This window comes from Hesperophylax consimilis, chromosome 26 (assembly GCF_061612785.1).
Source record: "Hesperophylax consimilis isolate HC1 chromosome 26, BYU_Hcon_1.0, whole genome shotgun sequence".
Taxonomy (NCBI): Eukaryota; Metazoa; Arthropoda; class Insecta; order Trichoptera; family Limnephilidae; genus Hesperophylax; species Hesperophylax consimilis.
In genome coordinates this window covers 8,138,204-8,199,340 of record NC_142861.1, presented here as the reverse complement: position 1 = coordinate 8,199,340, position 61,137 = coordinate 8,138,204, and the positions used below count along the sequence as shown (strand labels likewise).

At 35.9% G+C, this 61,137-nt stretch overlaps 3 protein-coding genes across 3 annotated transcripts; all 3 read left to right on the top strand.

Moving 5' to 3' along the window:
- Window positions 1-585: 585 nt before the first annotated feature.
- Window positions 586-26,458, top strand: LOC149411052 (fibroblast growth factor receptor-like 1). Its single transcript, XM_089647389.1, has 7 exons — window positions 586-833; window positions 14,024-14,185; window positions 15,285-15,406; window positions 19,628-19,844; window positions 20,755-20,825; window positions 23,553-23,801; window positions 25,449-26,458. The coding sequence occupies exons 2-7, from the start codon at window positions 14,119-14,121 to the stop codon at window positions 25,629-25,631; spliced, it is 909 nt and encodes a 302-aa protein (XP_089503515.1). The 5' UTR covers window positions 586-833; window positions 14,024-14,118; the 3' UTR covers window positions 25,632-26,458.
- Window positions 26,459-29,818: 3,360 nt separating this feature from the next.
- RpLP0 (ribosomal protein LP0) lies at window positions 29,819-33,611 on the top strand. The gene is made up of 6 exons (XM_089647499.1): window positions 29,819-29,887; window positions 30,065-30,155; window positions 30,786-31,022; window positions 31,779-31,935; window positions 32,731-32,855; window positions 33,092-33,611. Exons 2-6 carry the CDS (start codon window positions 30,102-30,104, stop codon window positions 33,458-33,460), a joined length of 942 nt encoding a protein of 313 aa, XP_089503625.1. The 5' UTR covers window positions 29,819-29,887; window positions 30,065-30,101; the 3' UTR covers window positions 33,461-33,611.
- A 3,414-nt stretch (window positions 33,612-37,025) lies between these two features.
- cyp33 (peptidylprolyl isomerase cyclophilin-33) lies at window positions 37,026-49,961 on the top strand. Its single transcript, XM_089647391.1, has 5 exons — window positions 37,026-37,337; window positions 37,975-38,157; window positions 42,996-43,211; window positions 46,985-47,157; window positions 49,717-49,961. The coding sequence occupies exons 1-5, from the start codon at window positions 37,131-37,133 to the stop codon at window positions 49,859-49,861; spliced, it is 924 nt and encodes a 307-aa protein (XP_089503517.1). The 5' UTR covers window positions 37,026-37,130; the 3' UTR covers window positions 49,862-49,961.
- Window positions 49,962-61,137: the final 11,176 nt, after the last annotated feature.

The following is a 61,137-nucleotide window of genomic DNA, read 5'->3' as shown; positions in this document are numbered from 1 at the left end:
TGTTTCATTTTCGTTTCATTTGTGTTCCATTTGTCCCTCAATTGCGTTGTAATCATGTATCATTTGTGTTCCATCTGATCTTCCTTTTGTGTTGTAATCGGGTTTCATTTTCATTTCATTTGTGTTTCATTTTGCCTTTCATGTGTGTTGAAATCATCTTTCATTTTCGTTTCATTTGTGTTCCATTTGTAGTTCGTTTGCGTTGTAATCATGTTTCATTTTCATTTCATTTGTGTTCCATTTGTATTTCATTTGTGTTGTACTCATGTTTTACTCGTGTTTCACTTGTGTTTCATTTGTATTTCATTTGTGTTACAATCATGTATCATTTTCGTATTATTTTTGTTGCATTGTGATGCATGAGTTGTAGTTCAATCTAGGCGAAGAAGATTAGGTACCTTATCTGGCCATGCAGTTTCCACGCCACTGTAACAATGTAACATAACGTTGTATATAGGTGATAATAGATAATTTTATTATCCGGCTTTACCAGAAAAGATAACGTTATTTGATTTGGCCGGATTGATTATTTCATATCTTCAGTAGTACCCAAACCTCCGCCGAGATCGGACGGGATATGTTATTTTTATTACGTGCTCTTTGGCAAAAATCAGTTGGCGTTGTTATTATTTCGGTGTGGATTAATTTTACCGTCGGGAAATTAAGGTAAATTTATGGGACTAGTCGTTTACGATACAAATTGGTCCAGTGTCTAGAGGATACGCAAATAGTTGCAAGGACTGTTCAAGCCAAAGGCGAGCTAGTTGTTTGTTGCAAAATCTTGCTAGTGTCTGGTGTTGCTTGATTATCAAGTTTTTATAACGTTCTTGTAGGTATGTATTACATACTTCTACTTCTTCCGGTATCTGATGTTGGATGTCATCAGCAGGCTGCAGTCCGCAGCTATCGTAGCAGTTGGGAAGAACCTGACTATTCACATTTGGACGTGAGCAGTTCATAGAGTCATATACGTTATAAAGCCGTACACGCATCAAGAAAAGAAGTAGAAAAAAACTAATATCCATTATTTGATGTAACGATGTGTTTATAATGCAAACTGAATATAGATTCATTGGAATATAACTCTGGAACTTATAAGCTCAAAGTATGTGTCAGATTGTGTAATTTGATTTATGTATCAGAAAGTACTCTAAAACGATAATTATTTTTATGTTATGTTTATAAATACCTATGCTAGGTGTCTAATGTCTAATGCTACGCATACATACGCGAGCCGAACTGCCGAATTGAACCTCAACTTATGGGAAAGGAACGAAGCAACCGCAAATGGCGCGAAACGCAACATGCATTGCAGTTGCATCGTTCCTTTCCCGTAATTCGTGGCTCGGTTCGCGTTTAAGTTCGCAAATGTATACGTTTATACAGGGTGTATCGGCACTAACCCGACAAACTTTAACCAACTATTCCTTAGCACATTTGGAGTAAAAAATGTTACGGGCACTTTGCTGTCCGGTAGCATTTTTTTTTCAATTAAAAACAAAAAAAAAAAAATTCCACACTCTATCACTGTCATTGGCATTGCGTTTCGTGTTCAACAGCTGTTATAAGCAAGTATGTCAAAAAGCGTCTTCGCTCTTTCGCACACACTAAATAATAATAGTTAAAAATGAGACGAATGGTGTCGTGCCATTTCGTTGTGATTGTAAAAGTCCGCCAATATAGGTACACACGTGCATTATTCAACGGAATTCGAATAAAATATAAGCAGGCACGCTGCGTGTTTGTATTTGGTTATTTTGTTAAGTAACTACAATAATGGATAAGGAAATAAATCCCGAAAATTTAATACCACTGGTCGAAGAAAGAGTATGGTAATATTTTATCTTTAACTAAATAAAAACAAAACACTTGGTGTACACAACTTTTGTACATCAAAATTTTAATTTTAATTTTTTTAAGTTTACTTTTTTTAAATTTTAAAGCTTTAATGAGATGCACGGAAGAGCTTATTATTTTAATAAACACATAATAAAAAATATTTGAGTTGTTATTGTTTTCTTACTTTAAAATATCGATAGCCTTTCTTCAGGACAAATGCACTTTCTCAATTTTGTATTTTGATATGTTAAGTTCTCTGAAACTCATTCCAGTAGATGGTTAAAGGAAGTGATAGACATTCTCTTAAGCCATTAAGCGCCCTTGAGGTGATTTTTCATGGTGAAAACGGCGCTATATAAATAATCCAATCATTATTATTCTAAAATAATTAAAGAACTTTAGTTCATCACTTCTCAACTCACCAATTAACACTTGGAAAATTCCTACAGAAAATCATTCGGCTATGATTGGGTGTACCCAAAATTTTCTTTTCACTTTTTTCCTTCTTTTTAATAAGTACAACATGACAACAAGAGCTTCATCGTCGTCCATTGCGCACCATTACTGAAGAATGAGCAAATAACATGTTTTTGTTGAATCGACAATTATTTTTTTTCGTAGAGTATGGTCCGTTTTTAAAACGGTAGTGTGAACAGGGCCATTGGCCATCCGTTTTTAAAACGGGACCCGCCTCCGATTTGAAAACGGAAGTGGGAACGGGCCCTCAGGGACAAAACCCCCCACAGGAGTGCTGCTGCGCCACGAATATTTAATATTAAAAAAATGCAAGCTAAATACAGATTATATGCAATGTAAATGGTATTTCGTTTTTTAGTTTGGTGTTATTTAGCTTTTGAAAAATTCTTTGTGAAAAAAAATTGACACTTCTTAACTATCGAAGACAATATTAGCGATTTCTAAACGAAAATCTGAAACCGAAAAATCAGAAAAGGATACGGTCACATCTAGGACTCGAACCCAGGACCCTTGAAACCTTTTATTTTGATCCAGACCTAAACATTAGGTATGTTTATATGGTGTGTTCTCTATGGGTTGTTTCAAACGAGCGTTTTGTAGTCTGTATGTAAATTATAATTAATATATTTAGCCTATTTAATATCATAGAATAGGTACTTACCTATGTTTATTTCTTTCGTCCTATTCGCACTGTTTATAATGAAAGTTGTTTTTTTTTAACACCGACTATTTTAGTCATGAAATGTGAAAATTTTAAATTGCTTTTGCTACCGTAGAAATATAATGTCGGTTTTCTCCAGTGATACAAAACCTTTTTGACTATGGCGAGTATCCGGAGAAAACTAAAAGTAGGACGCACCTAATGTAGAAAAGATGACCTCGGTATGTAAAATTTTAAGCTCAGAATTCCAATTGAATACATTAATTATGTCGGTTTGATGAATCGATTGCATCTAAAAACACCGTCTGACAGGAGAATTATGTCAGACCTGGTTGTGTTACACAAATTAATTGACAGTCCTGCCATCACTGCCACTGTTAAATTCCATGTGCCGAAAAAACCAACTATCAGACACACTCACTACCAATAGGATACATGATCTGGGCAGCAAGTTTAGTAGTACTATTGATATTATTTAATGACTCCATTTATAGAAGCTTAATCCATAAGTTCAAAAATGAATTAAGAAAATATGTCTATCTCAATTATTAATGTTTCTTTTTTTGTGACTTTATTGAAATATATAAAGAAAGATTATGATTGCCAAACAATGTACATGATTATATGTTTATAAAACTATTAGCACACACGAAGATGTGAGCTAACTTAAGATTAATAAATAAAATACCAGCACTTTGTTGAATACTACAAATTATAGTAGCGTTGGTAATTTAGTTTTAGTGATTTGTCTTATTTGTAGTATTGTGCTGGTTTCTATATTATTTTACGTTACTGTTACATGTTTTACTAATATTTTTTTATATTCAGATTATCAGTTTACTGTTTAATATGGTTTAATTTTTTTTTTAATATATAATTTTTGATAGATCATTAGATATATTCTGTTTTTAAAATTCATGTAAAAGCCCGGCTGGACGTAAAACCAAATAAAATAAAATGTTACAAATGTACACACATAAATATATACCTATATTTAATTGTTATATATGGACATTTACACATTGCTAACATGATTAGTTACATGTAATGAGAGATTTCTGTAAAAGCATGATTTGTTTCTTGTTTGCAATCTAATTACGTTGCAGTGGCATTTCTGGTCATGTGTCCGTGTATCTCGTAAGAAAATTACATTAATTGAGTGTCTTATTAGATGCATTTATACGTGTAGGTATATAAATTAATCACAGTTATAAAATTTTGCTCCTTTAACATAATTATCTCTTGTCCATGTGACTAAAAGTTAACTAATTAACCATCATGGTTTCTCCGGAGGGGTAGACGAAAAGGCTAGACTGCCACATACATCTGTCTCGGTACACACTCCGTGCTTTATTCACATTCATACACTGTCTCGTATGTATAACGGTACGTATACATTTGAGAACCGAAGCCACGAATTCGTATCATTTTGTTATCATTATTTATTGAGTTAGTTTATACAACAGATAATATTTCATTTTGTAACTTTAAATATTTTTACAATAAACATAATATTTCTTTTTAAATATATTCATTCTTCGGACTTTCAGGCATTTCATCATACATCTTTAGTCCTTTGTACATTAGGCAGTTCTGTGATTTTTTATATCTGGCAGTCTTATTCTATTTACATTTCTGGTTTCGTAATTATGAACATCTCTACTAAAAACAATTTCATCCTTAAAATATTTTGGCATTTGGTTGTTCATGACTTTATTTATGCACAAAAATTAACACATTAAATAACAGTCTCTATTTTATTGGAATCCAATTTAGCTGCTCTTCCTAATTTGCCTTTTCCCAGTATACATCTCATAGCTCTATTCTGTATAACATCTAGTTTGTTCAAATATCCTTCATTGGCCAAATTTGAATTGAATTGAATTACGGGAAAGGATCGAAGCAACTTCTAGAGAGACCGATTTAAAAATATTTTTTTTTGCGAATAGGGCCACGGGTTATGTATCACTGATCTACTTGGTGTGTTTACAAATGAGTTGATTTAGATACATAATTTACAGTTTGTAATGTTTATTAGAAGCGTTTTTAGTAAATAATTTACACGAGAAGCCACCGTTAATTTAAAACGTCTGATTTCAATACGCAGTTAATTGTGTAGTTAGCACTCTATTGCGTTCAATAGCTTTCTCGCGAATACATCTCATGGGATATTTATTTATTCTTGACGATAGATTTATTGGTCTGCTAATGAAATAGTTATGGGTGTATTTTGTGTATCAGGAGTTGTCAAACTTTTTAGAACTGCCCCAAAGCTTATTGACTTAACGTAGTGAAGTACTACTCGTACGTCTTTCCGTAAATTTGTGTATCACGTTCCGGTTCCGGTTAAATATGGTGGCCGTTTTAACTTGTCGTGCGCCGCAGTAGCCGATAGGCACGATAAAAAAATCATTTCTCCGCATGTAAGTAGCTGTTCCGGGAGAAATACTTGTGTTAGATTATTATACTATTTTTGTTAAAAAAAATTTTAATCACATTCTGATGTGAACCTCGTTTTTACAAAAATAAGTATCTAAGTTATTATGACAATAGAATCAGCCGAAGCATGGTGAAAATTTAGCGTCAGTATTTTGTATTCGTTATTTATAAATTAAGTTTTTTTATTTTTATTTAAATTTACATAGTAAGAACATATTTCAAATAAAAGTTAACATGTTTTCCTTTACAAGCTACTTACAAATCTTATTTTTATTATTGGCAATGCAATGTGTGTTTTTTTTTTAAATTCCTATTTATTGAGTTAGTTTATGCAACATTTGAATATAAACTAATATAAACAAGATAATATTTCATTTTGTAACTTTAAATATTTTTACAATAAACATAACATTTAAATACATTCATTCTTCAGACTTTCGGGCATTTCATCATACATCTTTAGTCCTTTGTACATTAGGCAGTTCTGTGATTTTGATTTTGATTTCTTCATATGTAGCAATCTAATTATATTTACATTTCCGGCTTCGTAATTATGAACATCTCTATTAAAAACGATTTCATACTTAAAATATTTTGGCATTTGGTTGTTCATGACTTTATACACAAAAATTAACACATCAAATAACAGTCTCTTTTTAATTGGAATCCAATTTAGCTGCTCTTTCATTTGATTAATACTTGCGTATTTGCCTTTTCCCAGTATACATCTCATAGCTCTATTCTACATAACATCTAGTTTGATCAAATTTCCTTCATTGGCCAAATATAACATAGTAGAGCAATAATCTAAATGTGGAGCAACTATAGTTTTATAAATGAGCTCTGTAAGTGTTTCCATTTAGTTTATTTCTTAATCTTCTAAGAAAATTGACTTTTTTAATACCTTCTTTAGCACATATTCAAAATTTGCTGTGAAAGTGAGTTTTGAATCGGGTTGCAGCCATCGACAAATATAAATTATTATATCAATGGTTTGCAACCCATGTTTTGTTACCTCTGGTACACAGAATACAGCCATTGACCCTTTTGACCTTTCTTCAACTTTAAGCATTCAAGAAATTATAGATAAATACATTGAAATCTCATCATATCAATGTTTAATTTTAAGATATATTATTAGATTCTAAGGTACTTATAACAGTAGGTACTTACATTACAATCGGTACAATCACAAGAAGTGTTATCTTTCTTCTATACTGATTTGAAAGAAAACCGACGTCGCCAATTTAAAACCTTTAGACCCTAGACTTCAGACAGACCAATGATATTGATTATCTATTCAACCCATAACTAACACCAGTGCCATAGGTCACCCCGAGTGGTTTGCTACGTTTGGTGACTTAGCAGGGGTGACGGTTTCATGGGGTTAGGTTTGTATAGTTCTTGGCGGCGGATGAGTTTACTGCGTGGTGGGCCGAATCGGGTGAGACTGGTTAAGGAAGACCTTTCGATCTCTCCAGCCGGACTCTCTCGACCCATCGCCTTTAGAGGTGAGGCGTATTTATCGTACCCAGTAAAAGTACCGGGTATTTTCATGCGATACTTTGTACTTGTGACAAATTTCCAAAATGCCTGGTTCCAAACTACTCACAAGTATTTCATACCGGGACTAAATATTTTTAATAGGTACTTTTACCTGGTATTTTTGATGGGTACTTTTGATGGGTATTTTATTAGGTATTTTGACGGGTATTTTTGATGGGTATTCCTGATATTTATTTTTGACGGGTACTTTTTATGATGATGGAAAAATGTGGGGAATTTTTCGACAGGGAATTCCACAGCCACCCCCCTACCTGGATTTGTAAAAATTATTGTGGGGAATCACATATGTATTTTTTGTTTGTGGGGAAAATTTTATCACAGAAGATCTGTAACAACCCCCCCCCCACCCATGGATTTCGAATAATTAACGGGGGAATCAAGCTTACGTAGAAAATTTGTGGGGAATTTCTGGGCAGAATTTATGTGAGTGCAGTTAAGAAATTAGTTATTCTGAATCAATCCTCAGGTCGATATTAAATACTTTTGAGTATTTTGTCACCGGTATTTTTACCAGGTATTTCTTTGTACCTGTACTCATTGTACCCAGTAACGAAAAGTACTCATGGACCCACCTCTAATCGCCCTGTACCTCCAGATTCCTAACCACCCCTCATACCTGTTTCCTTCCCAGAACTTCCTCTATTTTTTATTTATTGTTCTTTAGTATTAACTAAAACAATTACCTTTCTGCAGTTTGTCAACAGAAATGTAAATATGTATACATAATATTATTAAAAATTTAGACGTATTAGATCTACCAAAACATTTATATATAAAGATGCAAAAGTCAGTCATTTTGAATACATGTAGGATAACAAAAGATTTTTTAAATATTTATGTAGAGGGATCAGTAGGATTTATAGGCCCTGTTAGAAGTTCTACCGAGCCGAACCCTCTGATATGAAAATATCAGGAGTCGGTGAATTATTTTCCCATTTGATCTCTGGTGAGTTGACGTGTTGTTCTTGTATTGTTTTGTATTTATTTTGCTTATATAATGCACTTACATAGTGTTGATTGACTAGATGATCATTTGTGGAAAAGTGTGTGGAAGGGTTAAGTTTTTCCTTTGGGGAAGATTTAACCCGGACAACAAAATCGGAAGTTAAAAAAAAATATACATAATATTTATTTATTTATTTATATATATACGCCTAAAAAGGCTTTTACATAGAAGTGATACATGATGCAGTGTACATAGGAGAATATGTATTATACAGGAGATATTGACAGTAAATAGATATAATCCATTTTAAAGAAGGTACAAAATACACACTTGTAAAATTGTTACTACTTATAAGATAACACAAAATCTACATGCTAATAAACAACTATTGATTGATAGTTATGAATAGTATAAAGTATTTCTACTTATGAGCCATGTTTTCAGCATATATCTGAATCTATTTGGGAATTTACAATTTTTTATGTTACTTGGCAACTAGATACTGGATCGATATTTTGGAACAGTGGAACACGCCTTCATTCTTTTTGAACCCAGTGTTCCTTTCCATAAAAAGTCCCCCCACACAGCATCTTCAAAGATGACATAGGCCTTGAGGTAATTTTTCTTCTCAGGGCTTCCTGTGTGGAGCAAATGTAAAAAAACAAAGATTTTCAATGTTTGAAAATGTTTGGTAAAATTCACCGGAACTGAGGAACAATTGACCTTATTTCGCACACATCAGGCACGGTAGATCACACTTCTGTTGGTTTTTCACATCAGTGTAAGGTTTGTTGAAATCATTGGTGTATTAAATGTAATAAGCGAGACAGTGTTTTCACTTTGATGGAAGTTTTTACATTACACCAATGTAGTCGATCTACAATCATATTGCCTCTTTGAAATGCCTTTGTTCTGTGTGTTACGTTGTTGCAAAAACAGTAAATGTACCCACAAACAACATTTGTTCCCACAAACAATTCTCCAACTCGTCGTGGAAGGAAATTTTAGAGAATAAGTTCCTTATGTTAAATCAGGGATTTATTCAATACTTCGCGTATTACAATAGCGACTTCGATAGTCGACCTAACTAGGAGCTGGCTAAAAGAGATCTGCAAACACCAAGTTTGTTTGGAAGCAGCCTTAGCCTCTCGACAATCGGGGACAGGTGGATGTTGCTTATTTCGACCTGGAAAAAGCATTCGACAAGGTTGACATCGACATTCTTCTAAATAAGCTAGCTTCATTTGGTTTTTCCAAAAGACTACTCTGTTTTTTTGCTTCATATTTTCGAAATCGTAGACAGTTTGTTTATTATAAGGGTTCCAGTTCTTTGGAATTCACAGTTTTTTCTGGAGTTCCTCAGGGGTCTATCCTTGGACCACTTCTGTTTCTGATTTTTATCAACGATATTGGTTCAGTCATCACACATTCGCTGTATTTACTATTTGCAGATGACTTGAAACTATATCGTTCAATAAAAAACCATCTTGACTGTATTCTCCTTCAACGTGACATTGACTGCGTCTCAAACTGGGCCAAAATAAATGGCTTGAACTTCAGTACACCCAAGTGCAATATCGTCTCGTATACAAGATCAAAGAAACCGCATGTATTTGAATATACAATCAATGAAATTATTCTCCAACACCTAAATCAAATCAAAGATCTAGGAGTTATTTACGACAGCAAACTAACCTTTCACCAACACATCGATGATTTAATAAGCAGAGGATACAGGCTTCTCGGCTTCGTAATTAGAAACTCATATCCGTTTCGTAACACAAAAACACTGACGTTATTATATAACACACTAGTCCTAAGTGTACTTGAATCAAACTCGATCATCTGAGCTCCACATGAATTAACATACACTTTACGCATTGAAAGAGTCCATAAAAATTTTTTAAGGTTTTTATTCTCGCGGCTCTATGGACGTTACCCTTGGCTTTACCCATCGATTTATATATTAGGCATGACCAATTACCACTCCCTAGAGACACGTAGAGGTATTGCTTTGCTTAAATATTTTTTCCAACTAATAAACGGTCACTTATCTAATAATGAGATACTGGCCCAATTAAATTTTTTTGTACCAGAGTCTCACTCTCGAGGACGTCATCACAATCTTCTATATAGTAGAGCAAGCCGCACTAATTTATTAATGAACTCACCTGTGGGGAGAGCTACGTGCTTTTTGAATGCGGTAGATAAGAAATTAGATTTATTTTTTGTGTCCTATAGCGCATTTACGAGATTTTTGGCATTGCATATACACTGCATAAATGGTACAATTATAACGTCTTAGGCTTTATTACCTGTAATTGTTATAAATAAATGTACAAATTATATATATAAATAAATAAATATATATATATATATATATATATATATATATATACTGGCCCTAGCGACTACTGACTACTAGCTGCCATCTTGCAGACTTCCAAGCAAACTCTTTGCACTGTCCTCTATGAGTGCATCTGAGAAGCTCTTAGCTAACTCACTTCCCAACACCACGAAATAATGTTTTTATATAATTTAAATGACTGCTAATTAGGCGATTAAAATTTTACCACTTCAAATTTAAATTTCAAACTAGGGTTTTCCAATAAGAGTTGTCATTTTGATATACAAAGAAAAATGCCATTTTTTTAATATAAATGATTGAATGTTTATTTCATTATAAAGAGGAAGGTATGCCGTTAGTAGTGAAAAATAACATCAGTCAAATGACCACCACGACCACGCCTACAGGACCATATCCTTTTCATGAAATTTTCCATAACCAAATCGCAAAGTGGCTGCCTTATGTCCTCGATAGCCTCACTAATTCCATCTTTGAGGTCTTGAATCGACGCTGGACTGTTGGCGTAGATCTTCTCTTTCACGTGGCCCCAAAGGAAGAAGTCGCAAGGTGTTAAATCACAAGATCTCGGTGGCCAATTGTGATCACCTCTTCGAGAGATAACACGCTCCGGAAACTTTCCCCGTAAAAGATCAATGGTTTCGTTGTTTGTGTGGCACGTAGCGCCGTCTTGTAGAAAGTAAACGTTGCCCAGATCAATACCATCCACTTCCGGCCATAAAAAATCATTTTATGACCGGAAATAAATACACATAACACCTCTTATTGGAAAACCCCATACAATAAATTTTACTGTTTGCCGTTGATCCGTGAGTTTCGTTCAGCACATATCTCCCTGAATCAAATAGAGCACGGTTTCAAGTCCCCGGCTGTAAGGACTTCTACTCTATTTTGTATAAAACTCCCATCTAACTTAGTGACAAGCAGGGCCTGATTGAGGGTTCCGGCCGCCCTAGACTAGCATGCTGATTACGCCCCCCACCCATCAGATCTCATAAAAATGTAAAAACTCGAAAAAAAAATTGTACTCTATCACTAAATGAGGTACCTACCTTTGTGGTGTGGGTGAAAGAGTGGAATATGAATCGTTACATTACAGGCGAAAATTTCAACCAACAAATGCTTTCGATTTCAATTTTTTTTTAAATCCTGACAATATTTAATATTTAAGGCGATGCACTTTTTTTATTTTTATTTTATTTTTTATATTAACTCCACACAGGAGGCCCTGAAGAAAATAATTTCCCTCAGGGCCTATGTCATCTTTGGGGATGCTGTGTGGAGGGTCTTTTTGTGGAGAGGAAGGAGTGAACATGGGTCTTGAAGAGTCCCATGTTGTAGGAGGGAGGAAACACAGAGGCCGGCAGTTCGTTCCACAGCCGAGCTGTTGAACTTAAGAACGAATCGTAGAAGCGACCCGTTCTCATGTGACAAATGTCAACTGTGTACAAATGTTGGGCGCGCGTTTGGCGTGTATCCCGACTACGCACCGGTGCCGAAGGGATCAATGACGCTAGTTCCTCAGAGCATCTTCCATTGTAATACCGATAGAACAAGGACAGCATACCTACCTGACGCCTGTGCTCTAAATATTGCAGTCCGTTTGTTAAGATTGGGGAATCTATCAAACGGACCGCCCGTTTTTGCACAGAGTCAAGGGTTACTACGTAGTAATTTAAAATCATGTGTTTTTGGTTTTAAAATTTGGTCGCCTAGAAATGTTTCAGATGCTTTAATTAAAAACTGCGAGTAGAATACATCCTGGCCTTTGAAATAATCGAGTATTTTTTAGATAAGTCTTTTTATAAGCCCAGAAAAAAGAATGTATGGGCCCATGAAAACTGCTTTAAAGTTCAAAATCTCCTACTTACGAACCCATTTTCGGTTATGGTTTTATTGTATAATGTGGCAAATTAAGTTATTTATAAAATGATCGAAAAACCTTTAAATATTTGTGCCTGAACATCCACAAAATAAAATAAAAGCCACTTTTTGGCCATGTTTTTTTCTTGCATAAATCAAAACAGGTAGATGGTGTGAAGCGGGAATTTAAGCCTTATCGCCATCTACGTAAGGCGTGTTATTGATAGCGGCTCGATTCAAAATATTATACGACGTAGTGCATCGCCTAAATTTGATATATTATTTTCCGAGTCCTGTATCCTCAGTGTGTAGGTACAATTTTCAATCGTACATGACAACAATATCATTGGGATGGCGAGTTATTTTTCAAAGTTTCAAGAAACCTTTTAATTTATTGTATGTACCTTAATCAAAATAATAATAAGTTGATTTTTATGAGACGTTTTCATGACAAAATCATCTCTAGGGCGCTTTATTATTATTAGGTAAGAACTACGATTGCTTGGGGCCCAGGAGGGCGGACCCTTCTTTTTTTTTGACTTTTCATTGATTTACTTTCATAGTTCCTAAACATGAGTTTACTGATAATTATATTGGATTTTCCATAGATTCTTTACTTTTATATTTTTATTATTATGGATTGGTTTAAATAGAGCTACTTTTATATTTTCATTATTGTGGATTGGTTTAAATAGAGCTAAAACTATACTGCAGCTGTGTGCATATTTTTATTCCTTTCGGAGGATTATATTTGGTTTTTTAAATTAATATTTTCATTTACACTAATTCTACAATTGAATCATTGTAGAATTAGTATGGTTGGGAATGCCGGTTAAAATTTAGTTGCTTGGGAAACAAAGAAGTACTTTATCAACGAAATGTTGGAGTCATTATGGATAGTTGAAATTCTACTCCATTTAGGCGCATTTAACGCAAGTCTAGGCTTTGTTTTGAAAGTTTTTAATTATTTTTATGTGACTTTGAGCAGCATGCCAACAAAAAGGACAAGCGTAAGTGAAGCCTGGCCTTATGGTGGTTTTATATAACAATAGTTTGTTGTCCGTTTTTTTGTTTTTTTCGTTCATTTGTTTGCCCATCATCGGGTAGAGTGCTGCTAGACATTTATTTGCTGCTTTTATTTTTTTCGTTATATGTTTCTTCCAGGTGAGCTTGGAGTCGAGCGTTACACCTAGGTATTTGATTGATTTTTTCCATGGATCATTTTCCCCAAACAGTCTAATTAATTGGAGCCGTTTTGGCCGTGTCTTTGAGAAAAAGGTCGCGGCGCTTTTAGTTGGATTTATTGAGATTCTCCACTTTTTGCACCACTCTTCAGTTAGAGTGGTTTGTCTCTGAACACGCTTTGTGGCGATGCTCTTGACTGTTGAACTAGACATGATATTAGTGTCATCCGAAATTGAGTGATTTTAACGTTATGATCAATGAGTTTAGGAATGTCGGTAGAGTAGATGTTATATAAGGATGGAGAAAGTTGGCTGCCTTGTGGGACCCCAGAGGATACGAGGCGGGTTCTGGAGAATTCGTTATCTATTTTACTATTTTTAGGATCTATTTCTCAGGTACCTGGCTATTAGTTGCGTAAGTCTTAATGGAAACCCGAGAGCGATCATTTTATATGAGAGGCCGTTGTGCCAGACGTCTAGTGAAACAAACCCCTTGGTGATTTATAGTCCCCAGTCTTCCCGTTAGCCCTTTATGGCCTACGGTCAATCACCCGAGATCTAAAATCCCTCAAGATTCCCCAAAAATCTTGCGCCCTATGCTTCAGCCAGTGAGCCCAGAGGTTAATCGGGCCCTGGTGATAAGTGAAGTCACATTTACGATATTAGAATTGTTTTGTTATCAGGATCGAGGCGGGAAGTGCGGACTTCCTGTAGGACGTAGGACTCGCCCTGCAGTCGACAACCATGGTCATGGTGTCATTGCACATAGAAGGAAAGGATGGAATGGATGCTCCTATATTTACTCGTGGCCGCACACCGGATTTCTTGTTCTTCGGCAGAAGAAAGTAAGTGAAATTTTTTCAGTGATTACTCAAACCTTGTACTTACCTAATAAGTAGCACAAAATAAATAAAAAAAACCAAAAGGTTAGGTACTTTGTAGAAAAGTTCTATGTACCACCACCAATACTCAATTTTATAATAAATTAATCTACTTTAATGACCATTCTTACTAATGAACAAATTCTTAGATCTGAGATCGATCTAAATTTTTTAAAACACAGCTCCACTATTTTCGTATTTCCATGTTTTAATTTATAATAGTTTATATTTGCATCAAGTTGCTATTTTTTTTTCTCTTTATTTATTAATTTATTGCATCTCACTGTACATAAAACACTCTTTTTAACACTCTATTAAACATAAGTGGTGCCTGATATAAATAATTTATTTGACCAAGAGAAGTTTTAGTATGTACCGCCACAAAGTTCAATGTAGAGCTAATTCTAGTTGTCCGCATTTGTTGTGTTCTTTCAGCAAATTTAATATTGATAAAAAATCGACATAGTATTTGAGTGATTTATAGCTGTTTTATACACATAACATTACATTCCTTATAAATTAGGTTTGATGGATAAAAGATTTTTTTGTACATCACTTTAAGGATCAATTTTTGAGTAATATTTAGTGGTTCAACATTGGACTTTAGATATGATCTTTAAAACCATATCTAAATTATATCCAACTTATAGTATATGTAAGTTCGCAGATAACTTCTTTCGGGGGAGAAATCTTGTAAACGGTTTACTTTTGCATGTATTGTAATCTGTCTTTTAAAATATTTTCTTAATCTTCTATAAATACATGCTTTTAACATTCCATTTAATTTATTAATTTTTAACGAACCATTTATTGGATAACCAACACGCCTGCACACCAGCTGCATGGCGTGCCAGATCGGGAGAGGCTGTTTGGGGAAACCCTTTGACCTCTCCAAACGGTGTCTCCACCCATCGGCTTGCGTTGCATTGGGAGGAATATGATCATATTTATTTCATTTATGATCATATATTTTCTGGTAACGCCGTACCGAAGAGTACGTGTGGCAGAGCCTATTATGTGTTTCCATATTTAATTCTAAGAACTGTGCTTTACCTTGTTCTAGATTGGCCCTGGGCACCAAATGTAACGAATGTAACTCCCGTTAAAAGAGTGTTGGAGGGGAGTGATGTGGTTTTGAGTTGCGCTGGGAGGTTGCAGGATGCTTCGGCGCATTGGGAGTTCAAGGTAATTAAACATACCAACTTGGGTTGTCGCATGGGTGCATGAAAGTGTATGGACTGCATTATGTTTTCGCCAAACGCTGGTAACTTTGATATCTCTTTTAAATTTCAAAAAAATCTACCAGATGACACTGTTAAGGCGAAGCTTAATGCCAAATCACTATTTTGATTAATCTTTATAACGAATTGGTGTACATTATAAAAACCAAAAAATATGCTTTAGATAAATTGAAGGTTTTCCTATCGCTTCGCTTGAGTAGAATACAAATAAAAAATAAATTACTCATTAAAAAATATAGATGCAAAATACTACAAAAAATATTTTTTCAATAGAAATGTATGAACGCGTAAAGCAAACAACTTTAAAACATACAGTTTTATAGCTAAGATTATCTGTGACAGTTTCACTTGATTAACTTTTTTGCTTTCTTATAAAATTATTTACAAATTAAGTGAAAAACAGTTTTTTGCTTGAAATCGAACTTTTCTAGACTCCGTTTGTCAAGCGATTTTAATGCCTATTACCTACGATATAAGGTATACCAAGAATATACCTACACATTTTTGGCTAGAAATGCACCGGGACGAAATACACGATACACGCATTACTACGTTATCAGGTCAACGTTCACACTGGTTCGACACACGTAAAGCGTGTATTTTATACTATGTGACAGGTGGTCTATGGTTTTTAACTGGCGCGTTGATTTCACGTTTATTTTTTAGGTTTTGTTTATATGTTGAAATTGGGAGTCGGGTATGGGTACCCCGGAAACCATTTATTGGATAACCAAAACCCCAAGTGGTTGTACTACCAAGAGTCTGGTTGAGGGAGACATTTTTACTTCCCCAGCCGGACTCTCTCTCGGTGGAACCTTGCACTGCACTGGGGTGGATTAATACGTCCGTAACTCCTGGATCCATTGATCCCCACATTCCTACAAACCCCTCATACTTCATTTCCCTAAAAAGACGACATCGCCAAAGATGACATAGGCCCTGAGAGGCCCTGTATAGAGCTAATTTATTTATTTATTTATTCCTTTAGATCAGAGGTTCCCAAACTCTTTTGGCCCGTAGACCACTTGCCAATTTTTTTTCCGTAGACCCCCTGCCTGCCGAATATTGAATTTTCCTTAAAATATTAACGTCCCATGTGATAATCATTTATTGTTTAGTAAAAATATTCCCTTGCCTGCCCAACAACCGGGTGGCGGTATAGTTGCTCTGTCTTTACATTGTGCAGACAGGGGCACCCTTGTGAGGTATTACACCAAATGAAAATGAAGCAGGATAAGCAACGGGAATTTCTTTCTGTAGCTGGCCCTACAGAACTACCCCTTAAATTCTTTGTCAGTGCTTTTTTGGGTCAGTTTTTCTTGTTACATGAAATCCGATTCTTCAACGTTGCATTTCCATAGTCAAAATGTCCTCAAACTTAGTTTTGAAGTCTGTGTGAAGTACATTTAAATGTTGAACGTCATTATTACCCTGAACGTTTTTCAAAAAACTAGTTGTCGAACTAGGAAAATTCGCGGCTTCCAATGTACAATGTTTTGCTTGAATATATTAATTCTGATGAGAAAAGGAACGTAGACTCTATTTATATACCTCAATTAACAACTTTACGAAATATCAAATAAGTAATTTCTCAGTCTATTATAATTGTGTTAAGTCTATTGTGTCATTTACGGAACTCCTAAATGTTGACTTGGGGTAAATGGGAGTCCGCTCGTATGTACCCCATTTGAATCTCGTGGACCCCCAAATTTTTTTCTAGCTGACATAGACCCCCAGCAAGCCGATATCAACCCCTGGGGGTCCATAAAGACCACTTTGGGAACCTCTGCTTTAGATTTACACACAGTACAATATGATACAAGATATAATTAAAATATTTTTAGTGATTATAGATTATTGTACCTTATCAGGTCGAAATTATTGGTTCCTAACTAGGCAAATTGCCCGTTCCAAGGAACCAAAAATATGTGAAAGTAAGTGTGTGATTTGTCTATGTCTAAAATATATCTCATTAATGTTTTAATTTGTGATGTTTAATCGTTACAATCTTATGATAGAGTCGAACTTGAGCTGTTGTGTATGTTTCAATTGTGTATGAGCAATAATTAGAATAATGGAAGATATATATAGTGTGTGATTAGTCTATGTCTATTTATTATGTGACGTTTTTTAACATTTCTTCAGATTGCACTCTACCCAGTCCAATCAACCATTTAGTTATTATTAGGCCTATGTAGGAAATTTTACAAGTTTTTATGTTTAATTCAGGGGGGATTTTGTTGTACAGTTTAGGTCCCAAGTATGGTGTGTCTTTTGATACTTTGCCGTATTGCTCGTTGGGATCATAAGGTCATTTCGGTTGTGGCTTCTTGTAATATGTTTATGATCAATTTTATTAATATTGTCTAGATTTTTATGTACATGGATAGTAACCTTTTTTATATAGTTTTGACGAACATCAAGTACATTAAATTGTTTAAAGAGCTCATCGCTAGAGAACCTATATGGTTTGGGCATTATGACTTTAATTATTGATTTCTGGGATTGGAACTGCATTGCGTGTGACGAGTGTATTACTAAAGCAGACGTTTTATTTCCATTGCTTGCGCAGCATAAATATGTCGACCCAGTGTGTTATGTGTCGACCTTTATGCAGGCCAGGCATGAAAACCTCCGACTGCTCGCTGGCCCAGTTCGTCCGGGAGAGAGCTACATAATATACAGGTGTCCGGGGGAAAAGTGCACAAACTCCAGGAGGTGTTTGAAGAATCACCTCCCGAAGTCAGTGAACTTTAACCCCGGACACCTTCGTATAGTAAGGAATTATCTATCAATTAAAAATAAATATGAATGTTTATATTCAAAATTAAAAAAAAAAAAACATTTTTTTACCAATAACGATTTAATAGTCAAGTTAATTTTCAAAATTTTCATTTTTCTAAGCCCGCCAAACGCCCTCAAACTATTGAAATCTGACGGGGTACGCGTGACATACGTACCTCGGTTATGTTGGTTAAGAGGAAGCTACAAGCCAAAAATGTGTATATTCTTCGTATATCTTATATCGTAGGTAATAGGCATTAAAATCGCTTGACATACGTTCGATTTCAAGCACAAAACTGTTTTTTTTTTTTTTTGTAAATAATTTTATATAAAGTAAAAAGTTAATCAAGTGAAACAGTCGCAGATAATCTTAGCTATAACACTGTATTTTTTAAAAGTCTATTGCTAAATTTTTTTTTTAGTAGTTCACACTTACATTTTTTATTGAGTAATTTATTTTTTATTTGTATTCTATTCAAGCGAAACGATAGGAAAACCTTCAATTTATCTAAAGCATATTTTTTTGGTATTCATAATGTACACCAATTCGTTAAAAAGATTAATCAAAATAGTGATTTGGCATTAAGCTTCGCCCTAAGTCGGTTTGTAAGGTCAATCTCTCGGTCGGTACGAAATCAAATTCCAATTTAAGATTTTCAAAAAACAATAATTCTTTTGAAATAATTTGTATGCAGTGGTAACACGTGTGCGAGCCTACGCAGCGTAACTTTGCACAAAATTGTCCGCGTTCCATTGCACGCGGCCGACCGACCCGTGAGGTAGCGGTGTAAGTTCTGTCAGAATCCGCCGAACGATAGGGCGTTTAAATCTCTTAATATTTTCATCTTACATTTTTTAAATGACGATTTATTAATTCGTGTTAAGTATTAGTTTTATTATGTAAATATAATAAAACTTACATATTCAGAATCAGCGTTTGTTGATATTTATGAATAATTAATGTTATTGAAAGTTATAGTACAAAATGGAAGAATTAAGAATGAAAAAAGAAAACGCATTAGTACAAAGTTATTAAAAGAAATAAAGAAGAAACAAAAAACCTTTTGCAATGATCTCATTGATATAAGCACTGCTACAATGTTTAATCAGTACAGATTAATATTTCGATAGAGGCATATTAAAAACATCAGCTAACATTGCATGGGAGTTACCAGTGGTGAGTAGTCTATTTGTAATAGAATTGTAGCCTAAAACCGTAGTATGATTGTTACAATAATATATACTAGGAAACCTTGATCTAATGAACCTATCAAGGCTATCCAACTGATAATTGTATGTTTTTTAAGCCATTATATTTTTCACTCAAGTTCCTTATTATAAGCCATATTTCATATTAATTAATCTGTTCGTTTCCCCCCAGCCATGCGGGCCAGGTATGACGTCTTCCAATTGCTCGCAGGCCCAGTACGTGCGGGATGGATGGGAGGAGTTGAAGGGGCACAGCACGGGGCGGCTAGGGCTCCTCGCCGTGGGGCCCAAGAGACAGGGGCTCTACCGCTGCCGGCAGTCCGCTACCTCCAGTATCCACCTGCACAGCGCCGTCAGACTGGAGGTTATATTATCCACACAACTTATTGGTAAGGGCTGACAGTCACGTTATTCATCATAATGTCCTAGCGACGAGTAGTATAACCAGATTCTTCCCCTACCTCCAGAACCTAAGAATAAGTGGAAAATATTGTTTTTATAATAATGGAGGACGTACATAGCTGGAAGAAGGATCGAACCTGCGACATCTGGCTGAGAACCCTGTTTTGGACTGTTCGACCACCTAACCCTTAAGGCGATGCCATACGTAGTAATGCAAAATCATGTGTTTTTGGTTTGAAAATTTGGTCGCTTAGAAATGTTTCAGATGCTTTAATTAAATACCTACTGAGAATAGAATACATCTTGGCATTTGAAATAATCGAGCATTTTTTAGATAAGTCTTTTTATAAGCCCAGAAAAAAAAATGTAAAGGCTATGAAAACTGCTTTAAAGTTCATAATCTCCTACTTACGAACCCATTTTCGGTTATGATTTTATTGTATAATGTGTAAAATTAAATTATTTATAAAATGATCGAAAAAAATTAAATATTTATGCTTGAACATCCACAAAATAAAATAAAAGGCACTTTTTGGCCATGTTTTTTTCTTGCATAAATCAAAACAAGCGGATATAAGCGGGATTTAAACCTTATCGCCATATCTACGTAAGGGTTGTTATTGATAGCGGCTCAATTTAAAATATTACACGACGTAGTGCATCGCCTTAACCCAATACATACAATTGTAGAGCACCTGACCGGCAATGAGTAGGCTGCGGGTTCAATTCCCGTCGGCGGCATGTTTTTATTCTCGAAAGATTGTTTCAATTTAAATTCAGGTAATTCAGGCTAATAATTACTGCTTAGAAATAGTATGTTATCCTTTGCGCTATGCATAAAAACCTTGTCTCTTAAACATTAGTTTATCATTAAAAATAACATTATAATGTTTTCAGATATGGAGTTATCACTGCCCGTTTTCTTGGATAGGCTGCCACATAACCTGACAGTTGAAAAAGATTCACAGGTAAAAACAAAGATAACGTTTTTTCAGGCATGCTTATAAAACGCGTATAAAGGGTTTGATGAGTTAGAAAAATGCCAAGCTTAGTGCAGTTTGAGTTATTCCTGAGGTTATTCTACCCTGAAATCTGTTGATTTTGATTGATGAAAGATTGCCCTGATTCTCTTCTTCTTCGAATGGTTGGAGAGTTGATGCTGGATCTGGCCATTCTACTCTGAGATTATTCTACTTATAAAATCCATACTTTTTATTATATATTTATTGTTTATTAAGATAGAACAGTAAAAAAATTGACTTATTACCAAGGTATTTGTTTGGTTGCTGGCGCGGGACCGAGATGAGTGGAGGAAGACTCTTGAGGAGGCCAAGACCCACCAGGGGTTGTAGAGCCAAAAGCGATGATGATGATTTGTTTGGTTAAAACGGTCTGAAATCAGACTCAAGGCGGACTTTGCCACAAAAACTTTAAGAATCTAAATAGTACTTGGTAGTTTATTCACCATCCTCTTCACTGTGGATTCCTGTTACAAGGCGGACTGTAGGTAGTTGTATTAGTGTTGTTGATCATGATTTCGTCATCTTAATCTTTGTTGATTTTGTAGGAACGAATTTCGCGTATTGAATTTTTTGTTACTGGCAAGATCTACCAGCTTGCAACACCGAAACGACACGTAGTCCCCATCACCTGGCACGGCGAACCGATGAAACTTTCTGACCTGAGCACCCGTCTGCTGGGACGTTATATCTCACATAGTTCCTTCCCGCGTTTTGCCTTCTGATAATATTGTGGCGCGTATCTTGTGTTTGTAAATAAAAAATCATATTTTGATCGATTCTCCTTCTTTATTCTTCTCCGCAATCCGCGACCTTTTAGCTCTGCGTTTAGGTAAGGCGCAGACAACAACACGGCTAAAATTTCATCATCATCGTAGTTTGTATTTGAAGATTGTCCTGATTTTCTTCTTCGTATGTTTGAATATTTGATGGTGGCCACAAAGTGAGGATAAAGTATTTTAGCTATTCATTGGCATCCGGCGTTGTATCAGTATCACTGTACCTCCGAAGAACTAGTACAGTTGACACAATACATCTCTCAACGGTGCTATATAGGCGCACAGCTACTTTGACTGCACATGTGATGCGGTTTAACTGTCCACGCGTTTTACAGAGGGAGAGAACTGTTGCAACTATTATGCTGGAAATAGTGCCACGCCTGCCGTCGGTCGACCGACGACGTAGCGCTGACGAGCTGGAACAATGGTCGCGTGACACCAGAGCTCTTCATTAATTCACATACATGGGCTACATATTACGACTGCAAACGACTGGCGTACTCGTGGCATTATTTCAAGCCTTTTGCCCCGGTGTTGGAAAACTATGACAGTAGAAGACACCTGGAGAAATGGAGTGGTTTTTACCTCGATTTTTAACGTAATATTGGGATTAAAAATACTGTTTGTTGTAAAAATTGGATTGATGATAACGGGTGATAAAATTTCATAATATTATTTAGGTAGGTACACAGATAACGATTTCATAAAGATAAAAATAGATTAGGCTGGTTGATTTTATGGCGCATATTCGAATCAGAAATGATTTTAACAGCGTTACAAGGTCTGATAACAAAATGATAAGCCAATATGTTTATTGGCTTTCTTTGTCATTTGTTAAACGGTGGAAAGAAACGAATGATGTTTGTTGTGTTAATACGTATTGATTTGCTACTGCAAAGATTAGAGATTGTGCTTATCCTTGAAAACATCGCATTATCATTTATCGGCTAGACATGAAGATTGAAGATTGTTAGTTAGGGCATCGCCAAGTCTACAATTGTAAATATGTAACAGTATGAGATCTCCTGTTGTTGAATTTTTAATCAGCGAAAATATAATTGAATTGGACCCAAATGAAACCCTTGAGGAACGCCACTTATACAGGGTGTCACGTAAACCAGGATCAAACGAAGTGGGGGTGATAGAGGAGGTTATTTGCAACAAAAAATATCAAAAGCGTGGTGATTCAATTCTTAACCCTTTCGATGCTGAATTCTGATTCTTTCACACATGCTAACAATGTATAAATTTTTGTGTTTTTTTTTAACTAACCATCTAAAAAAAGTACTGCATTTTTATTGTTCATCTAACTATACTGTTAAATGATGTATCTATCTAATGAAAGTATTAAATTGAAGACAAAATTAGAGATTCCTAAACTTAGCTAATAGGACCCTTGGTAGAGCGGTGCCCCGGCAAGGCAAGGGTCCTAGGTTCGAGTCCTAGATGTGACCGTATCTTTTTTTCTGATTTTTCTGTTTCAAATATTCGTTTGGGAATCGCTAATATTGTCTTCAATAATTAAATATTACAATTTTGAGGTTTTACTCAAAAAAATCAATAAGATGTAATTTATAAGATGTTCGTTTTTTTAGTTTAAGTTTAAAGTTTCGGAAGAAAAACAATGCTCGCATTTATATTTTTGCAATCAATGTTCAAAATGTCTCTCACCGGTTCTTATGCACCAACGACATCGTTGTAAAAAAATATTTTCAACCCTCCATTATTTTGAATTATACTCATGATGTGAGGCAGTTTTTGGATAACGCTTTTAGATGGCTGTTGCTGATAACTGAGACTGACAGGTTTTTTGAATGGAAACAGACGTGTCATTTGAGAAAGCAACTAGGTTTGATTGAATTGGTGATAATGAGACCGTGATTTGATCTCTTTGCAGGCAATATTTCAATGCAAGGTGTACAGCCGCACCCCTCTCCGCCTGTGGTGGATGGCCCCGGGTTGGGGCAGCGGATCCACCCGTCAGCAGCCGCCCACTCCCATGCAGGGGGCGGGAGAGCTGCACCTGTCCGAGCAGATCTACGTCAGCAAGATGGTGCTTCCCAAGGCGAGGGCAAGAGACGCTGGCCGGTACTACTGCGTGGCAGCCAACACCAAAGGGTACACGAACAGCAGCGCTTATTTAGAGGTGATATTCCTTTGTTGTCCTGTTTTAACTCGACCGTTTTGCTTCTCCTCTCTTTGTAAGTTTGTTTGCACGTTACGCTTCCGGTTCAAGATGGTGGCCGTTTCAATGATTTAGTACATATTCTATTTCAAACGTGAAATTCTACTGTTTATTTCAACTTTTTTATTCGCATTTTTACCTAACTGCCTGAAGAAAGTTTGAAAAAAGAATTGTCATTGAAATAGTAATGTTTCTTTGGACAAATTGTACGATTACTTATTTGAACATAGCATTTCTGTATGGTTTATAAATAATTGGTAAAGTATTTCCAAGTTTATGTGTTAATTCCCAAAGTATTTAGCTAAATTTCGCGACTTCAAACCACTGCTAGCTAAATGGTGAGCTGTTGTTTGTTTGTCTCGTTCCAAATGTTTGTATATTACTTTAAAAAAGAACAAATCACGTATACACGCATAATAGAAGAAAAACAATTGTCAGGTACTCCGGAATTCACAACTTCAATTCGGGTCAATGTTGCTCATTTACGTACTAGGCGATGGATCCCCCAACCCGAATAGGGAGGGGCGCGCGCGGCTGACTTGCGCGTGGGCGGGTGAATTTTTAGAATTTTTGCTGTGTGCTTAGAAAATGTACCTACTTACAAATCATATGGTATCAGAGGAAATTTTATCAGAGCTTATTTGGCCACATTTGCAAAATCCGCCAAAAATATAACCATTTGAAGAGACATATAATTTTTTTAGGACATATTTAAAAAGTTCCCCCGTCCTCGTAACTGCATTATTCACCGAGCTAACAGTTTTACACAGCAAATGGTTTCTCCGTTTTTCAAGAGATTGTCATTGCATTTTTTAATCATGTAAATGTTTATTTTACACAAATTCTCTTATGTATTGTTCATCAATACATTCGTTATCGAATTCTCTGCTTATTCAAAGTTAATTCAATGTCCTAAATTTAAAAATAAGATGTAAGAGTGGAGTTTAGTTTACACCTGTCAATTTTTTTTCTTTTTTGTTGCGAAACCTAAATTATTATTAAATAAAATGTGTGATATTGTAACTTGTGTGATTTTTAATACTAATTCAGATATAGTGATCAAAACAAACAAATAAATACATTTTTATTATTCTAGGATAATTTTTAGTCTAATAAATTAAGATTGAAAAATTATTTGCTAAGTGAAAAAACGAACAAAGTTTTCGTAAGTAAGTTTTAAATGTTTTAAAATTAAAAATAGTAATGTGTACTGTTATTATAAACTTTTTAAACCTTGTTTTTAGTTTTATAAAACTTTGAATACATATTCACAAAATTTCCTATAATAAGTACAATTTTAAAGAATTTTTGTTAAAAATCAGACGCATTTGTTTGTGAATTAAATAATTTTTTTAATTTGTTTTTTTTTTTATAAAATCTATAAACTTACGGTATATTATGAAATATGGGTAAATTTATTGGCTTTTAACAACAGTTTAACTGTTTTCGTGCCAATATTCAGAGGTACCTATAAAAACAAACGTACGAAAATCTCCAGCGCTCAACGCATTGTATCGTCAATATCTCGTAGCTCCAGTGGTGGTTCGCTGGCCAATATCTCTTGTACCTATTATCTATGGTTGATGGTAATCAATTGTATATTTCCAGGTGGTCGGTGACACAGAAGACGAGTGGTACGAGCTGACCGGCGACGGCTGGTCCTTGTACCTGCTGTTCCTGCTGCCCCTCGGGCTGGCCGCCGGGCCCGCGCTGCTGTGGGGCTGCTACGTCTGGAGGAAGAGGGTCGGCCGCACTTACGAGGAGAACCAAGAGGAGGGGCTCTACCTGTGAACTATACACCTAGTCATTGGACTCTATTTTTGAACCACATACCTTTAAATCGTCCCCTCGCCATTTCACTCTAATTGTGAGCTACAGACATTGAAATGATCGCCTGTGAACTTTACTCCTCGCCACTGGACAATAATTGTGAACCAAAGACCTTGAACTCCCCTGTGATCCACAGACTTTACTTGTGAACCATATACCTCGCCATTAAATTCTACTTGCGAACTATAGACCTTGCCATTGAAATCCTACTTGTGAATCATTGTTATTGGGCTCTACTTGTGAACCATGGATCTTGATATTATAAAATATTGAAGTTCAAATTAGTTCAGTCGAAATAACATTTTGGCTACACCCGATGAGGCATTGCAAATGGATTCGTAGGATTGTACAAGCTGCATCTACAAATCGTGTTCCCCTGTCATGTCAGGCGGTATGTAACCCGATCGGTGTCGCTCCACCGTCTCGTACAAAACAATGCAAGAGTTGTTTGTGCTGAGAACAACACAACCCCCTCCCCCCCTACGAAGTATATTTGCGTCGGTCTCACAAAACCGACATGTGACTGAGAGACGACGAGGCGATCCGAGGAACGGTCCAACTAGCAAAACACTTTTTTCACGGGTTCCATTGTGTCTCACCGAAAGTAGGTACCTACCTGTACTATGAAGCAGGCACTTTGTGAAAAACTGGATTTATAGTACAGGGTTTTCCAATAAGAGGTGTTATTTTGAATAGCCCGCTATTTCGGTAGATGTTACTTTTCAAGCTGTCATTTTTTGACATTTGACAAGTAGAAACTACGCCATTAATAAAAATGGAACGATGCACGCTTCGACAACGCATTGAAATTCACTTGAGTGAATCAAATGCAAATCATCTTGAGTGATGAGGCCCATTTCCACCTCGGTGGCTTCGTCAACAAGCAAAATTGTCGCATCTGGGGCTCGGAAAACCTAAGAGTTATTGTTGAAAAGCCTTTTTATCCTCAACGTGTGACTGTTTGGTGCGGTTTATGGTCCGGCGGAGTCATTGGACCTTACTTTTTTGAAAATGAGGCTGGAGCAACAGTTACGGTGAATGGATTGCGCTATCGAGAGTTGATTAATGATTTTTTTATGGCCGGAATTGGATGGTATTGATCTGGACAACGTTTACTTTCAACAAAACGGCTCTACGTGCCACACAAGCAACGAAACCATTGATCTTTTACGATTGAATATCAAAATAACACCTCTTATTGGAAAACCCTGTATTATAGAGAAATGATTATTGTGCATAATTTACTGTACATTTTATAAAATGTAATATCTGTGATAACTTTACTGATAACATTTAGAAGTATTTACAGATTTGGATGTTTGTTTGTAGTATTTATTTACAGTACATTAATATTATGAAAGCATTAAAATAATGCCCCTATTGGACGAGTGAAATTTAGTAAAAATTTCAATGCCAAATTTAATGTTGAAAATTATATTTTTATTAATAGATACACTTCTACAATATCAACTTTTTAATTTGGAATTTTCATGAACAGTAACGAAATAAGTTTAAAACTTAGTTTTACAAACTTCATACTGCAGTGCACATGAAGGCAGTTATTAATATTTTACTGGACTGCAAATGTAGCCAACCGCACAATAGAGGTTAAGCTGTATCAATAGTTTAATGTTGGTAGTAATTAAAATAAAAATTATGAGGAAAATAAACTTCTGTATAAGTACTTTTCTATCTAGTAGATTATACTGACTAATATTAAACTAAACTACCTATCAAATACAATTTTAAAATTCAAATTATTAGTTAAATATGTCATAATATTATAAAAAATAAATTTGACGCCTTTGTGTGTTATATGTGTTCATATAATTATAATTTAAGTATACCTAAATACTAAAGTAATAAACAATTGTAAAAAAAGATACGAATATCTTTATTATACCCCCAAAAATGTGGATTTACTATGAAAGGAAGGTTTGATCGGAAAAACATCTATAAATAGTGTAAAATAATGTCGCCATCCGGGTCTGTTTGTTTGTGCACTTTGTCAAAGGCCTACAGAAAAATCCGCGATGGTGTGTGTCTGTCTCCAAAGGATAACCCCTAGCAACGCCGAGTACACTTAAGGTAGTATTTTTATAATCACAGATATGGACCTAAAAATCCCTGGATAGAGCAGCAAATCTAGGGTGGGGGGAAATTGCCTGGCAGCCATCTTGTATGACAAACTTTTGATTGATTTGTTGGCAAAGTGGTGCATTATGAAATATTACAATTTTATTTGGTGTATTGTTAATGCAGTTGTAACGGCATATGTTTTTTTGGGGTATTTGATGAGACAAGGAATTGGATTTGTCATTGAAAAAATTAAGTAATCATTTTTCATACATATTATTTCCCCTTACCCCCGGCTTCAAATTGTTCTCGAATGATTTCTCAATGAATGAATTCGAATGATTCTGTCCGAGAATTTTTAGGTGTTGAAGGGTGTACACATTTTTAGCCTCGTGCAAACTAAGAAAACATTTCAACAGATAATTTTATTTCTACTTTTCACTAAATCAACTTTAACCGAACGAAAAAATCCTTTATGCGTTTTTTTTCTATCGAAAAAAACATTACCAAGACCAAACCAGTTTTAAGTGTCTTTTAATTTTTGGGCAATAGCAACTTTGAAAATTTGATAATTTTGTCATAGTTCAGTTGCCTTTTCAGCAGTGATTGTTTATTTGTGCTTTTCAGCTTGTAAGAGAGTGAAGCTGCTCTATGATATACCCCATTCACACAGAGCGATTTTAGTTTATCAAGTCTGTGTTGAATGACACTTGAAAGCTAATCGACAAGTGTGAAACTCTTTCAACAGAGTTGATCAAGTTTTTAGCTGAGCGACAAAGTTAAAAACCCGTCTACTTTTGTTGTTCAAGTATGAGTCATCGTTCGATTTTCCCGCCGAATCGAAACGTGTGCACGGTGTGCACATATGTTTCTATTTTTAGTTCCCTGCGGTCGAAAGTAGACGTTAGACGCCCCTACTGAGTGATTTATTCATGCGTACCTAGTTACTACCATCATGGCATCTATGGCATGATGTTCAGATTTATGGATCTATACCAAAGCCATCCCTGTCTTTGGGATCAGAAGCAAGAAGTTTACAAAAATAAGAATACCCGTAAAACTGCAATTAATAATGTTATTTTTGAAACGTTACTGTAACTTAGTAGTTATTATTATTAAATAACACAACTCTGAATGTTTCAAAAAAATAATAATTTTTTTACTTTCATAACAAATTTTGGGTCATCAACTATTGCAACGAACACTTCTTTTATAAACAATGATATTCTTATTTTTTGGAACTCTGTGCATATAAGCCAGACATGAAAAGGAATCCCCGTTGCCAGGTATCTTAGCGTAATTTGTAACTTAGTTTTTACCGGGACAGCCGCGCGTATAACTGTGTCCTGTTTTTGGAAAAAAAAATTGTATCTTAGACAACAGGACACCAAATTGTTCTTCCGAAATTCGCAAATGATTGCGATAGCCTTTGGTATCTTCTAACGCCATCTCTCTCAATGTAGTATTAGAAGCACCCAATTCGTTTCTCATTTTTTTACGTCTACCTTTACGTTTCTCATTTTCTAGCCAACATACGAAGTTCTTTTGCGCTTTTTCAAATTCTAAATTTCGTTCCGTAAAAGGTCCGAAATCAGAGAGACACACGCAGCGATAATTTTACTTGAAGACATCTTGATTAATAATATCGGTTCGAGTTAAAATGAAACGTCTGAACGATATCTTGTTCAATTTTTGTCGTTCAATAAAAGTCGTTCAACTAAAATCGCTCTGTCTGAATGGGACATTAGGGGCCCTGACAAGATATGGCGGCTGATACATTACTGGTAACCGGGCGAATGCTAGGAACCCTGACAAGATAAGCCGACTGATACCATTACTACTAAAAAATACTGAAATATCGGCCAATAATATTATCCCAAAACATGGTTTTCTTTTCGCAATAGTCATCATGAACCTGAAAAGCCCTTATTATTCATTAATAATCATGGATCTAAAAGGGCTTTTTAGTTCCATGATGATCATGCATCAATAATCGTGCATATTCCATAGTCTACACCATTTTACCAAAAGCAATATTTTTATGTGCTGGCAATACTTTTTTTAGTGTTGCCTACCCAAATTCTGACACGCCGGAAATCGGCCATTCTGCCCGAGCAATTCGTGCTGTATTTTCGCTTTTGGTGAGTTGTCTTTTAAATCTTCTAAATTTATTATAATCTGGTTTATATAATACCTGTTAAGTATCTAGAATGATCGCCAAGTGGTTATTTTATATTATGCACAAGCTATTTAGATTATTCAGCAACTGAAATGTTAAATTGAATGAATTAATTTCAATATGGTTTTATTTGTTACAGTCCTTAATTTTCAAAAGGAAATCCCTAACCACTCAAGATGGGTAGGGAGGACAAGGCTACATGGAAGTCGAACTACTTCACCAAGCTTATCGTGAGTATTCAATTATATTATTTACGTCACAATACTCTTACAGAGTTCGGACTCTCGAACCCCCCCGTCCCTTCTAATCTGACTACTCTAGACCTTAGAGTTCTCAGCTTCGCTTTGGGACTAAAATAACGCCTCATTTCTATCCTAGTATGATTATCTATCCTGATTTTGCATACTGGCATTATGATCGCTACAATTTATTTTACAACCTCCACAAAACTTGCATTGAGCTAACGTACAGCTGTCAATTTATAAAAAAAAAAAATATTCGAATATTTCTCAAACTTCAAAATTCTTACCAATGTAGGTTTACACAAATTAAGGCAAAATCGTGTTTTGTCATTTTTACCTAAAATTGAGCAATATTAACAATCAGATGTTTTCGCTTTTTACACATTGTAGAACTCGCTAGCAAAGTTTTGTATGATGCCCTCTGATAATAGACACTGCTTGTAATATATGTGAATTAATTATCCAATTGAAACATCCCCCACACTGGAAAACGAACTTTGAAGATTTTGTCAGTTTTGTTTATCTAACGGACTTGTCCAAACTGTACACCTTTTAAACTATCATACTGCCCTTTATGGATTGAAACGTGATTTATTAACTTGAACTGTTGTTTTTCAGACGCTTTTGGATGAGTACCCAAAGTGCTTCATTGTCGGTGCCGACAATGTGGGGTCCAAGCAGATGCAGCAGATCCGCATGTCCCTGCGCGGTCATGCCGTCGTGCTCATGGGCAAGAACACCATGATGCGCAAGGCTATCCGAGGGCACTTGGAGACCAACCCCGCCCTGGAGCGTCTTATGCCACACATCAAGGGAAATGTTGGCTTCGTCTTCACCAAGGGAGATCTCGTCGAGGTAAATACATCACTAACTAGTTGTTAGCCGTGAAAAATCACAGGATGTACATGTAAATCATTTTAAAGAGACCCTTGCTTATACAAAAAAATAATGCCATTGAATCCTGTAGAAATGAGATCCCTAAGGTCTATGTGTGGTAAAACCATGAGTGAGAAATGTTGAGATTCGCAAAGAATGCAATGTTGATAGAAGCGTAATGAGTAAGATTAAGAAAGAGACGCTTAGATGGTTGGGGCATGTAGTGAATGAATGAAGAAAGGAGTGTACTAGTGAGTCGTTTGGCAGTCTGTCCTCTCTGCACACCCCTCCGGAAACCGCATGATGGTTATTTAGCTTTTGTTTGCAAGCTGAAGAATAGAAAAAAAAATATTTATAAGGTGGAATTGAGAAACATTGCCACGCATTCAGTACCTTTGGCATTTGCTAATTTGACAAAACTTTTGATACTTTTGGCATGTACACAAATGTATAGTTATTTAATAAGAATTTGTGAATTTGGATTCGTTCGCGTTTATGTGAATTAGTAGAATTGTCAGTGATGTTCCCTTTACCTTGCATGCCTTCATAACACTAAGAAGGTGGCTTCGCTTAGGGACAAAATAATGCTTCATTTCTATCCTAGTATGATTATCCAAACCTGATTTTGCATACTGGCATTATGAAAGCTACAATCCGATCATATCGTAAAACTTATCTGAAAATACCACCATGTTTCATTGATCATGTTATTTATGTTTTGTTTGGTATGCTCAGGTCCGCGACAAGCTGCTGGAGAACAAGGTGCGTGCCCCCGCCCGTGCCGGCGCCACTGCTCCCCTGGCCGTCATCGTCCCCGCCCAGAACACCGGCCTCGGACCCGAGAAGACTTCCTTCTTCCAGGCTCTCGCCATTCCCACCAAGATTTCCAAGGGTAAGCATCCCCTCCCCTTTCGTACCACAATAGTCCTGACACCGAAAGCTCCATTTTAACCCAACTCTCTTTGAGTAGAGTGGTTACAATGGTTCGTTCTTCAGCAGGATGCCTGTAGGTTGTGGTAATTTATTAGCCAATTAAACAGTTGATAATATGTCTGTCCCTTCTAATACCGAATCTCTTAACATAGGGTTGTCGGCCTTCGCTTTGGGACTAAAGTAACGCTTCATTTCTATCCTAGTATGATTATTCATTCTGATTTTACATACTGGCATTATGATTGCTACAATTTATTATTACGTCAAGTACCTTATAGACAGTGTACTTTATAGGCAAACCGCTAATAGCTCCATTGTAACCTCCCCATTTTCACAAACGACGCAGGTAATGGAGACCAATATCAACAACACAATATCAACAACACAATATCAACAACACAATATCAACAACACAATATCAACAACACAATATCACCTTGTTTCTAGACTTGATAGATTTTTCATGAAATCTTTATCTCTAAATAGTATAAAATAAAGTTGCTATCTGCGTCTGTCTTGAGAATTAACTAACATTTAGAGAATTGCTTCCGGATGGTTTACATATATAATACATGCATATTATATTTATAGAAAGTAGAGAATAGTCAGTATTTTGTAATCCAGCCGTAAAAAATATATTTTCCGGTGCTTAAATTGCTACATTGATTTACATTGCTGGCTAAAACTTATGAGATATATAAAAAAATATAAGTATATGTACAATGAAATGTTCATTATTTTTTATCTTCTCCAGGAACAATTGAAATCATCAATGATGTCCACATCCTGAAGCCCGGAGACAAGGTGGGAGCTTCCGAAGCCACCCTCCTCAACATGTTGAACATCTCTCCCTTCTCATACGGTCTGATGGTCGAGCAGGTAAACAAACAACCTCTTCTATCTTCTCTAGTCCCTTCTAATCCTGGCCGCACACTTTCATGTGTGGGCAGTTTCGCTTTGGGACCAAAACAATGCCTCATTTCTATCCTAATATGAATATCCAGACTGATTATCATGTTGGCAATATGTCGCTACAAAAATACTCTTTATACTACCTCACATAATGTGGTGCATGTTATGTTGTATTCTTTAACTGAACAATCTTCCTCTTGTAGGTGTACGATTCTGGCACCATCTTCGCCCCTGAGATCCTGGACATCAAGCCCGAGGACCTCCGCGCCAAGTTCATGGCTGGCGTCGCCAACCTGGCCGCCGTCTCCCTGGAGATTGGCTACCCCACTCTGGCCTCCGCGCCCCACTCCATCGCCAACGGATTCAAGAACCTGCTGGCCATTGCTGCCACCACGGAAGTGGACTTCAAGGAAGCCGCCACCATCAAGGAGTACATCAAGGATCCCTCCAAGTTCGTGTCAGCTGCCCCGGTGGCTGCCGCCCCTGTCGCTGCTGCTGCCGCAGCCCCGGCTAAGGTGGAGGAAGAGGAACCGGAATCTGATGATGACATGGGTCTGGGTCTCTTCGATTAGAAGCCGCAGCAGCCTAGTGGTGGGCGCCATCCGGTGGAGGAACCAATACTTGTCGAGCCTGGCCGCTCAGTGGCAATTGGTGAGACCACCGGTTTATTAGCGCTCTCTGTGATGCTGATGTGATGGAAATAAATACTTTGGTTAAAATTCACTCATTTGTTTTACTTGTACTACTACTTACAACCTTGGAGATTTTCACTTTGGCGCTAGAGAAATTCTGAGATATAATAACAAGATTTCAACACAAAAATAACCGATTCCTAAAGAAATCAATCATTTTTCATTGATCAGCTTTGCATTAAAAAAAGGAACTAAATTATCTGAGAAGCTACATCACTTTTTTTGTAGCTGGCTGCCCATAAATAAACCACCCACTGAAGGTCCCCATCCCCCTTGAGGTGATTTTGCATAAAAACGGCGCTATAAAAATCATCCAAATATTAGTGCTAAAGGAGCTCAGTTTGGCAACACTGACTAAAATTGAAACGTCTGAAGGTTGTCAGGGTGGTTGAAAATGAAAAATTGAAGTCTGGTGTCATTGCGGTTCCAGTTACCAGAACCAACGTGGGACCTGTTGTTTATACAGTTATTTTTGGAACCGGTTCCTCGATAGAATTTTTAACAATCAATTTTTCCAATGTCATTTTTTAACATAATATTATATTTATTCTAAAAGGAACCGGTTCCAAAAATAAGCGGTTTCTCTAAGAAATAATATTTTTTATAAAAAATGGCACAAGTACCATTTACACTTTTACAGGATAGTTATTGATAGTCATATCACAAATAATATAAAATGTAGAAAGAAAAGAAAAAATATAAGATTGATCGTATCTTGGGGTTACTGCCAAAAGTTGATAATTACTTCTTTTTTTTTTGAGTTAGCGATGATTAATGTTTATGTGTTATCTGTCTGGAATAAGTTTTTGTGTCCTCTTATGTAATAGACTAGAAAAATACTGTAAAAGCACAAACGAAAATAAGCATATTTGTTTAAAAAGCAACATTATAATGAATTTAAAAAAAAATAACCTTAACGTTATTTCCCAAAACCCGGACTTTATACTGAAAAACAAACTTTAAATGGAGTTTACGCCAAAACAGGTGCATTATTTATGTATAATAGAAATTAAGCCTGAAACCGCAATATGATTGCCACAACAATTCTTAATAGGAAATAATAATAATTGGATGATTTGTATAGCGCCGTTTTTGTGCAAAATCACCTCAAGGTGATCCCCTCTTGATCACCCCTTATTAAAATTAAATTAAAATTATGCGCGCATAATACAACGTAATGCGTTTATGGCTTTAAATCGAGGTTTCCCTTCGCCCTTAATAATAAAATAATAATAATACTTGGATGACTTGTATAGCGCCGTTTTTGTGCAAAATCACCTCAAGGTGATCCCCTCTTGATCACCCCTTGAGGTGTTTTTGCACAAAAACGGCGCTATACAAGTCATCCAAGTATTATTATTATTTTATTATTAAGGGCGAAGGGAAACCTCGATTTAAAGCCATAAACACATTACGTTGTATTATGCGCGCATAATTTTGGCGTGGCATATAGTATTATATGTTTGGGTGATACACTACGCTGTAATATTCTTCGGGAGAGGGGGTTAGGTCAATTTATAGTACGAGAGCCCACGACCAAAATTTTTGTCTCATAGCAATACGGCCAAAACCGCATCAAATCGATAGATACGATTATCCTGAACTCGAAAATACCAATATCAGACATTTTCCGCGTAGCGTTTGATCTGACCGAATTTTCAAAATTGTCAAAGAATTTTACCGAACTGTATCGTAGCAATATGTCTGATTTGCAGACTGTAGTTGAATGATAGTTCTGAGATACCGGAAACATATTTTTCAGACGTTAGTGGTGTAGCGCAAACCCGTAAAATCACTTAAAAAAATTAAAAATGAGACAAAAAAAATGTCTCATAGCAATACGTCTGAAAATCTTTTTTATTAGTAAATTTTGGTTATTTGATGCGAACAAAACAATTTTCAGACGGAAATGTGAACGCATTAAATTTTGAGACCGTTTTGAAAATGTTAACAAATTTTACCGATCGGTATCATAGCAATATGTCTGAAAATTGTTGGACATGATAAAATAAGTTGTCCACATGTGCAAAAAATTTATATCAGACAAATTAAGTGTAGCACCTTCTCTATCAGACAACTTTTCGATACTCTAACAAGCGCTGAGGCTGTTGAAATTAAATACTGATTGATTTGATAGTTTTGGTTTTATTTAAAGCACACTTGAGTAACTTTTATAAAAGAAATAAGTAATGACATCTGTCATCTGTCAAAGTACATATAATAGACAAGGGAGATTCTTGAATATCTATGAAGGCTGTAAATTTAAAAAAACATTTAACAGAGGCGTCGGCCAGGCGACTCCGAAACGTTATTTTCGTTTTTGGGAGTATATGCTACACTTAAAGTGTCTGAAAACAGGTTTTTGGTAATCATGGCAGCAATACGAAAAGTTGAAAAAAAAATTATCCGTATTGCTATGATACAGGTCGGCTAAATATGTTGACATTTTCAAAAATGCGCTCAGGCTATATGCTACGCGCAAAATGTCTGAAAACAAACTTTTTCGTAATACAATTATAAAATCTATGTACATTTTCACTATCAGACGTATTGCTATAATACCGAGATACCGACTGTCTTTTTTTTTTGACACAGCAGAAATGGCCTCCCACGCAGTTGCTACACTTTCGACCGTTACTACAAACCTAGTCGTGTTCACAATCATTCAATCTAACGATTTTATAGGGTTTTTGCCGTATTGCTATGAGACATGGTTTTGGTCGTGGGCTCTCGTACTATTAGGTACTGCCGCGGAATAAGTGCGGTGCTCCGAAAATTGATCTTTCCTTCTCCAGCCGTAGGTAGGAGAGGGGGTCGCATAATTTTCAAATATAGCCTGGCTAGCAGATCACAGCGCATATTTTGCCACGCCCACACTTATAACATAATCTTTTTAGGTGCGACAGGTCTGTATGGGATTGTATGGCGAGCAATATGAAGTTATATAAAACGCTCTGAAATTATAGCGTAATCTGTCACCCCCTTTGTGGTAGGAACAATAAAGTGAATCAACATTAATATATCATAGCTTTCCAACGGATAATTTACAATTTGTCAAAAAAATCTGTCACTTAAATTCAACGATTTTTAATTAATGTTGTAAAAAATCATAATCTATTGTTTCCAAACGAATTCTAAGCCTAAAATTAATACAACTCAAAAATTGCGTTGGATTCTTTCAACGTGATTAAGCATGTGGTTTGTAATGTTATATTACAGAATGCTTCTAACGAGAGATCTAAAAAAAATTATGTTTGATTATTTTTAAAATCCTTACCAAAACCCATTTTAATATAAACATAATAACAATAAATATTGACGGTTCCAGTGACTGAAAAGAAACCGGTTCCTTGTAGCCAGGATTGCAATATCGCCATCTCTAGGTTATATTCGAACCAACTTGTCCGACGATTAATTCTTTTTGTAATTTTGGTAATGGCAACACTCTTCGTTTTTAATGTCAAACGAATTTTTGGCGTTTTATGAAAACATAACCAATTTCGTAAACATTTCAAATCTGTGTTTCAAAAGTGTAATAAAATAAAGCGAAATGTCGTCTAAATCAGCGAAAAGAACCGTTTACGTAGGCGGTTTGGCGGAGGAAGTAGACGAGAAAGTATTAAATGCCGCCTTTATACCTTTCGGTGATATTGTTGATATTCAGATTCCGCTGGATTACGAATCAGAAAAGCACAGGGGATTTGCTTTTATAGAGTTTGAAAATGCAGAAGATGCTGCGGCTTCGATAGACAACATGGTAAACACATACCAACTTAGATATAATTAAAAAAGGTTTTTGGTTAACACTTGTCATCAGTATTTTTTATAAAGATTTCAATAACTACGGTTACCTTTGAGGATTTACCATATAATAAGGATACTCGCAACTGTTAACTCAGTATAGAACCTCTTCATGATCCTTCTGGCATCCAGCTTTTGTCTCTAGTTTTGCGGATTCTTCACAATATCATTAGCATATTCTATGTGCAGAAACGGCTGTCCGTTTGATAGGTATTCAATCTTTAGAGTACAGCCATGGGGTGAGAATGCCGTCCTTGTCTTACCAGTATTTCAATGGAAGATGCTCATTGATTCCGTCGGCAATGCTGCACAGTCGGGAAACAACAAATGCGCGCCAAACAATTGTACACAGTTGTCATTTTTTGTCACATGAGAATGGGTTGTTTAACTCGTTCTTGAGTTCAAAAGTTCGGCTGTGGAACGATTTGCCAGCCTCTGTGTTTCCTCCCTCCTCTAACATGGATCTCTTCAAGACATAAGTTCACTCCTTCCTTTCCACAAAACCACGACACAGTATCCCCAAATATACTCCTGTTGAACAAGAGTGAATGTCTTGTTTTTATATTAAACACTGATTAGTAAAATTGTTACAGAATGATTCAGAACTATTTGGCAGAACCATCAGAGTGAATATAGCAACCCCTCAGAGGATAAAGGAGGGATCCCTCAGACCTGTGTGGAGCGAGGATAATTGGCTCCAGAAGCACGCTGGTGCTGGAACGCCTGGCACCAAACCTGATGACATCAGCGAGGAAAAGCCTGAAGATGCTAAAGAGGTATGTTAACTTTTACACAAATGTGATTTGTAAAGTCAAGCCCATGGCGGGACCGGGAGGCAATCTCCCGCCATTTAGTCGTACATCTCTATCGCTTCAGTTTTATTTTATTTCATTTTTATTTTAGTGTATTGGGGAAACAAACAGTTTTACAATTTTATATAAATAATTACATTTTACATGTTGAATTAACCAGTGAAGTTTCCACATTAAATTCATGTTACATACAGAAAGAAAAACATAAAAACACCTTAATAAAAATAACTGAGATATATTACACAGTTTAACCTTTCCCTTACTGTGCTAAAAAAATCCATGCATTCCGGTGCTGTGTAGTCAATACACATCTTAAAATAAGCGATTTAATATCGAAAAAAAAAGAATATTCATAGCTAATCGCTTATGTTTATTATATATTATATCAAAAGTGATCATAATTGTAATTTAATTGCTGAAAACATGAAAAAACCATCGGCAGATGCTAAAAAAACGTGCGAGGAGTCCACATCTAACGACGGTCTGTGACCGACTGGCTGGTGGCTGGCACACACACAGTTATGCGGTCGTAGGTATCGATGGTCTAAATCAAAATACAACTGCGGACGTGTGGATTTCTCAAGTTCCCGCATAGCGAACTAAAGCGGGACACCAATAGCGTGTCATTTCCTCGCACACTCTTTGCGTAGCAGTGTCATACGGTTGATTGTATTGGTGTATTTGTTCCCGTTTTTTAACAAAAATCTCTGATTTTTAATTGAATTTGAAAACTATGTAAATTTTTTAGTTTTTAATTCAGTGCATAAATGTATAACGGAGGAATACCTAAAATCTGAACCCAGAATTTATTATATTTATAGAGTTATTAAAGTTATTAGAAGCAATGTCTAGTAAATACACACCACAGATAAGGAAAGGTTAATGAAAATAACTGAGATATCTTAAATATCTTACACACAGCAGAGGGAGAGGGTACGTAACTAACAATTTGATTTAATTTTCTCCAATATGCATTTAGTAAACTGAGCTAAGGACGAATGGAAAAAATCGGCGTCTGAAAATATCTTATTGTATTTTGTTCACGTTCTTCTGAAAAATTAATGCTGTGTGTAGTTAGTTGTGTGGGATGTGGAATAGTTTGTTTGACTGTGTGTTTCGAACTGAACAGTGGAAATGAACATTTTCCAGAAGGTAGTCGTTGTCAACAGCGTTGTGGATAATTTTAAATATTTTTTTTTGCATAATAACAATAACATTCAATGACAGCTGTCGTGTTTTTATTTCACTCTTGAAATATCTCAAAATAAAATAAAAAATTCTAGCTAAAATCTAAATATCTATATTTTAATAGCTTTAATAGTGAAGTGAAGTTATACTAATTAATATTTCGTGCCAAAATGACTACACGAGCAACTGCAAAAACACTAAATACTACGGACACCCAACTCCTCCAACTTCTTGACAAAAAGTTTGAAGAATTTAAGGTACAATTTCTGGAAATCATCAGAAACGAGTATAAAGAAGAAATCGAGGAATTAAAAAATAAAATATTAACTCTAGAAAAAAAAATTGATACGAAAAATAACAACAACCTTGAAAAAACTCTGGAACAAAACGCCGTAATACAAAGTGAATTTAAAGAATTACAAAAACAATTGGATGCTAACGAACAACACGCACGCATTAATAACATAGAGATCATTGGGATACCAGAAAAAAAAACAAGAGAACCTGACGGAGATTATCAAAAGGATCTATTCAGAATTGAATATAGTAAGCGACGACATTGAATACGCCACCCGAGTCACCCCCAAGGAGAAGATTGAAGGAAGACCGCGGAATATTATAGTAAAACTAAAGGGCAGGAAACAGAAAGACGAAATCATAGCAGCAATCCGGACAAGAAGGGGCCTAACAGCAGAGGATATTAACTTTAATGGAAAACAACGGATCTATATAAATGAACATTTAACTCATAAAAACAAAGTACTCTACAAAAAGGTCAGAGAGTTTACCAAAATTAATAAATTCAAATTCTGTTGGATCAAAAATTGTAAAATTTATGTAAGACTTAATGAAAACACAAATCACCATTGCATAAATAATTATAATGATCTAGAAAAACTAAAAACATACAATATTTCCATCAACTAACTTTCCAGCAACTTTATATTAACTGCACTATATACTTAATACAATGGAATCTTTAGAATTATACTATCAATCATAACCTCAATCAAAATCGCGGTGGTGGAGTTTTAATTGCAGTCAAAAGTAAATTAATTTCTGATCAAAAACTAGAATGGGATTCTGAAGCGGAAGACATATGGGTAAATATATCACTTCCTGGTAAAAAAATTCACATATGTACTTCGTACATCCCACCTGACAATATACATCTTATAAATATTACTTCTCACATAAACAAAGTATCACAGATTATGACGGATAACAATAATGACAGTTTCATTATAGTGGGAGACTACAACCTACCTCACTTACTTTGGTTACCAATAAATGACAACTGTGATTATATGTACACTGAACCCATCAATTCATTAAATCCCGCCCATTTTAACTTTATAGAATTTTTATCATTTAATAATCTGCAACAATATAACTCTCAGAGTAATAATATAAATAATCGCATTCTTGATTTAGCTCTAAGTAACATACAACTGAAAATTATTCACAATAACATTTCATTAGTACCAGAAGATATTTATCATAAAACACTGCTAATTTCAATTCCTATTAAAAATAAAAATAAAAACCTGAAAACTAACACAAAGCAAGTATTACAATTTAGAAAAGCAGATTATTCAATGATAAACACAAAACTAAACGAAATTGATTGGGATCATAATCTGAACCATCTGAATACTCAATCCGCAACTGACGTCTTCTACAACATATTGAACAATATTAAAATAAATTACATACCAACTAATATGCACAATATTGTTTGTATTCTTATGGTTACCAATGTATCGATAATCTTTTATTTTATATAAATTTTAGTTTTTTTTTCCCCTTTATTTTTGTTATTTTTGTTGTATTATTTTGTTCTATTATTTTGTTCTATTATTTTATACAATTCTTTTATTTTATATAATTATAACTTCACATTTCTCATAAATTTAATTATTTCTTCTAATGCTGTCTTACGTAAAGTCACAAGGAGGAAATCCGTAATTGGTTTTATTTTGCCTATTTTACTTATGTACAATCTGTAAAAATATAAACTGTTGATTTCCCAAAAAATGAATAAATGAATAAATAAATAAATGAATAAATAATAATAATCATATCATGGCATTTATATAGCGCAGTTTAGTGTCATTTCACTTCAAGTGCACTTGACTATAACAAACTTAAAAAAGCTAATTTAGTATTAGAAGGTCATGTTCTTAAAATTATTCCCACATTGCGCCTTACCCAATAGAGATCTTATATTATAACACTAAATATACTGTTTATACAAAGCGATGACAGAACTTAGAATAACAATAACAGCAGGACAGGACAAGAATATTAAAACTAAAAACATAATATAAAACAGGAGGCAGTTTGTGCTCAGAAATGAGAATCTTCTGAGCAGATTTTTTAAAAGGTACAAGGAGACAACTGAAACCAAACAATTACCGGAAGTTTTAGAATATGGCTTATTATAAAATATTTTGTCAAATTTTGTTTAATTAATTTTATTTTATTTTTTTTTTTAAACAAATTCAATTTATTCAATAAATAAATTTACAATGTGTGATATACATATATATATATTTCACTAGTAATAAGATAAGATATTATGATATGTTTATGTTTTGTGTGTATCATAAATTACAACCATAATTTTAGTAAGGGGTGCTTTTGTCGCTTACATGTTTATGTTATTATAATAATAATTCAAGGTTTCTGAATAAATTAAGAATTTATTCAATTAAAAAAAATCTTGATTACAATTCGCCAAGTTTCTGGACATATTTCTTGATAATTAATTGTACCCTTTCCAATGATGGCAAATGACGGGGGTTTGCTTTCTAGGGGCTCCCCGAGTCACTGAGATTGTGAATTTAAAACATACACATACCTAACATGATAAATTGTTAAATAGAGCCTTAAGTTAACGCTAAATATACAAAAAACAAATTATTAACCTCTCGAGCTATTGGTGTCATATATAAACTTTTCAATAATATTTAATTAATACCATTCCTCAAAATATTAATATGAAAACATTTAAAACTCTTACTGAGGTCTAAAGCTAATGAATCCACCTAGATTTCGTCGTTAATCCCATATTTTAAGGTTCTGTAAATATGACAAGCGAGCACTCAAAAGTTTTTGTAAACTTGGCATAGTATGCCAAAAATCGCTCCAGTGGTTAACTCCATACAGTAGTGTCATCTTTAGGAAAGGAAGGAGTGAACTTCTTGAAGCGTCGCACATGTTGTAGGAGGCAGGAAACACAAGACACCGAGTTGTTGAACAAAAGAAGAATTCGTCTCTTGCGACAAATGTTAACCGGGCAAGCATTTGGCGTGTTCCCCAGCTGTGCATTTGTGCTGTTACCAAAGGAATCTATGATGCTACTATCTCGTAGCATCTCCCATTGAAATATCGGTATAACAAGGACTTTTTTTCATGAGTTTCTTCAGGTTGGAGTTGTTAGTTTGGTGAGCAATATGTTTGGTGTCCAGAGTAATCTTATGATACGCTGTAGGTAAGCAGTTGGTAGCCTATTGTGGAAGCCTAGCTCTTCTAATTTCTACTGGATATATTGATGCACCTGGCTATAATCCTGGAAAAAAATCATAAAATACTGTCCTTCCATCTTCCAGGAGACGGGTGACAAGATCCTGCCAGCTATCTCAGGCAAGCGCAATCCGCAGGTGTACCTGGACATAAGCGCTGGTAAGAAGGAGCTTGGCCGCATCATGGTGCTTCTGCGCGCCGATGTAGTGCCGCGCACTGCTGAGAACTTCAAGGCCCTCTGCACGCACGAGCGAGGCTTCGGCTACCAAGGCAGCAGCTTTCACAGGGTCATACCCGACTTTGTATCCTTAACTCTGCCACGAGGGTCGCAATGAACAAAATTGAACACCCTTACTCAAATTATAAACATGAGGGACAATACTTGGGAGATCTCCTTGTGACTCATTAAAACAAGATAAGAAAAGAACGCTTAGATGGTTTGGACGTGTGAAGTGGATAAGCAAAGGCAGCAGTGTCGGGAGAATATATGTATGATGTGAAAATGAATGGTAGATTTCAGGAATGCCTGAGGATACATGGTACCACCAAGTGAATCAAATACTGAATAACAGAGTATGTATGAGGCGATGCCTAAATGTAATTAAAGCGAGGAGAGTGTGCCAAGACTGAGTTGTGTGGAAGTCATTCCTGACTGCCTATCCCTCCGGAGAAACAGTGAGATGGTTAGTAAGTAAGTAAATAAGTAAAGGGTCCGCCAAATAACTTTTTTTTTTTTGAAAATGCTATAAAAACATTGAGTGTAGCTTCGGCTGTGTGGCACGTAGCGCCGTCCTGTTGAAACCAAATGTTGCCAATATCCTCCTCTTCAATTTTTGTGAACAAAAATTCATTCAATTGTTCGGCCATTACAACTAGGCTAGACCTGCTCATTAACTCTCGATCAGTTCCTGCTCCTACTATGCCACTACATAAGGAGACTTTCTCCTATGCTAACGCTGCTGCTAACCTGCCTGCTTCAAAAAAGATTCTGGTGAACGGTCATGAACGACCGATTCCTCAGAAACCGCTGACTGTCCTATTCTATCCTCAGGTGCCGGAGGGTAAAACTTCGGAGGACACTCTGAAGAAGCTTGAGAAGGTTCTCAACCCTAAACAAGATGACTTCCAGATTGTTCGGTCCCGCAAAATCAAGGGTGCTGGCATGGCTTTCCAAGCCAGAGACAAAAAAGGATTGGAGAACATCAGGAAGGCCGAAGCGAAGCTCGCTGCAAATGGTCTTAAAATGATCAATCCACTTGGACGCCTTCCCAAGATTGTCTTATACAATGTCCCTAAAGGAGAGCAATCTGCAGACCAGGAGCTCTTCTCTGAGGTCTTTACCAATAATCTAGTAGGTCAAACGACGCTTTCTCTTGAAGATCATCTTAGAACCATGCGGCGAGTTTCGCTTTTTGGCAAGAGAGACACTCCCACCATGAACATGGTGGTTACATGTCACCCGTTAGCCAGAAAAGTTCTCATAGACAGCGGTATGTGCTTCCTTGGATGGAATGCCTGCCGTACTCGGGATTATACGGGGGCAACCAGGTGTTTCAAATGCCAACAATATGGGCACATTAGTAAGTATTGTCAGCAAGACAATGAAACCTGCCGTCACTGCGCCACTTTGGGGCATAACTACGAGACTTGCCCTAAGAAAGCCCTTCCCGCTGTCTGTGCCACTTGTACACGTTTCAAAAAACCTGCCGACCATCCCACAGGGGATAGAGATTGCCCTGCCCAAGCTGCTGCAATCAATGTACAAGTGAGGATGACAGACTATGGTTCAAGTTAATCTTATGGCACTGGCAACTCTACATGTTTCTTGTTTCTTCTTTCTAGCATATACTTATCTACTTTTATAGTAATTCAAACAATGTGTTTCATATGTTTTTATTTTTACTTCTTTTATCTAATTCTCTTATTCTTTCAGGTAAAACTTTATGATTGTTAAATTGTTGACTTTATATTGTTTATTGCGATTGTTAATTTTCATCTACTTAATAGACACTAATGTTTTCTGACTGTATGTTTTTTTTTTCTTTTTTTTTTCTTTTCTTTTTTTTTCTATCTTAGATCTTGAAACCATTCAGACCAGAACTGAACTCCATTGCTTGTTTTGTGTTGTTTGATATCCCCATAAGGGGTTGTTCACGGACCTAGTCCCCGCATAAGCTCACTGAAGCTCTAGCACTTATGGAACTCTGCCAGACATCTGTGCCACCCCTGAGGGTGGTTGTGGGTCAGAGGGAAGTCCGTGCTGACCTGGGTGCCTTCCGCCCTGCCTCCGACTTCCTGACGCTTTTCTCCCCTAGGGTCTTTAGGGTTAATCCCTATCATCCCATATACTTTCTTCTGGGCACCACCACGAGGTCGGCTTAGGGGCGCGGCACTTGGACCTGCATTTGTCTTCCCAACCACCACCAATCCATCCTCGGGACTGCCAGCTGCGAGGCATTGAACCACTTTTCTTTTGTGTTTTCTTTTTCTCTTGCTTACAGCTCACCTGAATTCGGTGACCACACGATATTCGCGATGGTTACTGATCATGTATTTTTTTCTTTTTTTTCTTATTTAACATGTACTTCTCATCTCTTTTCTCTACTTTAGGTTGCTGATACTTTGGTACAATATGTTCCTCTTTCTTTTTTCTCCCTTTTTCGTTCTCGTAAATAGACTGTGAATTCTACGCTTTCTAACTTTGTCCTGATTTTCTATGTTTATTTGTTCTTGTTTTAAATTTTTGAGAAGTATTCATTGATCATAACACCCATTGTAGTCACTCATCTGTAAGCGCTTGCATACCGCTTCCTAACACCGTATGCGGGGACATTGAAGGTCTAACTTCACTTTAAATTGTAGAGCCGTTTATTCAAAAAAATTAGATTCTTGCGAGAACTCCGAAGGGGTGACCATAAGTCACCTATACCGGGGTGGGAAAGCGGTGGGTAACTTCAATGTTGAAAACGATGGTGAATTGATGTTGATGGCGCTTCACGCACACTTTCTGCCACACCAGCAATATTCTAGGGTGTATGCACTGTTTTTGGCTTTTCACGCTTTGGTTTATCGATGAGGATGCCAGTTTCTTTCACTTTTTTCACAAGATAACGAACATACGGAGCTGACGGTGCTTCTCTTCTTCCAAAATCCGTACGCAATTTTCGCACACATTCTGCAACATTACCATGATTTTCAAAGTAAGGTCGCAATATTTCCCAGCGTTGTTCAAGCGTATACACAACCATATTCGTTCAGCGGAAGGATAACACTAATTATCTGTCAAATCAGACATGAGCTAAGTGTTACCATTCACGAAATAAGCACTAGTTGAAAAAAAAAACGTTAGATGGCAGACCCTTTAGATCAAGGCTGCCCAACCTTTTTAACCTTTTTGACGATTTTGAATCACTGGCGGGCCACTGAATACCTGACGGTTCTTATTTCCATAATTAAAACATAATTCCCCACAAAAATATTATATCAAAAGCCGGTTTATTTTTGTTTAAAAAGTAAGTTCAACAGGTTGGATTTTTTCGTCGCTGATTCTCGTTCTGAGTAGCCTAAATAGCGATAAATCGCCTTCGTTGGCAACACTGGTGACCGCGCGCAAGCTGCAATGTTTGTTTTACCGCGGGCGCGCGACACTTTTTCAAATTGGCGGGTTTTTTTAAAATGGTTCACGCGGGCCACTTATAGTTCGTTCGTTCGTTCGGCCACATTGTGGCCCGCGGGCCTGGGGTTGGGCAGCCTTGCTTTAGATGATAATATTTTTGCATCTTGTTCTAGAGCAGATGATCTTCTCACTATCACCATGGTGAGGTTCAGGCTTAGGCTATGTTTAGTGACTAAATCTGAACAGTCAGCACTTTCCAACCTTTCTTCCCCTCTACTTCCCTGAGCTTCACAACGTTCCTCAAATAGGGATGTTCTGTAGTCCCAATGGCTTCAGGCAGATGGAAATTTTGAATGGGTTTTACTCGACAAGTCAGTTAGTTAGCTCTTAACAATTATTTGTTTCGTTCATTCCCTTACCATATTGTGTATGCCGTGTCTTCCTTAACCCTCCTCATAGATGTGTCAAGGTGGGGACTTCACCAACCACAACGGCACAGGCGGCAAGTCCATCTACGGGCGCAAGTTCGAGGATGAGAACTTTGAGCTGAAGCATACGGGCCCGGGCACGCTCAGCATGGCTAACTCGGGGCCCAACACGAACGGCTCGCAGTTCTTCCTCTGCACTGTCAGGTAAATATAACCTGAAAAACTAACCTACTAACTAACCACCAAGCCGTTCCGCAGGAGTATGCAGAGAAGATACTCCTGTGGATGCTGACTCTTGACTCGACCTGACTCGAGTATTTGATTCTCTTGATCATGCCATGTCCTCCTAGAGCGTCTCTGAATTCTTCTACCATTAACTTATGCGCACACAAATTGATATTCACACACGGTCAAGTTAACTTGATCAAGTCTCATGCAAATTAGACGGTATACTTGATTGTGTGTGCCAGTGGCGGTTCTTCCCTTAGGTCAATTGGTGTTTGACCCCCCAAAATTATAAGACAACAATAATAATCATTTATGTTCATCAAAACAACTGGTCTTATTCTTAATTTATTTAAAATGTAACGAGAAACATCGGCGGCGGCGAGTGACTAGCAGTGACATCTGTTGTCTCTAATAGAAGCTTTCAATCACAAGTCCACACGATTTGCTGGGTCAATTTAAAGAATGTCCACTTTGGCATCTTCTGTCCCTATGCGTGCCATAGAATAAACGAGATGGCACTATATTTTAAAATTAGGTACCGAAGAAAGCTTAGGAAGCTTAGGTCATGACCGTGAGGGAGACAACATGATGAATATTATATGTTTTATAGAGATGGTGACATAAACAAATGTAGGTTTTTCATTTTACACGCTTGTAGTGTGTGGAACAATGATTGTTTTTCAATTGGATAGTTCGGGAAAGGTTTGGAATAATTATTTATGTTGCTATCGATTTAGAATGAAGCTGTAGAATTAAACAAAACAAAAAACGTAAAAGATCATTGTCAAATAGAATCAAACTCTTATTTTATTTACTTTAATGTCGTGCACAACTACATTAAAACTTAATGTCTTTTTTTTTATAATTTTTTTTTTATATTAACTCCACACAGGAGGCCCTGAAGAAAATAATTTCCCTCAGGGCCTATGTCATCTTTGGGGATGCTGTGTGGAGGGTCTTTTTGTGGAGAGGAAGGAGTGAACATGGGTCTTGAAGAGTCTCATGTTGTAGGAGGGAGGAAACACAGAGGCCGGCAGTTCGTTCCACAGCCGAGCTGTTGAACTTAAGAACGAATCGTAGAAGCGACCCGTTCTCATGTGACAAATGTCAACCGTGTACAAATGTTGGGCGCGCGTTTGGCGTGTATCCCGACTACGCACCGGTGCCGAAGGGATCAATGACGCTAGTTCCTCAGAGCATCTTCCATTGTAATACCGATAGAACAAGGACAGCATACCTACCTGACGCCTGTGCTCTAAAGATTGCAGTCCGTTTGTTAAGATTGGGGAATCTATCAAACGGACCGCCCGTTTTTGCACAGAGTCAAGGGTTTTTTTCAGGTATTTAGGGGCTCCGGACCAGAGATGGCCAGAGATTTAATATTAAAAATAATTTGCTGTAAGTACTTGGATTGTGTATTTATTTCCAATTTACTATATTAACATAATATGAATTTAGAGTCCGCGACGCAACAAATTGATATAGATAATAATATATGGGCATTTTTCACAATATCAAATGAAGATTAGTCACACATTTTTTTCAAATGACCTACCACGACTGAATCCCTAGAGCCGCCTCTGGTGTGTGCCCACCATTAGAAGTGTTTTGTTGTGAAAAGCAGATTTTATTTAGAACAGAGGCTCCCAAACTTTTTGCCCCGTAGACCACTTGCCAAATTTTTTTTTTCCGTAGACCTGCCTTCCGAATATTGAATTTTCGTAAAACTGTTAATGTCCCATGTAATAATCATTTATTTTTTTCGTAAAAGATTCCCTTCCCTTGTCTGCCCTACAACCGGGTGACGATATAGTTCCTCTGTTTTTGCTATGTGCAGACAGAGGGGCCCTTGGGAGGTATTACACCAAATGAAAACGGAGCAGGATAAGCAATGGGAATTTCTTTCTGTAGCTGGTCCTACAGAACTGCCCCTTAAGTTCTTAGTTAGCGCTTATTCCGATCAGTTGTTCTTGTCATATGATATCCGATTCTTCAACATTCCATTTCCACAGTCAAAATGTACTCAAATTTAGTTTTGAAGTCTGTGTGAAGTACATCTAAATGTTGAACGTCATTATTACCCTGGACGTTTTTCAAAAACAAGTTGGGGAACTAGGAAAATTCGCGGCTTCCAATGTGCAATGTTTTGGTTCAATATATTAATTCTGACGAGAAAAGGAACGTAGACTCTATTTATATACCTCAATAAACAACTTAACGATATATAAACATACAAATATCAAATAAGTAATTTCTCAGTCTATTATTAGTATTACGTAAACTGTGTTATTTGTGTTAGGTGTATTGTGTCATTTACGGAACTCCTAAATATTGAGTTGAGGTAAATGGGGGTCCGCTCATATGTACCCCCATTTGAATCTTGTGGACCCCCAAATTTTTTTCTCGCTGACCCCCAGCAAGCTGATATCGACCCCTGGGGGTCCATATAGACCACTTTAGGAACCTCTGATTTAGAAGAACTATTAACAACAATTTTGTTGTATTGAAACTACCATTATTTTATTTCATTCCCAGGACGGACTGGCTAGATGGAAAACACGTGGTATTCGGCCACGTGATATCTGGCATGCACGTGGTGAAGAAGGTAGAGAACTACGGCAGCAAGAGTGGAACCACATCCGAGAAGATCACCATCACCAACTGTGGGGAGATGCAATAATTGTTGCAGCATCATTCATCTCACTGAGATTACAGATTGGACAGTGATGTGAAAAGACAGCAAAGGACTGAAGTGATAATTGACTAATACCGTTGGAGTGATAGTGTATTTTTATAAATATATGTATAAAGACATTTTTTTCGAAAAAAATTGGTTTTTTATTGCTAGGGAATAAAGCTCAATTCCTTGACTAGTTGTGCTTATTTAAATTGTCAATAGATGTCGCAAAAAGGATTAGACTACTTACGCCATCTAGCGTTACGAAACTAAAGTATAAGTTTCTAGGCTAGTTTTGTTTATTTAAACTGTCAATAGATGTCGCAAGGTGAAAGAGACAATGTACGCCATCTAGCGTTCCGACGCAAAACTATAAAGTAATAGTTGCACTTCTTGCCGCCAGGGATAAAAGGTAAGTTTCTAAGCTAGTTAAATTTATTGTAAAATTAGTTGTATAGTATTAGATCGACAAACGATAAATACAGATTTTATTTTGCTCTACATCCAATGACTGAAACGTAATCGATATGGCGGTGACCGGTGAAGGGTTTCGCAAGAAGTAAACTCCGCCTTCAGGGATAAGTATGTCAAGCTGTACAATATTTTAAGAAGATAATTTTAGGTTTCCGCGGCATTTGAGTGCTTACAATTCTCAGATACGAATCCGGAGTTCGCGGGTACAAAGCACGACGTGAGGTTGTAAACTTTATAAGATTAATTTGTGTTATTTCACAATGTGTTAATTAAAAATAATACTAAGCCTATTTGCAACGCATTCCACACTGATAGATACTTTCAGTATCGCCTAGGAGCAGTTGGGACTCTTGTGAGGTAATGAGATAAAAAGTACCTATGACTGAAGATATAAACATAGGTGACATAGGTGTATTTATTATGTGCGTGTCTGTGTAATTCCGGTGTATTTCTGCTGAGTTTGTTTTTCTAATATCAGAATTCTTTCATGTAGATTTGAGTGGAAACCGATGTCACCACTGATTTAGTACATTTTGGTTCTAGTCCATTTAGCACACGCTATGTCTCTCTTACACCGACTGACATTGTATATCGATGATTTACATACGATGAATTTGAATTTCCTAATGATGATGAAAAAGTTTATTTTTTCAATGATTCTGGTTAAACTAAGGACGGGTTGTTTGGGAGAATTTGAACAATTCATCAAATTTCAACGTTCATTTCCGGGTTCTGTGAAAGTCTTATTCAAGTTCTGTTATTATATCACTATAGGCTAGTTGCATGACAGAACTGAAATAATAACAGAACTTGAAAATTAACTTTGAAATTTGAAGAATTGTTCAAATTCTCCGAACAACCCGTCCTACGAGAGAGGCAATGTGAATTTATTTATATTAATTTGACTGGTAAAAGAATGAACTAACCATCACGCTATCATAGATACGGGTAACTAACTAACTAACCATCACGCCGTTTCCCCGCAGGGGTAGGCAGAGAGGACGGACCGCCAAACAACTCGGTCTTGGCGCACACTTCTTGCCTCATTCACATTCATACATCGTCTCATACATACTCTTCTATTATTCTGACTCTTGACATGGCCCGACTCAAGTATCTGATTCACTTGGTCGTGCCATGTATTCCTCGGGCGTCCCCCACTTCTGCTACCATTCACATTTGCATCGTATATTCTCCTTACACTCCTTTCTTCGCTCATTCGCTCTACATGCCCAAACCATCTAAGCGTCCCTTTCTTGATCTTACTCATTACGCTTACATCAGCCTTGCACTCTTAGCGGATCTCCACATTCCTCACACGATCAAACATGGTTTTACCACACATAAGCCTCAGGGATCTCATTTCAACAGCATTCAATCTACTTTCATCCTTTCTTTGCCAGTTCCATGCCTCACTTCCATAGATCAGGGTAGGTACCAGCACTCCGTTGTGGACTGATAACTTCGCTTCTTTAGACATTTTTTTGTTAGAGCCAAGTCCTCCATTAACGGAATTACCTGATACGGGTAAATTTCATAATTATCTATGAAGATTGGTTCAGACTTAGAAGAGAAGATATATTGAACGGAGGGGAGGCAGTTTTAGATGAGGTTTGATAGGAGTTTGTTTTAAAGATATTTGTTTAGAGAGGGACAACCAGAACATATTATGTGAACTAATGTTGAAAAGTTCTGAAATCTAGACCACAGAAATTACAATCAATTACAGTCAAGAAAGTGAATTTCAAAAAGGTAAAAGTGAACGGAGCGAACAGTTTTGTATTAGAAATTAAAAGTCCGACTAAAGGAAGTACCTATTAATACATCACTTATTTTAGCCCTCCCAAATGTGTCGACTATATAATAAGATAGAGTGTGCTGAAATATACATTTTATACCAATTCAGAAATTTATTTATTTATTTATTTATTTGGAAAAGTTGACAGCAAATCTGTAATTATATAATGATACAATAATAATATTATTAATTATGCCAATTATGAACTTTCCACTGATGAATAGTTAATGGTGTTACAATGGTGTACAATGGCATAGAGATGTTCTCTTAAATTAATTTCTTGTTTAGTTAGGAAATATTAAAAATATTAAAATAAAGGAGGGTGGGGGGGAGGAGGGGGAAATATAGGATAAGGATTAAGAGGCAAAGGACGGGAATATATAGGAATTGAACTAGTTTGAGTTTTGTTGATTATTGAGTTTTTGTTTTATGTCGCGTAAAGTCGAGTTAAATATGTCAATATGGTTATAATTTAAGTTAAAAAAGTGTGTGGATCTGTAGATAAATGAGTTTTGTTTGGAATTTGTCTTACAATGAGGGAGATTAAAAGTAAGCGACTGTCTGCTGTTGCGATTGGGAACATGGAATAATAGGCGTTGAAGAAGATCAGGACTATCGATTAAATTGTGTGTAATTTTGAATAACATTACCAAATCTGCTACATTTCTTCGGAAAGTTAACGTCTGTATATTGAAGAACTTTGCAGAGTCTTCATTACTGATATGAGATCGAAAAGAGCGGAAATTAAGGTACCTTAAAAATCTATTTTGAACACTTTCAATTCTATTTTTATGTATTGCATAGCCTGGGTTCCACACTTGTGATGCGTATTCAAGGATACTACGAGCGTATGAGAAATACAGTGTTTTGAAAGTAGCAATGTCTTTGAATTGTTTACAGGAACGGATTATGAAACCCAGCATAGAAGATGCGTTAGTGACTACGTGGTCAATATGTTTATTGAAATTCAGTTTACTATCAAGTATAACCCCAAGGTCCTTAATTTCTGATTTGGTAGATAAAGGTTGATGATTAATTGAGTATTCGTGTATAAATATGTTTTTGTTTCTAGTAAAGCGTACGATGAAGCATTTGGATATATTTAATTCCAGACAATGGGCATTAACATACGCGTTTAAACGTTGTAAATCCTTTTGCAGCTTGTGACAGTCTTCGATTGATTTTATAGGTGAGAAGATTTTCATGTCATCTGCATATAGGATGGTCTGCGAGTGTAAAAAGCAGTGACCAATATCATTGATATAGATATTAAATAGTAACGGTCCTAACAGGCTGCCTTGAGGAACTCCCGATGTTACAGCAACAGAGTCGGATTTAAATCCAGCAACCACTACTATTTGACTACGGTTGGAGATATAAGAAGAGAGCCAACGATAAAGATTGCCGTGAATACCAATCTTTAAAAGCTTGTTCAACAAGGTTGAATGAAATAATGTTCTGCTGTTGCTAAAAATATGTTGCGCTAATTATATAATGTATTACTTGTAACTCCATTTGTGTCTCTTTGTGCTATGTGACATTTGAGTGTGGTTTAATGTAATTGAATAATTGTTTTGTTTTTGTCTTTGAATCTTTATTTAGATGTATGGAAATTAATGTATACTATGTATGAGAAGATTTTTGTAATCGCCTCTTTGTCTTTTAACTGACTTTTTAAAACTGGATTGTTCTCACATAAGTGAGATCATCTATAAAAATCCAGTATAAATAAATTTAATAGAATTTCCTCGTCTCGTGTGGCCTCAAATGTCTCACAGACCAAAACAATAAATTAAACTAATTATTGAGTTTTAGATGACGTTATACGCCAACATCGTATTTATCGTGTTCTTCTTTATACTATGGCAACAACAAGATAATATACCCTTATTTTCTACAATGTTCCACCTGCCCAAGTCCACCCTGGCCTTATGCCGGCCGAGCTTTGGCTTGTGCTATATCACAGTAGGTATAAATCCGCAACACAAGGCGAAATAGATATCCAGCGACCTTTTACAATGGTCTCGGTCACTTTGTATTTTGCTACCTCTCTATCTCTGCTTTCAAATCTGTATAAATCTCGATATAAGACTATCAAGTCTGTTGAGAAACACCTGCGAGCTGGAGATTTAGTATTCACCTAAAAATGACATGACCATTTGTCATTTCATCTTTAAATTTGTTTGTCGCGTTCCAGTTCCGGTTCAAGATGGTGGCCGTTTTAATGTGCAAAGTAAAATAAATAGTATTCTTTTTTCAAATGTGAAATCGTCGTGTTTATTAATTATATTGGTAGGTATTTAAGTAGATAGGTACTTAGTTACATATTACAAATTATCGAAAATACGAATCTGTTCACAGAACTACTACTAGGATTGGGATGCATTTTGAGATTGTTCATAGATAATAGAAGCAAGGGTGATGGGCCATGAATTATTAGTATATAAATCCACGCGTGTCGCCAACATCGTACATCCAACTAACCACAACACCGTTCCATTTGGAGCAGTTCTCTCCGGGCGCCGAATTTCAAAGGCGCTGATAATACCTAACCTAACACGTCTACACCTACTACCTAACACCCACCACCTACCACCTAGGGCCAGGGCGTCTACTGGTTTTGACTAGGGGCGCCAAAATTTAACTCGCGCCAGGTTCCGTTTGGTTCAGGGCTGGCACTGCGCAGGGGTAGACAGAGAGAGACGCCAAACAACTCAGTATTGGCACACAATCCTTACCTCATTCACATTCATACATCATACATACCCTTCTGCTTTATGCCCGATCCGAGCATTACTTCTATTATGGTAGGTACCTACTTAATGTTAAACCATATTACAATATTATATATATTTCAAACAAAGAATTATACAAATTGTCCAATGAAACGTCACTTCATTCAAGCAGGTATATATGTACCTACCATAATATTGATTATTCCGATTTGACAGCTCCTAGTAAGATCCGCGCTAATGCGAACTGACGCGAACTCTGGCGGGATAAAAAGGTAGTTTCCAACACGGCCACCATCTTTAATTTGACACCATTTGACATTAAACAATACGAAGCAAACATCTCTAATTTATAAGTTATAAGCACAGACACAATAAAAGTATCATTATTTATCCTCCAAAAACTGCATCATAACGCTGTCAAACATTTAAAAACGCGAAGTGCATCCTTCAATAAATTAGTTTCACTCCATCAGCCATCCATTCTAACTGCATCTTTAGTTATGACTTTACAGGGATCATTCGTATAAATAATTCTTTAATATCATTCGTTGCAATTTTTCATACTTCATCTGCGACAAAAAATCTAAAACGACCAACGAATCGCACTCCCGCAACTGCACTGCCATAACTCAAAATATGTCAAACTAAGATTTCATATCCATTTTGTTCTACTTATCAGACTGGTATTTTTATTAGTGGCCGAGCGAATTGATCATAGACTATTAACCAGGAGATTTTTTAAAAATTCAATTAAGGCGAAGCTTAATGCCAAATCACTATTTTGATTAATTTTTACAACGAATTGGTGTAGGTACATTATGAAAACCAAAAAATATGCTTTAGTTAAATTGAAGGTTTTTCTATCGCTTCCCTTGAGTAGAATACAAATAAAAAAATAAATTACTCAATAAAAAATATAAGTGCAAACTACTACAAAAAATATTTTTTCAACAGAAATGTATGAACGCATAAAGAAAACAACTTTTAAAAGATACAATTTTATAGCTAAGATTATCTGTGACAGTTTTACTCGATTAACTTTTTTGCTTTCTTATAAAATTATTTACAAAATAAGTAAAAACCAGTTTTTTCTTGAAATGGAACGTTTCTAGACTCCGTTTGTCAAGCGATTTTAAAGCCTATTACTTACGATATAAGGTATACCAAGAATATACACATTTTTGGCTTGTAGCTTCCTCTTAAGGTCAGTTTCACAGAATTTTAACGTTTTATTACATTTTAAAGTAAATTTTCAAGTTCTTTTCTAGTTCTGAAAAACAATAGGCCGATAGTAAAATAATATAAGAATTTGAATGGATAATTTTTATTTGACGATTTGTTCAAATTCAGCGAAAAAATCCGTTCTTCGAGTGAGTTACTTCACACTAAGGGCCTCACTAAAAAACATGTTTTAAATTTTACACAGCTGATTAACAGTTCTTCTAAACTACGCAACGGATTTTGACAGAGATCTATCATTTAGAGAATTTCTTCCGGAAGGTTTATAAATATAATACATGCATATTATATTTATAGAAAGTAGAGAAAAGTTGAGCAACGCCGGGTAAATGACAGCTAGTAATACAAAAATATTCGTATTTTAATGAATACGTGTTCCGACATCATGATAATATATTCATAATTTACTAAAAGTTTATCAAGAAACCTGTTAATTCATTCGTAAGGCCGGCAATCTCGTCTCTCAATCATGTTATTCTTTCGAAGGTATCTTACAACCAAAGCAATCGATTTTTGACTTATAGCAGTGTAGAAGCGGGAGTGCGAAATGTTCTGAATCGATCTATTGAAACGAGGGTTAGTTTTGAATTGAATTTTTAACTAAACGTGGGTGAATTGTTTGCGTATGATACTATATAATGTGGAAACGTTTTATTGTTGGCGATGTGTCACCATTTTTGATTGATCAACTCGATTTCTTGGGGACAGAGTTCTTTAGATGTTAAATACAATTGAATGCATGACGATGCAAGCGTCCATATTTGTATTGCGCCAAATTGCATTTTTTGCGGGAATCAACGTGACGGCTGGTTTTTGAATTTGGAAGTGTGGGTGGCAAACGTGAAAATAGTATTTAAAGTGTGGCAAGGATTGAAAATACATTCATGATTAATAAATAGTATTACATAGATAAACAGGTACCTTTTACTAAAGCAATAGTTCGTGACAGAAATTAAGCTGTGAACTGAAGATGATCGCTTTGATCTAGAAATTTCAGACAGAAAGTGGTGTGTTAATTTCATAACGTCAGACCTCATCGTTCAAGAGTTTTTGCAGCTTCAAATAAACAAATTACCCACCCATGTTGAAAGAGGTTAAGTTATTTGTGCCTAGCAAGTATGCTTGTGGGAGATTCCTTGCAATTTTATATGCTCCGAAGCGAGCGACTCAACTGGTAAAAGACCAGTAGTAAGCGTTCAAAGATGGTTTGAAAGGGAGATATTTAAAAACGAATGTTAGAGGGAGCGCGCTAATATAAAAAATGAAAATATTTAATAAAACACAACTCGTTTGAAATAGAGCAAAAATCTCTCGACAAATGCTTTAGTTGCATTTAAAGATACACTGTGAATTTTTTCATGCCTATAACATATTAAATAACAAAATAAAACGTGTTTTAAATAATTTTCGGAGCTTACTTTGCGATTTTTTCCTACCGAGGGAATTTTATGTAATTAACGTTTTGGCATAACACATGCATAGATAAAATAACATATATTTTTTCGGAATTTAAAAACTTAAAGAGTTAACGACAAACTTGTTTGTAAATCGGTAGATGCGGAGTATGCGGGGGCTTAACGATTCTGCATTGGCCATCGACATTTTCAAAGTCGCAAGGCGATGCACTACGTCGTGTAATATTTAAAATTGAGCCGCTATCAATAACAACCCTTACATAGATGGCGATAAGGTTTAAATTCCCGCTTAACACCATCCGCCTGTTTTGATTTAAAAGAAGAAAAAAACATGGCCAAAAAGTGCCTTTTATTTTATTTTGTGGATGTTCAGGCAAGAATATTTAATTTTTTCCGATAATTTTATAAATAACTTAATTTGCCACATTATACAAAAAAATTATAAATCAAAATGGGTTCGTAAGTAGGAGCTTTGAACTTTAAAGCAGTTTTCATTGGCCTTTACATTATTTTTTTCTGGGCTTATAAAAAGACTTATCTAAAAAATATTCGATTATTTCAAAGGTCAAGATGTATTCTACACGCAGTATTTAATTAAAGCATCTGAAACATTTCTAGGCGCACAAAACCAAAAACACATGATTTTGCATTTCTAAGTATGGCATCGCCTTACACAGTTTAGCAACTACGAGTATCTATTGACGTATGTGTCAAAATAGTAAAACTGACTCCATGACCTTTGTATATTTATACATGTATATCAAATTTGTAATTTTTTTAGTAATGTAGGTATTAGTGTATTACCGTTTTTTGGAGAAGGTGACTAAATTTTTTTTTTTTTTTTATATTTACTCCACACAGGAGGCCCTGAAGAAAATAATTTCCCTCGGGGCCTATGTCATCTTTGGGGATGCTGTGTGGAGGGTTAAATAAATTAATACACAAACAAATATATTGTGCTCTACAGAGTAAGTACCTACCAAGTCCACTGAGCCTAGAAATCACCTATAAATTCCACACCCACCACCTGCTCATCCCAAACACATTTCAAAGTCAAAATGGCTTAAAAACCGGCAAATTGATATGCTTCGTTGAAACTCACAACGAAGACATTTCAAAATAATGTCAACAACCCAAAAAATAAGAAAAAACGGCTTAGGTCGTGCTAGCATGAGCTGTTGACCCACATTCGTGCTTTATTCCTTCACAAAGCGGGAAGCTTTATTCCAAATTCCTTTTTTGAATCTTTGAAAGTGTTGCCACCGTAAAAGACTGCTTTTTTAGTCTGGGATTATCTGACCGCTGCGACATCTTTATTTAAAAAGGGACCCGTATAAACTACACACTTTACAAAGTAGTACCTAACTATTTTCCTCACGTATTGGGATAATACTGCATTTACTGTTTCGGAAAATCATAGTTTTATGGTTATAATCTTTTTAATAATCTTGTAAATTAACATATTAATCTCTATTAAATACTGCAAATTAACATATTAATCTGTATTAAACACTGCAAATTAACATATTAATCTCTATTAAACACTGCAAATTTACATAATAATCTGTATTGAACACTTCAAATTAACATATTAATCTAGAGATTAAACGCTGCAAATTAACACATAAATCTCTATTCTAATTTCTATCACTGCAAATTATCATATTAATCTCTATTAAACACTGCAAATTAACATATTTTAATAATCTCTAAATCATGATAAATTCTTACAATTACCTTTATTTCATATAGCAAAAAATGGATACAAACATGACTTTATTAATAAGTTTCTTTATAATGTTTTCCAATAAATAGGTACTAAATTTATTAACCATTAATTTAAATACCTAACTTATTTATTTCCGTAGACAACTCTCAGTTCCTACCGGAGTCTTGAAATAAGTTTGAATATCGATGAAGGAAAAATAAATAAAAGCTTCCAAATTGAAATCGAAGAAAAAATGGCGGCTGGTTCCTCGAAATGAACAGCTGAAGCAAAAGACATCGACGGCAACGGATTTCTTCTGAAGAGTGTCGGACAGAAAAAATGGCATACTATGAATGAAAAATAAAGCTATAAATCCATGTCGTGGCACCTTATTGCTAAACCTCAACGAGGAAGGGATTTGGGGACATCTGGACACGGGAATATCGAGAAAAAACTATAAAGTGCCACATTTAGACGTTTTAGATCAGAAACAAGCGGAAATTTCAAAAGATGAATTATTATAGAATAATTAGCTTCAAATTGCGACAAAAAATAGGTAAGTACTTGAAAGATACGAACGAAATTATTTAAAAGAATTGGTGACCGGATAACAATCAAAATGACAGTTCAACTCCCCTTTAAAAAGTGACGAAAGTCATAAAAAGTTATTAAAGAAAACTCTTTTAATGACTTTTTAAAGGTGTGTTGAATTGTTATTGTGTTGAATTATCATGTAACCATGTAACTAAATATATTTTATTGTATGCTGCAGATTCTGAGGTAGTTCACGTCCATTTTAATTATAAGTTTAAAAAAAAATTAATGACAAAATAGCAAGAAAAAAATGGCAAATTATTTAATTGGAAATATATTACCAGCTATATTACAATTAAAATACGTTACGATTTTAAATTACATTACAAATATGCTTATCTATATATTGCATCAATGTGCTAAATAGGTTCCTACTTCTCCATTCAAGCAAAAAACGTAGAAATTCATGCGCAAGACAACCAATAAAATTTTTATAATAAAAAACTACCGACAATACATATTCACTTCATGACATTTTATCAAGATGGGACTTGGTTTAAATGTTTTTTTCATTTAAATATTTTTAACTTCGTGAGAAATATATTATTCCCAGAGGTGACAAATTTACTTGTCAATCAATTTGTGGAACGGATGGGTCTGCTACAATCTACATGCAACACATTACTTACTGACGTCCATTTAATTGTCTACTCTCTTGGACGTACTATCTGCCCTACAAAAGGTAAAAAAAATACTCTAAATCAGAAATATAATAAAACGAGCGATAATTCCCCGATTATGCACGCAGCCGAGTACCTACGCGCGCAGAATAGCCAATTTTACATAGGAGTCGTCGCCAACGGACTGGGGACTGAGCACCACCGGTCGGGGTCGAAAAAATCATCAAAAAAACCCTCTCCGGTCAGTCTTTTTAGAGGTTACTTTAGGGTCGGAACAAAGCGTGCTCGAAGTGTGCCCGCGACGCCATTGTCCCGACATCCCCTCGAAAAGCAGCTTCCAAAAATGCAACAAAAAAACACCAATACCCCTCAGTAATACCACCATGTTCCGCAGATTGTGCCTATATATTTTTTCCCTTCTTTCTGGCTCTCGAGCGACTGTGATTGTCTCCCCTTGTTCCTGCATTGAATGCACGAATTTTTAGGGAATAGATTACTTATATAATCTGTCTTTTTTTCAATATTCGATAGCCATTGAGCGATGGTCAGTTAGCAGGGTCCCCTAGCCCCTCGTTTCTGGCGCAAAAAAACCCCGCGGAGTATTTATTTACGGGCATAGACAAAAATTTCTGCACCTTTTATTCACGTGCTGGATAAATTGTAGCGGGTAGTACCTACCCAAGGTTATAGAGAATA

Bases quoted from the DNA above. Each gene is read 5' to 3' on its own strand.
- LOC149411052 (XM_089647389.1), top strand. From the start codon at position 14,119: ATGGAATGGATGCTCCTATATTTACTCGTGGCCGCACACCGGATTTCT. The intron at 20,826-23,552 runs GTAAAAACAAAG...ATCTCTTTGCAG, and splicing joins CAGTTGAAAAAGATTCACAG to GCAATATTTCAATGCAAGGT. The intron at 23,802-25,448 runs GTGATATTCCTT...GTATATTTCCAG, and splicing joins ACAGCAGCGCTTATTTAGAG to GTGGTCGGTGACACAGAAGA.
- RpLP0 (XM_089647499.1), top strand. From the start codon at position 30,102: ATGGGTAGGGAGGACAAGGCTACATGGAAGTCGAACTACTTCACCAAG. The intron at 30,156-30,785 runs GTGAGTATTCAA...GTTGTTTTTCAG, and splicing joins ACTACTTCACCAAGCTTATC to ACGCTTTTGGATGAGTACCC. The intron at 32,856-33,091 runs GTAAACAAACAA...TTCCTCTTGTAG, and splicing joins ACGGTCTGATGGTCGAGCAG to GTGTACGATTCTGGCACCAT.
- cyp33 (XM_089647391.1), top strand. From the start codon at position 37,131: ATGTCGTCTAAATCAGCGAAAAGAACCGTTTACGTAGGCGGTTTGGCG. The intron at 38,158-42,995 runs GTATGTTAACTT...TCCATCTTCCAG, and splicing joins AGCCTGAAGATGCTAAAGAG to GAGACGGGTGACAAGATCCT. The intron at 43,212-46,984 runs GTATCCTTAACT...CCCTCCTCATAG, and splicing joins ACAGGGTCATACCCGACTTT to ATGTGTCAAGGTGGGGACTT.